The 59,564-nt window shown below is 36.7% G+C and overlaps 1 protein-coding gene across 1 annotated transcript; it reads right to left on the bottom strand.

The window, feature by feature from the left end:
• Positions 1-2,227: 2,227 nt before the first annotated feature.
• Positions 2,228-21,965, bottom strand: HNF4G (hepatocyte nuclear factor 4, gamma). The gene is made up of 10 exons (XM_009071285.1): positions 21,838-21,965; positions 18,792-18,960; positions 16,828-16,922; positions 13,158-13,264; positions 8,109-8,264; positions 5,951-6,038; positions 3,750-3,902; positions 3,332-3,568; positions 2,732-2,854; positions 2,228-2,346 (listed from the first exon to the last, which is right to left on the bottom strand). Exons 1-10 carry the CDS (start codon positions 21,953-21,955, stop codon positions 2,228-2,230), a joined length of 1,365 nt encoding a protein of 454 aa, XP_009069533.1. The 5' UTR covers positions 21,956-21,965.
• Positions 21,966-59,564: the final 37,599 nt, after the last annotated feature.

Below are 59,564 nucleotides of genomic sequence, written 5' to 3'. Positions count from 1 at the left end.
TCTTTCTATGACAAGTACACAAAAGTGTTCTCAATCAGTAAACTTTTGGACTGCTCAGTATCTCTCATGCATGCTTTACCTTTGTGTTTCACTGTAAAGCATCAGTGGCCAACTTGTAAAAATAGCACAGTCCAGATACCCCTAAAGTTAATGGCAGAACTTCAGTACCTTTTTCTGTCATAAAAACCCATACTAAAGGAACTTGTAAAAAGAGCAATGCATTGATAAAAAACAAACAGTAAACAGAAAAAGCAAAACAATCTAAAAAGCAAAAGGCAAACATTAAGACCTAATACATGCAGACTTTACAAAAGTAACTACTTTAAAATAACAAAGAAACACAGAGTCTACCTGGTGGTAGGTGGATTCTCATTAAAGCCTTTTGAATGTTCAGGCCAGCTCAGCATTTACTGTGCTGCATTTCCTGCCTACAAAAACGTATTTGAAGAATCACTGGAGATTGATTGAGCAACTTTTACAAGCCAGAGGTGTAACTACACCATCTTTAGATGCTGTGATTATTGCAAGTTCAGGTCTGGTTCAGGCTGATCTCACCTTGCAGAGTCTCTGACTCCACTATGTGTTCTCTTTGCAATACTTCAGCAAAATGCAGTATTTTATGATATCTTCTTTTTTTTGCCTGTTTCTCTCTTACATATTTTCTGGAAAGAAAGTCTACTTTAAAGTGCTAAAGAAAAATCACTGCTGTCTGGAATAAATAAAATGTGCAAAGTGGTGATTTTCTTATGACATCACTAATGTATGAACAACTTATCACTTTATGTATCATAACAGATTACTTTTACAAATTGTAACTGAGTATATATGCCCAAGTGAACATGTGTCACAAGGTCCCCTTTGTGAAAATCCATGGAGGGTCCAAATCCAGATGGGTTATTATAGACTCCAGACACAAAACTTAGTCAGTGTTGGATCCTTCCAGACTGGAAGAGGAGGAATAGGAAAAGGGGGTTCATCACAGCAAACCAATTCATCCCAAGCTTCAGAAAACTCTTAAACATTGAGAGGATGAATAGCTGGTGTGCTGGCTGTATTCTGGCTTGAAATATCATGGCTCAAACTAGGAACATCTGGAGCTGAACTCAGGCACATTAGCTACTTCAATTAGTAGCCATACCTCTCCACACACAGAGCTACTACATAACTACAACTCAGTAGATGAAGTTTCATGATTGCTGAAAGACCAGCCAGTTCAGCAAATAGACACAATGGCTACACTTAGACTAATAAATCAGAGTACAACAGTCTGTACTCCTGCCCTGAGGTCAAGTGGCATGGTCTGCTCATATTTTCACCTATACACTCTGTGCCCCTAAGGAGAGGGGGCCATAACCAAACTATCTGGTGAAAAGCGTCCCTGGACTGGCCTAATTCCCAAAGTGTGCCCAGAAATCTTTCGGGAGAGTACTACTAAGTCCGGACCAAAAAGCACACCAGTCCTTGTTCTAACTATTTATCAATATAAATACTTCAGCACTGTCCAACTGGCTGATTTAGATACTACTGTGTATTTTAAAAAGTCCTCAAACATATTCACCCTCTGATTCATACAAACAGCTAGGAAGGAAAGATTCAACTCTTTCATTGAAATTTTACTTGAAAAGAGATGGTCCTTTCAAACTGAGATTTTGTAAAATGAGTTGGGTATTTCTGTCCATTAAGTATGTTTTCCTTTATTTTTTTAAATGAATGTTCTTTTTTTGTAGCCTGCTGTTTTATTATTAGTGGAATCCGAGCTTCTGCATGATTACCCCACTTTTTCATGCCTACAATTCACAGCTAAACAAGCACTAACCAGTTCTGTCACAATGAAAAAATTATATACAGATCTAAAACAGTAATATTAAGACAACAACAGGAAATAAAAACATTAATCTGTGCAGTTATAAGATCTAAAAATAACATCAACCTCTATACATATTTGTCAGACTGCAGTGTCCACAGTTACAGTTGTACGTGGCAGTCAGAACAGCATTATTTTCCAAATCATGAGGTGTTTTAAGGAACACCCACAGTAGTGGCTGCTGAGGAAATAATTTCCTTTATCAACCTGAGATTTTAAATGTGCAAGTGTCCTACCAATTTATCTAGTGCATAAAAAAGAAAGGGAGATGGGGGTAAAAAGGGAAGAGGGAAAGGGGGGAAGGAAGAAAGAAAGGAAGGAAGGAAAGGGAGACAGATTAGTAAGGCAGAGACAGAAACATTATCACAATGGTTTTTGCTTCAAAATAGATTGTTGTGCAATGACTGAAGCCTGATTCGCAGACATTTTGTATTCTTGCCCAGAGCCTTGAGGAGGGGAAGGTAATGGAGTTTCTGGAGTTGCTGAAAAAGAACATAGAAAAAATCAAATATTTTTGTAGTCTGGACTACTCTGCATGTGCATACTACTGCACTGAAAGGGAGTTCCATTGCATTTGACATGCTAGGGAAATAGGATATGTTTAATTATCAGAATTTGTAGTTTATCAAAAATTGTGCATTTAAACCCAATGATATATCAGAATGGTGCTGATTTTTAAAATTACATTAAATTCAGGTCAAAATCTCTTACTTAACACCATTTATATACATAGATTTTTAATGCACAATTATGTTAATTTAATAATGATGATGAAATAACTCTATGAGCACCGATGGGCCACCATTCTAATTAATATTTTTAAATGAAACAGTGAAATGTTATGACAGAAAACTTGCAATTACTTACAAATCTGTTCTGTATGTACAGGAGCAGACATTGAACTTATGAGAATAGTTTGGCCAGTTAATGGATCTTGGGCTAAGTGAGGATGCATTGGATGATGCAGATGACTGGCATCATTAGAAGTACCTGCAAAACAACATGAGCATACATCAATCCAAATGAGCATGTTGCTGCCAGTGACTTATACTTCAGTAGTTACATTTCTGCGGAGCAAATATTTTGATTGGCAATTTGAATAATTGCCTCCGGGTATTCATTAAACAATTTAACCAGACTTCAACCATATTAAGCACTGTGTTTATTTTCACTGTTTTGACTGCAATAACAGTGGATTTCATGAAATATTTGTAAGGATTCTTTCATCTGCCGAGGGAAAACACAGCAGTGACTGAGAAGCACACATCACAATCTGTGGTTGTACGACTGAGTTAACAAGATGAGCAATCAGGACAAGAAGGCTTTAGCTAACGATTATACGACCCAAAGCTTAGCCAGCAAGTCAGAGTGGTTGCTTACATCACAAGATGTAAGTGGTTGCTTACACTTCAGCATGCTAAATTCAACCTAATACAGTATAGCAAATTTAACAAATTGTTAGCTTACCTCCCAGTAACATTTCCTGAAGCAAACTGTCAATTTTAACAATTCCAAATAGTTTAACCAATTGTATTTGCTCAATCATTTGCCAAGTGATGCTCTGGAGTGTAGGCAATAGAAGAAGAAGTTCTCCAAATCGTCCTCTGGAGTCGTACTGACGGTCATTAATATAATCCTCTAAACTGATTTGGACTTGGAACCTCATGTTCTTAATCTTCATTGGATTACTCAGGCCTTTTGCATCTTAAAAATGGCAAAAATTTAAAGTCAAGACAGATTATGATTTGGGAGAAACATCTTACTTTTTTTCGTTTTATTCTTTTCCATTCAGCTAGATAACATGAACAAATGCTACATTAACAAAAATTACTTTCAATACCATCACATGTAAAACAATTCTGAGAGATATTTCCGTAAAAAGTACCTGGATCAAAAAACACAATGGCTTTCAAGCAAGCATACTCATTGTCGTCTATTTGAATTTCCTGGAAGGGTCGAACTAATTCATCTAGAATTCGATTTGCTACTCGGCAGATCTCTACTTCAGTACTGTTGCGATGGATTATGTAATTGTTACCTTAGAGAGAAAGAACACCAACATGTGGACTGATATAAATATTTTGATGCAACATACTAGATGAAGCCCATTTTCAAATGCACATTTCTTTTTGCTTTATCAATAATTTTTTAAAGTAATAACTCCCCTTAGCATCATACAAAACTGTTCTTTGCAAACAGAATATATGCGCAAGTTATAGCTGTCAGCCAGTAAATAACCTGGTCACGTAAATATGCCAACATGTACACTTACTGATTAGTCCACAGGACTGAGGTCCATATTTGAATGCACAAGTACAAAGTAAGAAGACCTTTATCTTTACACAACAGATAAATAAAATGGTAAACTGATCTTAAAATTTCTTCTTCCCCCATTAAAATCATTTATCCCAAGCTGAATGATAAGGATTCGTCAATTGACAAGAGGAGACACTGGGAATGCTTTTTTTTTTCCTCATAGATGCTTCTATTACTCCTAATAAAATTTATAAGCATTGTAAAATTTCAGTAATTAATTATTTTTTTTAATTTTACATTTTCATTTTGGAGAAGTGTCCACCATGGCATCTTAACTAACTTTCTAGAGAACACTAGGAAAGTCACAGAGCTTTCAGAACCCACCAAGCAGCTTCAGAAAGAAAAATTGATTATTCTATCACAAGAGATCCATGCCAAAATGACTCATAAGCTTTACAGATACCTGACTCCAAGGATCAGAAATAAGCTCTGAAGCCTCAAATTGTTTCTTCTTTTGGTATATATGCTGATGCTCATGATACTGAATATCATTTTCTGCTTATTATTTTATCATTATTTTCCTTGCTACCAACTAATCCCAATAAAACTGTAGATTTTTTTTACAATTGCTGTTAATTTTGCCAGTAAAACTGTATCTAGAGAAAGAACTACATTAAGAAAGCCGTTTGTTTAGTTTTTATCTTGAAAGGATTGCTGGTGAGAGAAATATCTCCAGACCAAGCCCCTCTTGTCCTTTCAATGTTCTAATAGGTGTTAAAATAAGTTCAAGCTGATCTAGAGTTATCAAAAGGCAGGCCCAAAGAACAAGGAGAACAAATAGTAGAAAACATCCTTGTACCACACCACCAGTGAAGAGACTGGTTTGAATCCCTATTCCGTATAGTCTTGCCTCACATCAAAAAACCTGTCCAAGATGAGCTACACACTTCCTTACAAAACAGCCCAAGTGCTGCACACATTTAATACAACCCTTTTTGGCAGGGTGCACTTCAGAGTGGCAGAGCACTGTGTCAAACAATGCTAACACACAGGCACACATCTTTTAATTGTGTCTCTCTGTTGCATGAACTATGAGAAGACATGTTTCCACCATGCGACAACATCCCCTTCCGTAACAGCCATGTTCTCTTTATACAACCCAGCACAGGAACCACTTCAAGTGACCAAGAATATGCTTCTGCAGCATGACTCCTCACTGTGCCATGGATGCACCCATTTGCCACATGGCAGGGGACAGCAGGCAAGCTGTTTACATGATGGCCATGTGGCAACTGTAAAGGCAGTAATGAGAGGGCTCTTGGGAAAGCAAGCTGCTTTCCCAAGCCCAGGGGAACAGCTTATCCAGTTTCTAGCCAGTAGTGTCTTCTCTGACTGTGTCTGAAGGACTCTTGAGAAAGCTACAGGTAAATGATTTTCTTGAGAACTGAAATTAGTACATGTGCAACATGTTGGCTTCTTCTCTCTTAAGTAAATTGGGTTTTGTAAAGATTTTATTTTCTTGTTTTGTTCTGGGTTTTTTATGGGACAAAGGTGTAGAAATGATGCTAATTTAAGGAGACAATTGCCAGGAACTCCCTTAAGTTGTGGTTTCTGATATCCAATAAACCTTTAGCTGTATTAAATCACAGGAAACTGTCCACCTGCTTTTGCTAGAACAGGGCATGTGACATTATGTCATTAATAGCTATTTAGCATTCACAGAACGCATTGCTCTGATTGCACCAGAACAGTTGTCCCACTTAAGTGATTACACGGTTGCTAATGTACTATAACATCATCATTAATAAGTAAAACAAAACCAATATTTACCCAAAAGTAAAATGTCCTTATACACCATGGACCGTTTTGCCGCTCCAAGCAACAGGTGTTCCCCAGCATGTGCTCTTAGCAGGGCAACCTCATGATAAAAACAGCAGACTCATTAGATGATAATGCAGTAAGTTCCAATAAGAGCAAAAGAAAAGAGGATGCATATTACTGTGTTCAGCTATAAGTACGTTTAAGATCATAAGATGCTAATGTAAAATGTAAAGTGAATGTAGAAATCTTAACACTGTACTAACAGCACTCTACAACTGTCATCCTCTGCCACTTCCAGCGGCCCATCTAGAATTTAAATATTAGGCCCTGCAAAATACTTCTTAACAAATACATTACTTGCATTTATTTTCTAGTGTGTATTCTGACAAAGTTTTCTCTGGCATTTTAAGTTGACACTAAAGACTCCAGTGGGCTGGAATAAACTATTACAGTAAATTTGGCACTATTGGTGTTTCATTTTTCTCACCTTAAACCAAAAATTTATGTGGCACTTAAAAGAGCTTTTTCCTCAACAAAGCCAGATATGCTAAAATAGCCACTACTGTCAACAAAGAAGAATCCTGATTCATACTGCGAAAGCACTTAAAAATGTGTTTATTAGTTTACACTTTGTCACTTATTTACTTTCCTATGGTTTTAATGTCCGCTTGAAATTTCAGTGATGGTCTCTGTTTCCTCAGGGAACTCCTTTCTTGGTAAGCAATTTTAATCCAAGCCAATGCTTTATGAGTGATGTTAAGGTATACAGCACCTAGGTATAGTTATCTGTTAAGACTTTTCAGGTTCTCAGTAGAGTTAACTTAGCCACCTCTATGATTTGTAAATCAGCCTGGCTCCCAAATCAGGAATTGCTTGTTCAAAACCATATGGCTTATTTTATAACTAAATGCACAATGCCTCTTAGAAATTGGCTTTCACAAATTAAAACTGGCATTTATTTAATCTCTCAATATCTTTGTCCCTACTTTCCTAAGGTACATCAGGCTCCAGAGTATTTCCCAACATGTATCCTTCAAGCACTGCAGGGGTGTTTTCAGCCTATTTTTCTAAGCTGATTTTTAAAAAAAATACAGATAGGAACTTTTTAATGAGGTCTGATACCTTCCTTTTTCCTTCATGCCATTTTAACAATAAAAATTACTTTTTTTTGCTTGCTTTTGTTGCCCTTGTGAAACCAATGCATTTAAAATTCTCCTTCTTTCACAGAGTTTTAACTTATTCCAGTACATTTTGCTTATGCAGACTCTGTGGGTCTGCAAAGACATCGTTAAACTGCTATTTTTTGGGGGGTCTCCTGTGTCCTGAAACACATTCATAATCCTAAGGAAGAACATAGGAGGGAATGACTCAGTTCAAATCTCAAAACCAAGGATGATCTAATCCTTCTTGTAGGATTTTGTTAAAAACTGAGCGACTGAAAGAGGCAAAAAAATTCATACAATTCCAGTGCACAGAGTGATTTTCAAGATAAATTGGATTTTGGTGGACTGGAATTGAGAGATTCCAAGCCACAAATTTACCTCCCGCCTAGGCCACTGGTGAGAGAACTGCTCACTGCAACATGGAGACACTGGTTCTAGGCGTGCCAGCACAACTTACTGTGAAAGCCAGTGATATATTACCATATATTACAGACCTGATGATAGATCAGACCTCTGTCATAAAACTTATTATGAATTTTCAAGGTTTGATACTTTTTTCCCCATTCATTATATACAATAAAATCTTAGTCCATTAATATGAAAATTATTTGATATCGATTTGTACCAGTGTGTTTGATATTTGTTTGAGATTCCAATTATTTTTTTGCAAGTAGAGAAGACCTGCTTCAAATTAAATAACATGCTATCTTAAACCATATTATAATGAAAGGTGAGCATGAAGTAAATACTTTTCAAAGTCAGAAAAAAGGCTACAGAAAGCACAAAACACTTAAAGACACGTTGGTTTGCTGCTTCTTTTTGTTAATGTCTTTTTTTGTGGTGGTGCCACTTCAAAACTTAAGAAAAACACAAAAAAAGATGGTGGGTCTAGAACCCATTTTATTTGACCAGACAAAAAAGAATAAGTGTTTAATCATAACATTTAAATACCACAGGAATAACGGAACAATAATTAAAGTTCACTCTTTGGTTTCCTCTTATACCTGATCGTCCAGTGGTAATTCACAGAAGCCTGGAATATATTTAGCCCATTCCACCAGGACCAAAAGTTGTTGCTTCATAGATTCACAGACATCACTAACACCAGCAATTTTCTTAACACTTATATCAGTGCTAGCACCAGGACTGGAGACTGAGATCTGGCCAAAATGACAGAAAGAAATGAACAATGTTAAATTCCATATAATTCCTTTCTCACTAGTTAATAGCATATTTAAGAAAAAAATCACAACAGTAATCACGGATACTCTTGAGAAACTCCTTGATCATATGGACCATGACTCAGCATGTAAATTCTCATTAGTACCAGTATGCACTGTAGTATGCTAAAAATTACACTATTCATATTGTGATTCAGTATCTTATCATTCCCAAATACTATTTATAAATATACCAGAGCCCTTATCATTTGCAGAGGGGAGGTGGATTCGGTTTTTTCCTTTAAAATGGTTGACATTTGCTTCATTTCCAAAAAAAAAAGAGCTCATAGGGGCATGCAGTAACATTAAGGGCAAAGGAAGAGAGTGATAAAGGGGTAGCATGTTCCTCTAGTGAAAAGATAAGTATCATTAACTTTAGAAGGTAAAACAGGGGGGGTTTAGTGCCTGGAGGAGAATGGCTTGTAATGATGAAGCAGCCGTACAGGCCGAGGCTTGAGACGTTTCAGAGGAAATGTAAAGGATATGAGTGTGCATTAGACCACCTGCAGTGAACAGTGTTCTGTGAAATAGGAACAGAGCAATATCTTTCTGGGCCTGAAGCTGGGGCACTTTTACATAATCACTGAGCCAAATCCTGAAATTCTTAATGACTTTTCAAGCAAAGGAACAAAACCATGCTTGCTCTTAAGCCGGGCAAGAAAGACAACTTAAGATAAAGCCAAACCTGAGAAGCCAAGGTCAGTTTATAGCTGCTATCATACCATGGAAGAAGAAGAGAAAGGAAATGGAAAAGGAAACCAAGAAAAAAAATAAAAGAAAAAGAAAAAAGAAAAAGAAAAAGAAAAAGGAAAAGAAAAAGGAAAAAGAAAAAGAAAAAGAAAAAGAAAAAGAAAAAGAAAAAGAAAAAGAAAAAGAAAAAGAAAAAGAAAAAGAAAAAGAAAAAGAAAAAGAAAAAGAAAAAGAAAAAGAAAAAGAAAAAGAAAAAGAAAAAGAAAAAGAAAAAGAAAAAGAAAAAGAAAAAGAAAAAGAAAAAGAAAAAGAAAAAGAAAAAGAAAAAGAAAAAGAAAAAGAAAAAGAAAAAGAAAAAGAAAAAGAAAAAGAAAAAGAAAAAGAAAAAGAAAAAGAAAAAGAAAAAGAAAAAGAAAAAGAAAAAGAAAAAGAAAAAGAAAAAGAAAAAGAAAAAGAAAAAGAAAAAGAAAAAGAAAAAGAAAAAGAAAAAGAAAAAGAAAAAGAAAAAGAAAAAGAAAAAGAAAAAGAAAAAGAAAAAGAAAAAGAAAAAGAAAAAGAAAAAGAAAAAGAAAAAGAAAAAGAAAAAGATCCCACCACTACAAAACTAAAAATCCTACCACTGTACAAGGTAGAAAACTGACTTTCCCTTTATGTTTTATTACTGAAAGCAAACTCAGGAATTTAGGTAGTGTGATTCTCTTCTTCAGAAAAAAAAAATTGTTTGATCTTCTAATACCATGTCCCCACACATTTCAGGATGGTGGAAGATATTTAGGTTGACTCCTACCAGTTCCCCTTCAGTCATATATTCATGTTAAACCCCCCAGTGGGATCTGTGGTGAAATCCCATTATCCTTGGGTAGTCAAAAGGAGTTGCACTTCTGAACTAAAGTTCAGTGCTTCCTACATAATTCAGTAGCGTAAAACACTGAAAACAGCTTAGATATTAATGTCAGTTAACCAGTAGAACATTAGTTCTCAGGGAAATACAGCAGCTAGGCAGGTGAACAATTCCTCAGACACATAATTCAAAGGCTATCACATAGCAAAAAGGTTAGAGGTATTGTCTCTTTGCAGACAGAGAATTTGTGAAATCCACGCTATAATCATGAGTCCACTTCTGGCATCTGTTCTACAAAAACGAAGTTGAAAATACTGAATATCATCCAGGTGAGAGCTACCAGAGTGATTCAGTCTAGAAAGTCTTCAGTACAGAAAGAGTAAAGAAATTCAGCACATTTCATTTTTTTTTTCTACAAGAGTAAAAGGGGTCTTGATCATCATTCAAAAGTATGAAGAAGAGATTTCTGATTGTAGGTCACGCTCTGATCTACCTGAGAAAGATACCACCATGCACCAACTAGAAGATAACACAAGAAGGTAAAGGAGAGGTAGATTGTTTAACTGTTAGGCATACTGACCCATGAAATTAATACATTGTCCTTCCTTTAATATCTGCATTTTTATAAATTACATCTTACATTACAAAATATAGACTCTATGTTAAAATTACTGGTGAACTTCTGTTGGGGATTCATGGGATGACTTCCCTGGAGTGCATCTCTTGACAAGGATATGAAGCTATGAACTTTCCTATTTCTATTTCTCTGTTGCTTTAGCCTGCTTATTATTTGGGGTAGGTGATGGGTTTGGGGGTGATGGTGGGTGAGAAACTCAACATGAGTATGTGTTTGCAGCCCAGAAAGCCACCTGAATCCTGGGCTGCGTCAAAAGGAGTGCGGCCAGATGTTCAAGAAGGTGATTCTCCCCCTCTACTCTGCTCTCGTGAGACCCTACCTGGAGTACTGTGTACAGTTCTAGTGTCCCCAACATAAGAAGGACATGGAACTGTTGGAGCAAGTCCAGAGGAGGGCCAGTAAGTTGATAAGAGGACTGGAGCATCTCCCCTATGAAGACAGGCTGAGGAAGTTGGGACTGTTCAGCCTGGAGAAGAGAAGGTTGCATGAAGACCTCATAGCAACCTTCTAGTATCCCAAGGGGGCCTACAAGGAAGCCAGAGAGGGACAAGGGCTCGTGGGTATAAACTGAAAGAGGGGAAATTTAGATTAGATATTAGGAAGAAATTTTTTACTGTGACGCTGGTGAGACACTGGAATAGGTTGCCCAGGGAAGTTGTGGATGTCCCAGCCCTGGCAGTGTTCAAAGTCAGGCTGGATAAAGCCTTGAGAAACCTGGTCTAGTGAGAGATGTCCCTACCCATGGCAGGGAGTGTAGGACTAGATGATCTATAAGGTCCATTCCAACCCCTTAATATTCTATGATTCAATGATTTCTGGAGTGCACAGCAGGAGTCGTTGACTTCATAGAATCATAGACTAGCACAGGTTAGAAGGGACCTTGAATGACCATCTCAACCAACCTTTTATGCGAAAATAATCCTAGATGAGATTATCTAGCAATGTGTCCAATCACATCTTTAGTATCTCCAGTGATAAGGACTCCACCACACCCCTGGAAAGGTTGTTCCAGTAATTGCTTGTTCTTACTGTAAAAAAATTTTTCTTATATCAAGATGAAACCTCTCCCAGTGCAACTTGTACCTATTAATGACTTGGTGAACATGACAATAGAACACTATATCCCAACTGTCCTGAAAACCTTCAAGGACAAATGCCTTTACTCCAATGAGTATGAACCTTCCATATTTACATAATTCTGGAAGCTTCTCCTGGGTCTGCAGGAGAAACATTGTACTTGGACAACTTTCCCCTGTAAGGGATCTTCAGGAAAAGAATAATTAATTTTCCCTATTTAATATGAAAATTTCAAAAGGGATGAATGCCACCCTCCTCCTCATTTCACAGCTGAAGGACTTAGATAATGATTTGGGATACTACCATCTCCTCCAAGTCTCTCCTAAGGACTGAATTCATCTTACAGCCCCATGTGATTGCAGGAAAAACAAGGATTTTTAAGACTTTAATTTTCCATCATGTTAAAGTAATCTCTTGGACTTTGAGGCCAAGATTGTATTTTCATATATGCTTGACATAGTGGAAGCAATTCTGTCCTACTAAGACACACCAAATAGGAAGGAGAACAAATTTGTGTGAATACAGAAGTTGATGTTTTATGAGTGGAATCTACTGTTTGAAAAGAACTTTGTGGCAGGAACAGCTGAGGATGTGATTCTGTTTAAGACAATTCTTATTCCTGAATTGCATATACCAGTTGGAAATGATTAAGGGAGTAATATAAAAAAGCACAATAAGCAAGTTCAAAAAATTACTAAGGAGGTAAAAAATAGCCATATTTTTCATACTGTATAGGTATGAAAGGTAGGAAGGTCCATTATGTTCATCTAGTGTGCCCAGACACACAACATGTGCCAAAGACTATCACCCAGTAATTCCTGCATCAATTCTTTACAGACAGTTCCACCCTGAGAGAGATGCTGATAAAGGATGAGATTACAAAACATTTGGGGATGTATAAATCAGTCAGCATGAAATCATAAAGGTGGCAGTTAAATTCTAAGCAAGTTAGCAAGAGGTGCAAGAATGCAGAATCAATGACCATGATTTATCTGAGGTGCAGAAAAGGACTGGAGACTGTTCCATTCAGCAATTGATTGGATAGGGAAAAAAAAAGAAAAAGAGAAAATGAAGTTCAGATGAGACAAAGAAAATTTAAAAGCAAGATGTGAATAGACTCTACAGTTGGAACACTTCTGTTTGCCTTATTTATAATGTCTAAGGATATTAAAAATGGGATTTTCTAAAGAATGTAAGGAAATGAGTGTCCACACCCCTTTGAATGTAATGGCTTTGGACAATTTTTTCCCTAATGTTTCATGGGAAAGCCAGCCTCAAGGATAGATAGATGCCACCAGCTGCCTAAGACAGCAACTGATTTAAAAGCAGTAAGAACCATAAAGCTTTATTAAGAAAGGTGCCTAGGACATATTGTCCTGGACAAAGTAGAATTTTTTCTATTGACTTTGCTTCAAGAATGTATTCTATTACTGATTTTCTCATTGGGAAGAGGAAGATGGGTGCATTTTGAAAGTAGAAAAAAGTAATCTCAGTAGTTATATTTAATACAATAAGAAACATAAAACTATTTAAGTTTAGTAAAAGCGGTCTGAAAGCCACTAAATAATTTTGTGGTAGATCTCAGTACCTGACGGGAGAGTGTCTCAGCTTGTGACAATGTACTAATAGAGGGAATGTTGCAGCCATCAAAAGTGTTTCTTCTTGTACTTATCCTGTCCCGTTCATTTTGTACAGCTGGAAAACAATAATCATGTCATTTATTGACTTGTAAGCACTGACACACAGTATAATTTCAGAAGTTTACTACATTTGAGAAGATAAATGTAAGAACTGAAAGGTATGACATTCAAAGAACATGATCTGCTTTTAGCTCTGAGTAATGAGGAAGGATGACAAATACATGTTTATGGTCTTTATCTGTACACTGCTTGCCTGTAAAAACTATGTATAAGTAATTATAGATAGATACTGAATTATCAGCACTTTTCTCACTGGCTTTAATACGGTAAAACCTTTCTATTCCTTTGAACTTGAACACAAGCTTTTATTTTGTTATTTCAACCAATTTAATAAGTAAGGCTTTATGACATCAACAGAAATGGACATCTCCAGACTGCTGAACAGATCAAGAACAGCACCACCACTGAAAAAATATCTACTCCCGTTCTGCTGTGGGAAACCCTGAAACAGGAATGAATCATGAACTTAATTCACTAGTAAGGTAATTTTGAAACTTGAATCTCATGCTCCTCCTCAGTGACATTGCATTCCTAGCCAATTTATGGAACATTAACTAAATATATATATATATAATCATATATATGTGTATATGTGTATATATATATGTATATATGTAAAAGCACCAAAAAAATTTCAGGCCAGTAAGTTTTGTCTCGTGGGGTCCAAAACACAACATTTAAAAGGGCTTTGGATAAGGAATCCTTAATTAGTATATGCAAGGCTTATGAAGCAACAAGACTTACTTTCAAACTAGAGGAAGAAGAAAAATGAAACTATCAGTCAGGTATTTCTAAAACCTAGACCATGTCCAAGGTTAGGCCAAGGAGAAAAGAAAAGGCAAAAAAAAAAAATTGTGCTAATCAAAATCTTTTTATTGCACAAGGAATCTCATCATCTTTTAAGAGTAGCAGCTTTATTTCCAAAGATATGTTTGCTATTTTGTGGGAAACAATCTGCATTACAGAATTTAGGAGCAGTACAAGAGGCTTCAATAAAAAAAATAAAATATTCTATGCACTGAATAGTTTCAGGGTTTATCTGAACAATGCACATAGTTTATTCCAGAGGTGTACTAACGTTTTGCAAGGACACTCACTGATGGGCCTTTTATTAAGGTCATAGTAAGAAATGCTATGTGGTAATAAACACAAAGTGCTATATGTTTGTGTGACACATAGCACAGACAGGAAGCAAAGAACACAACCTTTTGTAAAAGAATGCCAAAACAAACATTCACTGCTTAAGTTCTACACAGATAATTAAAATAAGGTAAATAAGGTCAGCACTGATTAGTATTGCAAAAACAGTAAGGCATTCTGACAATCACTAGTGAATGTCAGTGGTGGAGCCCGTTGAGAAGTGTAGGTGGATGCTTCAATATTTTCATGCATATACATGTTTGGATTATTAGACTAGACTGTCTGCCTGACTAAAGCCTTTTTGTCAGTTCAGGCTAAAATTTCCCTAAACAGAGACTGTGTGAGGAAGGTGGAATATGTGCCCAAAGAGGGCTTGTATAGCTTTTACCCAATGAAGCCTTTCCTACCTTTGTCCTGAAACTATCAGAAGAAACTATCATATAGACTATGCTACACCTCTGCTATGAGACATGCTCTGACCATGTAGAGAGGTTGTAACAACATACAAACTGTGAAATTTACAGTTCAGTGTTTTAATTATTTTAGCACTGGGAAGCCTTGAATAAACAAGGCTTGGATGCAATGAAAAATTAAAGTTTTAGAGATAGTGGGACCAGAGTAGTGGGGCAGAGTGGTGTAAATTAGGTTAAAAGATTTGTGCTATGCATCAGGCTGCATTAGCATCTTGACGGAAATAAGCATTTCTCTGTTTTAGCTTGCCAGCATGTGAAAGATGCTGGAAAACTGGGCAGTGAACAGCGGACAACTATGGAGATGTAATGCACAAGATGCACAAGGTGAAGCAGAGGAAGGCATCTTTGCTTATGTGAAAAAGAGAGAACCAAGGTGGAGGTGGAAGTCTTGATTTCTGTGGTGTACAGAGAATGAAGCCAGATTCTTCTCAGATGCACAGTGAAAAGACAAGAGACAATGGACGCCACCCTAACTGCAGTAAGACATATTCCAGTTAGTTAGAAGGAAAAAACTCTTCCCAATGAGGGTGGTCAAGCACTGGAAGAACTTGCCAAGAGAGGTTGTAGAATCTCCCCAGTCATGGACTGCGCAAACCTGCCTGGACAGGGGCCCAAGCAACTTGACTGAACCTAAATATTAGCCTTGCTTTAAATGGGGCTCTGAACTAGATGAATTCCAGATGTTCTTTCTGAGATAAACTATTCTTGAATTCCAGGTTTTGAAAGTCTGTAAAAACCTGCTCTTTACAAAATTTTTAGGGCTGCTGTGGATACACAGATCTTCACTTTTCTTCACATCAGATTGATAATGTATATACAGTATGTTACTGATTTTAATGGTTCAAATTCCAAAAGGCTACAGTGTGTTAAAGGAGTTGAAAAATCTATTCCATACATACACTTGTAATGCTGTTTAGTATACCCCTATCCAGCTTCAAGAAGAAAAATCCATTTTATCTCATACCAAAACGTGACCACTAGCAAAGCAAAACTACAGTATAGATACTTAGGAGCATAAAGAGCTTCCTTTATCTTAGAAAAGCTATGTACAGACTAAAAGAACGATAGACTCGTTACAGTAGAGGAGAACTGAGCGCTCACATTTCAAACTGGCCTTCAGGCACATACAGCACACAAGATACGTAGAAAAGTTTGTGATGAACCACTTTTGAGTGCATATTTGAAACAGATCATGGTATTTTTTGCCTCTACATTGTAACTGTCAGTGCAGCAACAGCTCCAACAGAAAAACCCCTCTGATATTCCCACTGTCCTTCTTTCTCTATTGCTCTGCTCCTGTGGTCATCTGGTCCTTCCACTTTGTCAGGAGGATCACTGTGATACTCATGTTTCTCGTATCAGTCGGGGATGCATAAGTAACAATTTTCCCATATTAACTCCTAAGGAAAGTAGATTTATTTTTTTTAAATTATTGTGGACACTCCAGTAACAGCTACCACTATGATTCTCACCACTCAACTTCACAGTCCTTCCTCTAGCTTAAATGATTCATACATTTAATCTTAAGGGAAGAAGCAGTGAATCGGCACTGTCATTACTTAAGGCAGCAAAAAAAAAAAAAAAGATAGAGATTTTATGACTCAGATTTGTTAAAATTAAAATCTCACAGTTTGAACTTTTCCAGGATATGGCTCAATATGTAGAAATCAATTAATTTTGGTACCAGGATTTATGGATTAAACAATTGGAAATTTACTTTACATCCATGGACTTGCTAATGTTCAAAGTGATAGAACTGCTTACCCACCTGAAAATTAGAAGATGTATATTGCATCTCAATGTAAAAGCATTTCTCCATCATGAAGGCATTATAGCAGACATTCCATTGTTTTATTCTGCTGACGTTTTTTAGAATTTTTATTATATTTTAAAACTAATTCAGATTTTTTCTCTTTGTATATCAAATAATAAATTACTCAATTACCTTCTTTTTTCATTCCTGCCCGAAAACACTTTTTTAAACGACAATATCTGCATTGATTCCTTTTGTCTTTGTCAACAATACATTGTCGGTTGAATCTATCAGAGACAAGAAAAGGCAAACGTATAAAGCATTAACAAAGCAGCACTCTGACTATGAAGAAGAAAATCAACTAACCTGGTTTGTCAGAATAATGTCTAGGACCAGCCTTTCTTCTGCAGTTGTCTTGATTATTTTTCTTTATTAATCAGTTTTGAGATGTTTTCATACCTGCTTGGTTTCCAGGAATATATGTGTGTGTATAGATACATATTTGCATTGGAACAGGCAAGTGTGGAAAATTTTGGAGTTATGTGCAGCATTTACACCTGAACTGATCTGTGTGGTATGTCAGTAACTGACTGCATCAAATGGCAGTGGAATTAAAAAAAAGAAAAGCTACAAGAGAGAGATTTCCTTGTAAGAGTATTATGCAACCAAGGAAGCGTGTAGCAAATGATGTTTCCAGTAACAAGCCATTCTTATAAAAAGTTTTCTTCTCACCCTGTGCAGTGGCACAGGGCAAAAAGGAATGGAGGCTGCATTCAGTTCATCGTACATTGTCTCTGCTGCTGCTTCCTCCTCAAGGGGAGGACTCCTCACACTGTTTCTCCTCACTCCTCCTCCATGTTTCATGGAAAGAGTTCTCCATGAACTTCTCCAATGTGAGTCCTTCCCATGGGCTGCAGTTCTTCATGAACCCCTCCAGGGTAGGTCCTTTCCACAGAGTACAGTCGTTCAGGAAAAAGCTGCTCCAGCATGTGTCCCCCACGGGGTCACAAGTCCAGCCAGCAAACCTGCTCAAGCATGAGCTCTTCTCTCCATGGGGCTGCAGGTTCTGCCAGGAGCCTGTGAGGTCTTTCCACAGGGTCACAGCCTTCTTTTGGGAATTCACCTTCTCCAGTATGGGATCCTCCATGGGCTGCAGGTGGATATCTGCTCCCCTATGAATTGCAATGGGTTGCAGTGGGACAGCCTGCCTCACCATGGCCTTCACTACAGGCTGCAGGGGAATCTCTGCTCCGATACCTGAAGCACCTCCCCTACCCCTCCTTCTTCACTGACCTTGGTGTCAGCAGAGTTGTTCCTTTCACTCTTCTCCTTGGATGCAATTAGGTTCTGCACAATAATTATTTTTTCTTCTTAAATACATTATCCCAGAGGCACTACCACCATTCTTGATGGGCTCAGCTTTAGCTGTCTTGGAGCTGGCTGGCATTGGGTTCACTGGACACAGGGGAAGTCTCTGACAGCTTTTCACAGAATCCACTCTTGTAGCCCCCTCATTACCAAAACCTTGCCATGACAACCCAATACATCTCTTCAGTGATTTGTCTAGACCCACAGAACTTTCCATGTATTTTGTGCATGGCTTAAAACTGAAGGTTTATGGTCTTGTGCATGCACAGAGCAATTCATCAAACAAGACGCAGAGACCTGCAGTGTGATAATTTGGGCAGCATTTGGAAAGTAGCAGATTGCCATTCAGACTGACTGGCGGAAAATGGTCACTCAAAAGAGAAGTGTTTCACACAAAGTGGGAATATGTTCAGATGTGTTTGTATAGCCCTTAAAACAAGGCTCATAAATCTTAGACTTTCTATTCAGAAACTACCTTCATAAGAAAATAATTTTTAGAAAACAGTAGGAATTACAGTTTTCACATTGCAGTGAAAATATGAGCATTTTTCCATTTTTTTTTAAAGAAGATAACCTTTGTAATCATACTTAAAAGACTGAAGCAGCTTCTGAGTGCTGTAGTGATACCAACAATATCAACAGACATCTGGAATGCGTAGTATCAAGCAGCATTCCTTAAGAAAAAGTTGAAAATATCCTGACATGATTTTGAAAAGTCTGAAAACATCTGAATACAATTTTTGCTTAAATTCATTAATTTATCGCTTCCAGATGAACTTTTGAAATACCTGCATGAATAGACGTGGTTTTTTCTTATGCTGCGTCTAAAAAATCCCTTGCATCCATCACAGCTGGAAGCGCCATAATGTTTTCCGGTCGCTCGGTCTCCACATATTGCACAGAGACTACTGACCCCATTGTCAGCAGCATTCATGTTGACAGCTTCTCCTGAACTGTCTGAGAAGAGGCAAGAACAACATACGTAGTTACGTACAAGACTTCCAACAGTCACCTCATGAACAACTTGCATGTAAGTGGAGGCATTTTCTGGCCTTTTCTCGTTTAAATGCCATTTACAATTTATATAATATGACCTATGCGATTACATGAACATTTTCAAAGTGATGGAGATGTTAACAGAATTTATGAAGTTCACAACAAGTAATTGTACTTTAAACCTTTTACAACTGAAGGGTTAAAAATTAATGCAATTCCATGTAATTCTGCATGTATAATTATATATACATTCCCACTACATGAAGAGGAATTTACACACACAGCAGGGTTAACTGCTAAAGATCTCATATATGAGTTCTCATATGAGTTGGCAATAACTGGCACCACATACCAAGGCTCATGACATTGAAAAACAAAAAAACAAAAACAAAAAAAGAGATTTTCCACAATAATTAATTTACACCACACCCCAAAATGCTTGCTAAGAGGACTGTCTAAGTGTTATTTCCTTGAAGGTATTTTCAACATGAACATTGCTGCAGACTTTACTTGCACAGATATTAGCTATGTGATTAACAATTAGTCACTGACTATGGTAAACACTGCAAAAGAAATTCATCTGAAATCAAACCAGACATATCTATTCTTCTTTGAGTCACAATGTCTAACAGATATGTTCAAAGAAACAACTGCAAAATAGCTTTTTCTGTTTTGCTTCTGGTTTAAAAGAAAGGAAGGAAAACTACAATATGCCCTAAGCATTTGTGGCTGTTCTGTCTGGGAGAGGAAAGAATGCCAAATTAATTAGTTATTCAAACATGAATTTGAAAATCAAGTACACGAGTTCATGAACAGCAGATAGCTTGAACAGTAAGATACATACTATTAATCATACTGTATAGATAGAACTGAAATGTATAACACAAATGTTATGAAATTTTCATTATGTCCTGCAGAGCTTACAATTTAAACAGAGTTCTGAGAGAAGAAACAACCTTTTTGCTTTGTTTTACAGAGCTGCAATTAACAGGAATTATATTAAAAATTGGTTAAATAAAATGAAATCTTAAAAGTAAGAATTAAGTCTTGTAAACATTTTATTCTAAAATCAGGCTTGTCATGACTGGAAAATTATTTTTTAAAATGGGTTACAGAATTGCTTTAGTAACACATAAGGCCTTTCTTTTGGAGTTTTGCAATTTTGCCTCACACAGCAGAATAATTACAAATACAATATTTAAATGTAATGATGAAGTATTTCACAGCCATTTAAGTTGTGTGCATATATATAAGGTTATACTTATTTTCTTGGTATTATTCTGAAACAAAATGTATGAGAAATCGACCTGATGTTGAAAAATTCTTTGATTTAAACAGAACTGCACAATCTGTTTGAATGTGGCTGATTAAACTTCTCTGAATGTTCCTAATTAATTTGGATAGCAAGAAAAACCACATAAGAAGGTTCATAAGAGGAAGCTTTCAGTTCCAGACTAGCACTATAATGACAGGACAATGTTTTATAAGTTCTGTAAGAAAATTCTTCAGCTAAACTCAAACTCTAAACAGAAAAAGACTGCACCTAATAACTAATAATTGTCAAGCTAATCACTTACGGTGAATAATTTAACCAGCTCTATTGCCAACACATAATGCAACCAAGCACGACCTCACTAATCTGCTTTCCCACTTCATGTAACATTAACAGATTCAAAAGGGTGATATTCAGCAAAAAAACAGATGACCAATACCCGTGTTAGAGCAAAAAGCAGAGAAATCATCTAAAAGTTATATAATAATTGTTGATAGCTTCAAAATCACTTAGGGCATAAAAGTGTGGGGGTTTTTCCTAAATCAATATCCAAATCTACCTTTCTGTTTACCAACCTTGCTGTAATGCAACATCAGAAATTCAGGCAAAATTTCAAGCCCAACAATAAACATTTAAATAGGTTCTATAAGGCAGAAATATGTGGAAATGTATATGCTAAATACTTTTCCTACAAATACTAGATATTCATTCTGCCTTTTAAAAATAGGTAGAATCGATCTATGAATTACACTTTATGATACAATAAACCAACTTTTTTAGTATACTAGAAGACTTGGAAGGCCACTTTAGAGCTGTTTAACTTGCCTGATACTTTTCTTCACTTTAATAGACTGACATTTCCTTTCTTTTTGGTCAGTACTCAGTAACAGCAGAATTAAATTGTGTGCTTCCTATTTTAAGCATAAATTATTGATGCAACTTCTCAAAAATTGCAATTAAAAATTCTACCTAAAGTGTTACATTAGTCAAATATAAATAGTTTTTCTCAGCTAAACATTAGACTCTAGATAGCTAATGTGATTTTTTAAAATTTTTTTAGTCACTTTAGTTCATATATATACTTACCAAGAAAGGCTAGATTAACACTTGCATAAATAAAACATTAGTCCTACAATTAGAAAGTAAAAATAAAGAAACAGTAGCTAATTTTTTTCACAAGCCTCTAGATAATTTTGTCCTGTCCTTCTGAAAGTTATATACAAAATATACTTTCATGTCCAAACTGTCAATACTAGTTATTCATTTGTCTTACAGTAAATAAAACAACTGCTGAATACACCATTTTCCTCCTTTGATTAACTGACTGGTGACAGTACAGTTCAGCTACTTTATTACATATAACCTCTGTTTTATTTTTCTTAAAGAACTATAATGTTACTAAAAGAACTTACAGTTAGTGATGAAGTGTAAAAGAGGAGATTTGTAGTTTGAAAACAACCCCCAAATGCTCGATTAATAAAACATTTAGCTAACACCTTATAGCATTACTAAACTTCACTTTTTATGTTAACCGGCTTGATTTTGCCTTACAGGGCAGAACTCACCATTTCCATTATACAGAATCTGCATAGTTTCGAATTCCAGTGCTGTATATGTCGGATCTAAAACTTCACTGTAGTTTGCCATTTCCATGTCTAGTATTGGTTCCGAGAGCCTCATCATTGAATGTAAAACAAGTGAAAAAGCTGTTCAAATGTACAACCTTCCCATTCTGTTTCACAGTGATTGATAATCCAAAGTTAACTATAACTGTGTCACTTACGTGCAGCAATGGGAGGAGCTGGAAAACTGCTTCTGCATGCTATATTCTACCTGTTTGGTGGGTTTTTTTTCTTTTATGATACAGTGCAACCCTTCTGATAATCTTGGAATGCTTTATAAAATAACCTTATCAGGAGTCTCACTGATTCTAGTTCCTGCATGAACCCAAGGACATGCAGGAAACTTCCTATCTCTTATGCCCTGCCACACGTTCTGCTGTCAATGTGTGGTACCAATAGCTCTAAACAAACTACTCTGGTTGTTCTATGAAGAGACTGTAGGCTCATATGCCATTTTGCTCTCTCTCCAAAACACTAAGGAAATGCGATATGATTATGAACTATCTCAAAACTATACCTAAATCGTCCACCCTCGTATTTTAAAAGACAGCTGTAAAACCTCCCATTTTTACAGCTGCTAGCATTCTTCTGCAGCAGCAGTGAGCTAGCTGTGGGCACACTTAAGCAAGGCCTCAAGCCACACAAGCTCTGCAGCAAGGCCAGTTCATACATCCTCCATCACACACTGTGCTGGCTCTAGGCACTGGACCTTGCACACTCTCAGACAGTGGTTTCCTGCTCTAACCCTTCTTCATATAAGATGTGATGGCAGCATGATGTTTTCAAGTACCATTCAGATGCACAGGGAAAAAAAAGTATCATTCACCTTCTCTGAAAACAAGAATCTCTGGGTAGGTCCACAGCTCATCAGTTGGTAGACACGGCATGTACAAACCCAGTTAAAAACCCTCCTGTAAAGCTGCTTGAATTCATGCCAAATACATAGCTGAATAACAGAATTTCACTTGCTAATCAGGTGCTTTTAAATGTTGGATAGCAGAATTTCCAATGTTATTAATTCTCCATAAATTCTTTACAGAAAACTACCCTCTACACTGTTGAAATAGTCACATTAAAGATTACATCTATAGGAAAACTACTCAATTTATGTCAAATTAACAAGAGACAGTTACTGTATGTAAAGCATTGAAATGCTTATTTTGAATGGAAAAGAGCGCCTGCAGTTGCTATTCAGTAAAAGTAGCTGCAAAACGGCACCATAAAACAACTCCCTGATTAAAAAAAGAAGAAAAAAAGAAAAAAAGAAAGAAAGAAAAGGATAAAAGCAATTTATGACAGACAAGCTACCAACGAAGAAGGCAAATTTACAGGAAAAGACCTAGAAAAACCTTTCAAAATTTATCCTTCTAATTTCCATGTCCACAGGGTTACCTGAGAGGCATATATCATCCTGTCTTCTTGTGGACACACTGATGCAGTCTCAGGCCAGCTGTCCTCCTGACTCCAGCAGAGTCCAGTGACATAATTATGACAACAGGGTTCTTGTATAAATCACAGAGCTATCCCCAAACCAAAGCATATTTACATTTGTGTTAGCACTTGCACAGATTCTCTGCTTTTTTTTGGAGGGTCTCCACAGGCGCTGTCCTTTTCAACCTACTGCTTTTCCTCTCCCTTTAAACCATGCATCCATTATTACATTTGAATACATATCAAAAAAACCTCAAAAGATACTGCTTAAAAAGAGCAAACCTATAATGTTCTACCTTCATATGAATGGTACACTTATTAATAACCAATGTGACTACAAATACTTGTTTAGGAAATCACAGTAGTTTCATCATGAGATGGAATAATTTTATATTATCTGATGGTTCAGTTTGAAAAGTTTCTTCAGTGGCAGAATTTGCTACAACCATTTGTTGCATTTGTATGGAGTTTGCTACAAAACCAATTACTAGTTACATAACAAATGATTCATTGCATCAACATGCTACTTAAAATAATCTAAAAAGGTTTACATGTCAACTAGAATTATCTTTTGTTCCTTAGTGCACATTTTAATAAGATTTTCTATAAATAATCTCTGGCTTTTTAATACCACAATTGTAGGCTTACAAAGGTATCTAAGACTAGTTAAGTTTTATTTCAAAACTGCAGTTCTGTAAACATTCTGGCCTATAAGTAAATTTAAAATAAAGGAATGAATGTAGGATGGAAGATGTCACGTATGACATGATCAAATCCTACTATTCCCTCCGCCATTAGCAGAACTTCTTCAGTGCTGCCAAAACAGGTCCCTTAGTGACTACTAAAGAGAGGGAATGAATTGACCCTTCATACTTCTGTCATATAAAAACTCATTTCAATTGATTTTTTAACATGGAAAAAAATGCACACTATAGGAAAGATATTCTTTATGCTATTTTTTTTATGTTTTGCTAAGGAAACTTCTTACAGTCAAATCTTACACTCATAATAATCTGCTTTCTGGAGGACTTTTGGCATCATGAACTACAGCACAAACAATTAATTATATTAAATAACTGCTGTAAAATATTCATATGTTCTCTTTCAGCCTTAGGTGGGAGAGAATGCAGTCCTGGAATTACAGCAGTTGAAGAAAGAAGCTAATGTTGAACAGCTTTTGGTTCTGCATCAGTCCAAGCCTTATAATACTCACTAGTATTTAGATTCCCACAGAGCATATTTTTTCATATTGGACACCTGTGCTGTTTCTCAAATTCTGAATGACATTAGAGCTTGTAGTATGAGATGTTCTAAGTGAAGTCATCTGCTACAGACAGCCAAGCAGTATCAGCCATAGGGAACCAAAACTTTTAACACTGCATAATTAGTCAAACTGCAAAACACTCTGAGATAAGTGATAATGTATATTTGAGTAAGAAATGTTTTCTCATAATAGATTTTGCAGTAATTGTGAAGAAATATAAAGCTATACAATAATGGTTCTGGTCATGTGGTTTTCTTGGTTTTTTCTTTAAATCTGACGACCTCAGGATCACATACAGAAAGCATTCCTATCTTATCTTTAAGACTATTAACTCTGTTAATTGTTCAGCTCTCCAAATTAAATGTAATCATTCTTTCTGACTGTTGTATAAAATAGAGCACAAGCTAATAAAATCAAGGCTACTTCCATAAACGTCTTCCTGAAAATAAAAACAGATCTCAAACTACTATCACTACTGCTACGGTTTTAGTTTTTTTGTTTGCTGGGGAGGGGGGGGTTTATAAGTAGCAATACGTACTTTTATCATTCCAGTTTAGTAAGAAATGTAGGTGCCTAGAAGAAAGTCTTAATTTAAAGTTTTGGGTTTTTTTTCTTGTTTCCCATGTATTCTGAGTAAGTAACACACCTTCACAGTATTTCCTTTGCAAGTACAGCGAGTTGACAGGCATCCTATTTTTGTCAATAGCCTGGCATATTTATCCAGTGTGTTGATAAAACAAACATTCTGATCAATTCCACCTCTGGTCTGCAGGCACACGTGGGACAGGCTATGCATGGAGTCTGTACTAAACAACTCTAATGAAACCATACGGGCTGTGTCACAATGCCTCCTTACTACTAAATTCAGACAAAGACCTTCAAGTTAGAGAGTGTACTTGTCAAAAGCTTGCTACCCAGGAAGCAATGTGCAAATTTCTATACGCCAGCAGAGAATCCTCATCTTTACAAAGAGACACACCTATGTAATACAAGAGACTGAGCCTCCCTCACCTGTAACACACCCATAGTGTCAGGAAGAACACTGCCAGTCACCACCACATCAGCACTGCTGATACCCACCCCCAAGTATTTCATAAATAGTCACTGAGTAATGACTGGGAAACGTTTGTGCTTGTATTATAAAACATAAAATTATGATGTATTCATCACGGAAAGATTTGTAATGCTTTGTATTACTTTATCTGATAGACATTTCTGGGATTTATTTCATAAATAAAAATGTTAGAGTTGGATCCAATCTAAAAATCAGTGATAAAGAATAACTGTGTATTGCCAAGCTTCTTGGAAAAGAAATAGTCTTTTGTGCTTAAGACCTAAGTAACATGATGGCTATAGTCCCCTAGAACTCTAAATCATTACAGCAAGTATTTTAACATTGTCATGCCCCCCTTCTCCCCCCAAAAATAGTTCAGAGCCAAGCAAGGACAAAGTTGCCTTTGGGCTGGTTAATGTTGAAGGATTTTTCAGTACAATTTGTGAATCACGAGTGTAAATGCACGGGACAACAACTGCTTCCACTGAGGTGACCAAAGGCATTGCCTCATACTCACTTCTCAAAACCCAGCACCAACCATCAGCTTTATCGAGTAAATTTATAGCACTTATATGCTTCTGTGCCTTTTCATTTTGCACCTTCCTTTTGACTTTGTCCTAAAAAATATAGTGGTTAAATAAAACACTAGAAAAACAAAGCCAGTACCAGAACTTAATAACAGGTCTTCATAGCACACTTATGAGGCAAGGTGGTAAGATTAACAGCAACAAATCATGCCAGGTGAAACCTAAGTACAGATCTTTGTAGGAAATCTAGGCTAAGCCTGTTTTCATTACACACATTTCTAGACACTTAGACCACACTAGGCATTCTATAAAAAGGAGATTCTTGCACATATTGAATCTGCCTCTTTCTTCGTTTAAATTGGTGATTCATTATGTTGAGCTCCACTCTATCATACAGCAAAAATACATAACTTTCTTTAATAAGTTATGATTAGGGTTGTTTTTACTTTGTTTTTCATTTTGCTATAGCAGGGAACGGACAATTATGAGGTCTGAATTGTCTTTATGTTTTTGGTTTAGCAAATTGTCTTTCAGAACAACTGGCCACAACTTCAACAGCCATGACATGAATAAACACAGAAGACAAAGAACATGCCTGGCTTCTGACTTGTCAAACACTATGGAGCCAGGATTCAGCACATTTTTCAAGCTGGAAATAATCCCAAAATAGTTATGAAGATATCAATGAGTAGTCTACATCAGAGTTTCAAAGCTGAGTAAGAGATCTAATACTCCAAGTTCTATGAAGTCCAATCTACAGTTTTAATCTTGCATCCACCTGAATCTTTTCCTGTCTATACTTAGGGGAAATACCAAAGGAATATGGAAGCACTAAAGTATTTTGAGCCTGAAGAATTGTTGCTTCAGGATAATTCTGAAGATAATTTACACTCAATGAGGATATAGCCCACCTTCAGATTCTCCCTCCCTATTCTCAATATAATTCTCTCCAGCTTATTGTAAAAGGGTAAATGATTTATTTATTGACTTTATATACCATATTGTCATTGAGGGGATATGCTCCTAGGATAGCAACAGTAATATAATGGTGTCATATGCAAAGAGATGATCTTACATCCACTACTTAAGGTCAAGGTAAACAAAGCTATCTGGTTTATCTGATTTTATTTATCATTTACGCATACACACATACATCAGTGAGTGACCTGGGTAGCATCTCACAAAGCACAAGACACATTCCAGTTATCAAACCCTTAGTTGCGTTCTCTCTAACATTAAAGTGTTTTGAGGATGATTCTCATATTCTGTTCACTCACGATCTGCACAGACCAAAATATTTCCTCATATTGTAGATGTCCTGTGCTACTGTTTGTCAGTGGTTTAGTGAAACCCATGGTGTATCTGTGTATAGTTGTCCTGCATCTGCACTCTCCAGTCCTTGCTTACCTATGAGATTCAAGATTTTCACTTTTGTTATTATTTTACTTCATTACTCTCATGTTGCAGTGAATTTCTTCAGCTAAGGAGAGATGGATTACACCTATAGTAATTGTATATCAACCACTAATAACTTAACTTCCTTCTGAGATTTCTCAGTCTTCAGCTTAGTATAGGACAGCCTTTCACCGAGTAACACTGCTGAAGAGAGGAAATAGACAAGGAAAAGCTATCTCACTGCCACGAGGTCAAAAATGTTCCATTGCATATGGGCCACCACTAAATGTCAATGAGTAGCTGTACAACTGTGCTGATGGAAAGCAGTGTGTCTGGGTGACGGAAGACTCAAGGCCACAATGGTGCCTGTTGAAGAAGCACATTTCTAAGGGAAGATTTAGTGGGATGACTAATGGCGAAGTGGAAGCTTGATGACAGTCATTCAAAAAGGAGGCTTAGGGGTGACCTCACTGCTCTCTACAGCTTCCTGAGGATGGGAAGTGGAGAGGGAGGGATGTACTCATCTCTTCTCCCTGAGATCAAGTGATAGACTGCGTGGGAATGGTTCAAAGCTGTGTCAGGAGCGGTTTAGGCTGGACACTAGGAAGCATTTCTTTACCAAGAGGGTGGTCAAACACTGGAACAGGTTTCCTAGAGAGGTGGTCAGTGCCCCAAGCCTATCAATGTTCAAGAGGCATTTGGATAATGCCCATCAAGGCTTCAATTTGATCAGCCATGAACTGGTCAGGCAGATGGACTATACAGACATTGTAATTCCTTTTCAACCGAAATAGCCTAGTCTGTTCTTACCTGGTCTGGTATAGTGTATTATATTATCTTCTGCTCATTCAGAATACACTATGCCATGTACAAGGATTAGGAAGTAAAGACTGAGGATGTAGACTAACCATTTAGTAACCATTCCAGGAGGTTGTCCACAGTAGACTAAACATATGGAGATACCAAATGTTGTGCAGATTTAAAATCTTTTTATGTATACATATGTATGTGTATAAGTATGTACACACAGGAATTTATTGTTATTGTTTTTGTGACAGCTGGATCTCCCTCCTGAATTATTGAGTATACCTACAAAAATGAATTTGATAGGGGAAACTCTCCCTCCTACATACTGTAATCTAGTAATTCTTGACATTGTATTGTCCATGTGTAGATTCTCTCCATGAGCTAGTAGCAAACCTGTATTTTGCTAGTCCAGTCCATTCCTGTGCTTGCTTTATGTTCAGATTAACAGCAAATTTGCTAACCCTATCTGAGGTTTGAAGGCACTATTAGAAAATGGTGCATTTTTATGGGAAGGAAGGATAAAAATAGAATACTTTTGCCTTTAATATAGCAACAGATCAGGTTTACTGTTAGGTATGTGAATTACTATCAGGCAGACTTAACTATTTAATATTTCTATTTTAACTTAATATTCCTTAGTTCATTTTGGTTTTGAAAAAACAACAGTCATGAAGTGTTGCCAGTTTAGAGGGCTTAAAGAATTTTTGTAGGACAGAATTTTGTGTTGAGATTTGCTGAGTTAGAGTTAAATGCCCGGAGACACTTGTTAATTATTTGCTCAAATCAGGTAACTTATTATTTTCTGCTACACACAGGAAAATTAATCAGAGAGTAGTCCTGGAGAGCAGAATGAAATGAGAAGAAAAGAGGAAAGAGTTCAGGTGTAAGTTAAAACCAAACCATCACAATATTGATAAGCAAGACTAAGCACTCCTGTTCAGTCATCCCCGGGTGATTAGTAATTTCTTAATAAGCCTTCTTGGCAGGTTTTATGCAAACTCACTCATAAACAATGTTTTATATAGCCAGTTAGATAAATTTTACTTACAATTTATCCACAGTTATCTTAAGAAATACCATATCAAGAGATATTCTTTTTCACAGATAAACATCCTTGCCTTTGCCATACACAATAAAAGAGTTCAAAAAAAGGTTAACCAGTATCAAGGCAAGGTTTATTTGGGATTCTTTTTTTTTCAGCTTGCCTAGAATCTGTCTTTGCTGTGTGATCAGTTAATCACAATGAGTCCTCTAATTTCTATATTCTGTCCCCTGCGGAATGAGTTATGTATTCTACATAATGTTTCAAAACAAACTTAGTACACTTCTGCCCATGCTAGTGACTATATAACTCTTGGTCCTACATAAAAGGCTAATTAAATAACTGAATAGTCAGACAAGTGCCAATATTTTCAGTTACTTGGTCTAAAATTAAAATTTTTAACTAGAGTCTAAACTGACTCAGCACATTCCAGTAGAAAGAATGTTGTGTCAACACACTTGACTTAACTCTTTCAAGACACCAACATGGTTATGCTTAGCTTAACAACTTCTCTCTTTTTTATTGTTACAAAAATTAGTTAATGAGAAGTTCAGAGCATTTAAACTGAAAGCATGACAAAGGGGCAGAAAATTCAAAAGGAACAACACAAAAGCATAAAGGCATATGCTCTGCTTCAGACGTATTTTGGATCACCGCTTTAAATTATCAAAATAACTCAATCTTATGCATCAAGTAAGTATGAAGATTTTTAGAACAACTCATGGCCTAGGAAGGCATGCATGTAAAATACTTTGATTTTCATAAAATCATAGAATGGTTTGGGTTGGAAAGAACTTTAAAGATCACCTAGTTCCAACTCCTCTGCCACGGGCAGGGGCACCTTCCACTAGACCAGGTTGCTCAAAGTCCCATCCACCCTGGCCTGGAACACTTTCAGGGATGGGGCATCAACAGCTTCTCTGGGCAACCTGTTCCAGTGTCTCACCACCATCACAGTAAAGACTTTCTTCCTAATATCCAGTCTAAACCTACCCTCTTTTGGTTTAAAGCCATTCCTCCTTGTCCATGTCCTTATAAAAAATCCCTCTCCAGTCTTCTTGAAGGCCCCCTTTAAGTACTGGAAGGCTGCAATAAGGTCTCCCCAAAGCCTTTTCTTCTCAAAATTATTATACTACGTTTCTTAAAAGAACAAAGCCAATCTTGGTTTCAGCAGACATGAACTGGCAATGGTGTCTCCTTGAAAATAGAACCAACAGGGCTGTCCTAAGAATTGGGGAGGTTCTGGACAGTTGGTACCTTTATGGGCAGAGGTATTTACATTCTGACCTCAGTAAATTCATATCCCAGTAAGCACAAAGCACAATTCTCTGAAAAAGGAGCTAAAGTATACGCTATGCTGTACACATACAGGTCCACTCTTCAATTGGCCAGTGGTTATCTCTTTAATTTTAATACATGCTAGGTTTGTTTTCAGGTAGGAATAAAACATTAAATACTGTGACTTACAAGAAATATTGATATAACTGCTCCCAACATATTTTTAACAGTGATTTTAAAAAGCTCAAAATCCATAAAAGTCTCTTTTAAAAGCTGATGATAACTATTAGAAAAATAAGATGGGCTGCATCTACCTAGCGAAGCCAGAACACTGATTGAGCTGAGCAGGAAAAAATTCACTGGCATGGAAACTATGAGAAAAGTGGTCAAGCAGGGTTGTAATTTGTCTCTATCTTAAGAGCTGGTAACAGGAAACTCTCAGAAATGATCATAGGCGCAGTTACGAGCAACACCAAAATGCAAATCATCAGGATGCAATTTGAAAAGTTATGTGTAACTCCAATAATGTAGGTTACATGATCAAGTGTACCTTCAATATTACACATAACAGTCGTGTCTGGGTGCGTTTTCTGGATATCAACAATACTCATGTGGGCACACTCCTTGTTTTTAATGTATTCATGTAGGTAGGCTCCGTCATTTTATCTGAGAACTCTGCAGTCACTAACATTATTTCTCTATCTGTGAGAGAGGAACAAACTACATTCCCCTTTTAGTGAACAGAGAACTGAGGCAAAGGACAACTAAAGATAGTGTTTATGACACTTGAGTCCACGTGTCTACAATACAGTCACCTGCATGCAAACTAAATGGCCAATTCCCTTTGTATAAAATGATTGGAAACAGGCACATCTAAACAGATTCCTCAAACCTGTCTTTAACACTAGGTAGAACTGAATCACCTCTCCTAACACCCACTTCTTCCTTCTGATTGTCTAACCAAAGTGCTAAGACAAATGCAACAAACACCTAGATAGAGTCAGGTGAACCTACACAGATGACTTCCCAAAATCTGAGAAGAGAGCTGAAGTTGGAGACCTGGATCAAGACCAATCTCCTGCACTCTCCACTGGAGCACTTTCTCAAAACTGAAAATATATCATATAGCACAAGTGGTAAAGGTTGTAAATACTAGAAAAAATCATTTATCTCATTTTAAAACAAATCCAAATACTTTTAAACCCCTAGTTCAGTAATGAATGTTTGCATCAACTTAAAATACATTTCAGAGGGTCTGAGCTTCAAGAAGAGAGTCAGCCAGCTTAACAAGAATGGCCACATGCAATCATAAAATGATGAACACTGTACCAAGTGAGGATTAACACAATCAGACTCAGGTATCACTGCATTTGTTAAAAATGGAGATACAAATGTAATAGAAACCAAAAATAAGATAGATGAATAACATTTCTCATAGTAGAATGCAACAAAACAAATGTTACATTATTGTACCTAAATGTGGGACAGTTGTCTTGCATGGTCTATGGTCTTGCCTACAGCCCTGGTTTGTGAATGTGTACCCAAAATCCTTATGACCAGAGGACAGACCTCTATAATTTCCTTTAGAAGGTACACCAAGCATGCAGGCTGATTGCCTAGCTGATATCTCCTCTGGCCTGGGCAACCAGAAATACAAGGTACATAGAAGACACAGGTCACTTCCTCACCTTGCTGGGGCACTATTCAGGTGCATCTCCCAGGACCAGGACTGTGATGCACTTACCCTACAGTGTAGATGCAGCCACAGGAGCAGCTCTTCACTCAAAGTTAAGTTGCCTTGTCAAAACTATACTCTATCACAACTGCTCTGTTAAATTTATCTCAGAAGACACAAAAAAGTTGCTGCACTCCAAAGTTTTGGCATTTTTTCAAAACAATGCAATAAGGATATACATCATTTCATCTGATTATAGAGAGAAAGCAGCTGTGAACCGTGCTCTCTACTGATTAAATTCCCTGAATATACCTAAAATTAAACAATCTTCCAGATAACATTGCTTTAATTAGACACATGAGAAAGTATCTAAGGTGACAGTCCACTTTGAATAAGTGAGTTCTGTAAATATTAATTTCCAAGACTGAAGAGAATTTAAATTGCTAAAGTAGCAGAGTGCTGTACTATATTGTTTTGAAGAGAAAAAGGAAAAAAAAGAAATGTAAAAAGAGAAAGAAAAGGGGAAAAGAGAAATATAAATAAATAAATAAATAATACACAAGAGAGAGATACACATGTGAAATACACAAGAGAGAGACACAAGTGAACTAAAAGACGGGGCAACTGTGTAACACCCAATAATCAGTTTTATGAGTTCAAAAGGAGGAACTGTATGAAATACCACCATGGACATGAGGAATACTGACTACATTCTTAATACTTTTCTTCAAAGATCTCAGATCATCAAGTTCAACGCTCTTCTCAGTGCAAGTTAGACCAGGTTGCTAAGAGCTTTAACCAATCATATCTTGAAATGTTTTGAAGAATGGGGGCTACCTAACCTCTCTGGGCACTCTGTTCCTCCACTGTATCTGGTCTCTCCTAGTCCTCAAAGTGGGAATTCTTCTCCTTTCATCCAGTCTGAAATTTTCTCATTTCAACTTATGACCACAGTCTCCTGTCCTCCCTCCTGCTCCACAGTGAAAGACCATCTTTTCACAAACAGCCTTAAGATATCAGAGGCTGTTATGAGGGTTCCTACTCCAAAGCCATATGCAGACTGAAACAACTCTGGTCCATTAGCTTCTTCTCAATTGGGCAGGTCGTTCCAGCCCGTGACCATCGTGGTTGGCCCTCCACTGAACCTCCTCCAGCTGATCTATGCATTTCCCCAATGAAAGAAAGAGATGGGTGGACAGGGAGAGGACAAAACTGGACGCACCATTTTGGATACAATCTAACAAGTGCTGAGTGAAAGGAAAGAACCACTCCCTTAGTTCTACTAATACAGCCCAGGATGCTATTGGCCCTCTGCTCCTGGGACAGCTTTGTTCCATCCAGTCCTATAACTCTCTTCCCAGTACAGGATTGTTGTTCAGTTGTCCACCAGCGTCTCAATTCTCAATTTTTATTCCCTAAGAATCACAGGCTAAATTACAACAGTATTCCCTATTTTTTAGGTGCATATGCACATTAAATTACCATGATGGACTTGGTTTGAGATTGACGTAGCTGTCTCAAACAGTTTTAATTAAAACATTGCCATATATGCTAATTTAGCCAAAATAAGAAGTCAGCCATTTGCTTCTACCAGTACTTCTGGACACATTTCCTAGTGCCAGCACCTCCTGCTATTTGTCATTCATCTGACAGTGAATGGCATTTCTGCTTCCATCTGCACGAGGAGAGGAGTTAAAAGCAGCCATTACAGCTGGAATTAAGGAGCACTAATGGCTTGCCAGCCATGTTCAGGGCACAAGAATGTAGAGCTTAGCGAAGGGGACTAAAAGGAGTTGGTTTGCCCATCTCAGGGAAGTGAAAAGTGAGATGGAGTTTATTCTAAAAATAAATCGTGCACAGTAAACATCATAGGGGGAAAATTATTTGGACAATAAAACAATGCTGCTGTAAGAACAAAGGCATAAATAAGAGGCTGGCAAGTGAAAGACTGTAAATATGTCAGGATTACAGAACTGCAACAAACCTTCTCCATTTGGGTAGCCAGTGTGAGGAAACTAACTGGTTTTAAGACACGGAGAGAAATTTATGAATATTATATGAGTTGGTGACATCAGCCAAGGTGATGACTGAGATCTCTTCTAGTCCTATGTTGCTGAACATTTGCATCACGAACACTCTTTTTTAAAGTAGTCAGTGAACAATATCAAGTGTATTATTCTAATTACAAATTGAATAAATATAAATGACAGAAAGTTAACTTCAGTGTGATAAGCAATTAACAGAATTATGCTGTGATTGCAGCTGATACATAATTAACAACTGCTGCAAATGATGTTATCCATCTAATTTGCCCAGATTGGAGTAGCATTATTCTTAGGCATGTTTAGCAAGTTCTGCGGTAATGTGCACTTGAGTGAAGTGCTCTTTACTAACATGTTCAAATTCACAAAGCTGTGATTAGAATTGCAAATAAGATATACACCAGCATTATTTCCTCTGCCCATCATTTTCTCTTCTTTGGAACCATCCTTGACAGAAAATCAAATTGTAACAAGTCCAAAGGATGTTTGCACAAATTGAGCAAAAGTAGTGTTATATAATTAAACAGGAAGAATGCGTGAAAAGTCATTGTGATGAACCAAGTGGGACTGAATTCAAAACACATGAGTTGCTTCTGAGTAAGAAGGAACAAGAACCTTGGAGCTCACTGGGGGTCAGAGGAAAATGTTCAAGGTAGAGTTGACTTAAAAAAGTGGAAAGGCAAAAAATATTTTTTGAAGTGTTGCATATTTAAGGTCCAGAACTGTGAAAAGCTGATCATTCAAAGTCTAATAAAATCAGTAGAAAAAAATCATCACCTTTCAAGGACAAGGTCTTCAAGGTCAACACATGTTGGAGTTGCAAAGTCCTTAATCAGCTGATTAAAGCATACAAATTTTTAAAATAAGAAAGAAGCAACTAGTGATTCACAGGTCTTCTGTTCAACTTTTCCCAGAAGGATATTGGAAAATCTGAACTGGAGAAAGTAATAAGGTATGATGAAGGAACAATTGCTTAATAAGGAGCACACACAGTCTTGGGAAACAAAATAATGATATAATTTAACAAAACTTTATGGCATGTGCATAACTTCCACCAACCTATCACCAGTTTCTCTAACTTCACAGATATTTATATGGCTTTCAGAAGCACATGATCTTTACAACTACTGCATCACCAACCAACCATCAACTCCTGAATGAGTGAATGGCATGGTAAAATAGGACAGCCAATGATATAGTTTCTAGCAAGCAAGGAGGTAAATGAAGCATGCAGCAAACTTTACTTACATTTAAAAAAAAATGACAGAGAACAGAAGCTTCAGTTCTCCATATGATGAGGGAAGGCTGATTTCTTAGGCTGTGTTTCCATCCTCACCTCTGGGTAAGACCTGCAGCCAATAAGAGGAAAATAAATGCTAAGCTACCTGCAATGCAAACCAGCCATGCTCCTAAATAAAATTCTTATTTGGATTATAAAGACTGAGAATATAGCTTTCACTCAAAGTACAAAGGCATTTCTGAAGATTAAAGAAAATGCTTAAGTCATCAGACAATACTGATGCCAGATTTTCTTCCACTTTTTTTATTCCACTAGAATAAAAAAGCATAGAATTTATACAATGTCATGAAATACTATCTGGAAGGATTACATATAGCGAATAGGAAAGAAAATGGTTTTTAAGACTGCAGTTCTGTTGACATAGAAGTGTATGAATAAAAGATTCCCTGCTCTTTGGATGACTAATGTTTAGGTACTGGGCAAACAACATAGTAAAACAGGATTTGTAGCAGAAAAGCCTGAAAGAAAAACAAGTTTAATTTGACTATGTGGAGAGAGTTTCAAAAAGAATGAAGGCATGAATGAAACAAAGGGACATTTTGTAGTAACCTTGAGAACTACTTTACAACTCTTGCAGCCTTGCTGACTTTTCTCGGGTGAACTGCACTTCTAAATGCTAAGCTTTATTTGGGCAGTCACTATCTTTTTATTACTTTATGCATATTTATTTCAATGTTACCTATTAATTCCATAAATTCTTATATATGTGTAGTCTGTACATTTATGAGCAACTCTTAAATACAAACAAAATATAAACTGGTCACTCATAAAGTTCTGAAAGTCAATTTATTTTCTGCATCCCCAATGTAACTTCATGCTATTAAGATACAAATAAAAGTATGTCATTTTTAGGTTTTCATACACAAAAATATCCACCTGTTTCAGCTAAGACAACATTCTTTGCTTTACTTTTTACATTACTAGAAACCTTATGGGTCATACACTGCTCTTTTCCTTGGTGGAAATTGACAACACAGAAAATCACTTCTAAACACCTGGGATGAAACTAGCTCCCCTTATTTAGATACAACAGGACTTTAGTCAAGAACAGATTCTTACAGTCTAAATTGTAGGTCTGCTGAGGCACTACATTGTTTATTGATCTTGTAAACTGCAGTGCATGCAAAAGAGGAAGCAGTAAAATTATTAGCCCATCAGTACTTTCTGTCCTCAGAAGTGATACTGTTACACCAGTAAGTCAGATTGATTTTGGCCATATCAGAAATTAGAGTATTTTATTAAATAGTTAAACATATATAAAATTAATTCTTATTTGCGTATTTTCATGCATAGGGCCTGGATCAGTAATATACCATTTGGCTAATGGTGGAGGAAAAAAAGCACTATTTGAAATGACACAGCCTCTCCCACTGGGGCCACTACAAAGGCACATAGAAATCATCAGGTGCACTAAAGTGAGGATGAAGCCTAGAAATGGATCTTTCCTTTAAGTCCCTCTGTGCCTCTCTCGCTACCCTCATTTATCTATGCAAAGTAAATTAGTCTCTCCATCATCCATGATGAGAAGTTGGAATCTCTATGGGAAGCACACACTTTTCTGTATACCTCCTTTAGTTCTGCATTTTCAGAACTCCCTTACACACCTAATTCTATAGTCATTAGTACGGCAATAAAATGACATAAAACGAGCAAAGAGCAATAAAGCAATCATATCCCAGCATGTTTATTTAGTTGTGCGTCCTTAATGACAGAGACCTTCGCACCCACTGATAACTGGAGCTGCTACTAATTCTCCACTGCCTCAAATTCATGGTTAGCATTACTCTCAGACTCATACCAAAGTTTTAAAGCCTGTTTCACATAACCCATGCAGGAAAATAAAGAAACCCTCACAGAAAGAAAGACCTGTTTCACAGGGGGCAAAAAAAAAGAGCAGTCTTTGCAAATTCAGCCCAAATCCACTTGGATATGAGTTAGATGTAATGAAAAATTTGCATAGCTGCCCTGAAGTTGCTTTAAAAAGTGCTAATGTGTGCCTTAGCCTTTGAGTGTTCTGTCCAAAATAGCTGAAAATGTCAAACTGTGCTTGGCAACATTCTACAAATAGCATGTTCCACATAGAAAAGTTGGTCAAAAACTACTCTGAGGTAAAAATTCCCCTTTTCGTTTGAATTTTCAAGTGTCCAAACCATACACTATTGTGCAAAACATGGCTGGCTGAAATAAAAATACAATAAAAAAGAGCTCTGCATTGAATTATATCAGTGAGCTAGGATCCAAAGCAAAGCACTATGATAAAGCACACCATTTTGCTTAAAAGCAGGGGAAAACAAGACATGGACACATAGAGGGGGAAAAAAAAGGCAGCAAATAATGGGAGAAAACCAAACCAAAACAGTTCCCCTTTCAGGATGATTGAATCCTGTTTAATACATATTTTACTTTCTGCTACATAATTTTACACTCTTGACAAAGTGTCAGGCAATTGGAAGAGGGTTGGAAAAACATATGCAGCTTTTTGTCAACTTTATGCCTCCCTAAATTTAGAAGACATTTCTGAATAAAGAAACTAAAAATAAATCAGAAAAGAGTGTCAATAATGGGGTCTGAATTATCCAGCAATAAAAAAAAAAGAAAGCATTTTTAATATATTTAAATAGAACTTTCATAACATAAATAGTAGCAACAAGACTTGACTAGCAACAAAAAGAGTGATTTGTAGTTGACTTACAGAGATGACCTTTTAAAAAAAATTACACTGCCTATATGTACTGTGGCTTGTTTACTTACATGTTTAAACTATTTTAAGAACTCATAGTTAAAATGTGGCCAACATGTACTTTACCTAATCTTAATGGCAAAAGTTGGCACTGAGGTCTTGCATAAGCAAATATATTCATATTAATAGTTACGATTTCAGTTTCCAGAATTAAAATCAATACCAGTTTATCTGGATACTGTAAATTAACTAAATATATAGAAAAATAAATGCCAGATTTATATTAGAATTTTATTTTCAACATACATATATCGTCTGCTTTTGTGTATATAGAGAGGGAGAAAGAGAAGGTTATGCAGTTTGGCTTAAGAACAATTCTATGATAGAGTTCTGTTTAAATGCAATCCCATTATCTTTAATGAACTGTGCTGATAAGTTAAAAAGTTGAAAAATACACATTTATGTATTTATTTAATTATGCAGATTTAACTGGGAAATTTCTAAGAAGAAACTTTCAGAATTTTGTAAACATACACCATACGAATTCTTTAGTGATAACATCATCAGAGAGACAAGAATGATAACCACAAGGCTAAGTAAAAAATGTGGTTAATATACACAAAGATTCTGAAAAAGCATCTACAAAACCATGACAGTGAAAAATGATAAAAAAAAGGGAACAAGCTGGTTCTCAAAATGAAGATGTTAGCAGTCTGAATATGAAAAACTGTTAATTAAAGTTGTAGAAAAAGTCCTTTAAAACTTGAGCAAATTACAAATTTTTGTAACTATCTCTAACAATAGTTGGATGCAACACTGAACCCAGGTTCATATTTACTTCCATTTCTGCCAATTCTTTACCTCTTCTCTACTGAACAGCACTTTAGGTCCAGAGCTGCAGTACAGTGCCTTCCACCTGCCCATCCAGGCAATAAGATTAATCTTTTTTTCTCTTTGGGAACTTGTGACCAGTGAAGAGCAGAATGATCAACTAGCTTTTTTACAGCCTCTGAATGAGATTAATCATGTCTCACCTTACAAGTCACTCAAGTCCCTGAAATTTTTCATTCTGTTACCCTTTCATGTCAGTCCCCTTGTTCCTTACCCTTTTCAATCTTATTAAGCTTTTATTTTCCTGAGTTAATGAACACAGACTTTTACCTCTCACTCTGACAAGTTCATCGCTGAAATCATTGCTCATCAGAAGCATGTAAAAGCAAATGGTATTAATTCCACAAGAAGTGTTTGTAGGTCGGTGCTTTACCAAGCCACTTTTCTTCATTTTCCAACATATCTACATTAAGCTAAACAAATACAATCACGATATTTAACTGAATATAAGCATAATGTATACCATTCAGTAACCAAACCCAGACACAAAAAGTGCAAATTGTATCAAAGCAGCACTACATCTGAGACAATAGCAACATGCACTATCTCCCAATTAGTATTACGGGACAAAGGACACAATCCCTTTTAGTCTTTAAAAAATGTGTATCATTCAGGATATTTCTTTAAAACAGCCCTGTGAAGAAAGCTATCTACAACTTGTAGGAAAAAGTAGAATTCGAAAAGACAAATTTGAACACAGAAAAAAACATAAATCTAGAAATAGAAGCTCACATGAGTCTGAGGATGATCTTGCCGGATTGCAAATCTGATAAAAGACAATAAAATTCTAGTCAGCCCAGTAAAAGAATATTTTAAGTTGTCTTATGCCATAAAAGGGAAACTCTGCAATTCTTTATACCATGAAATTATTTATTAATATGTTTATATGTTTCCATTAATATTAGTGGAAACGGTCTGTTAATTACTGGAAGACAAACATTGAGCAAAGCAGTATCTAGTCTCCAGGAAATTAAATAAAATGAGATGAAACAAATAGAAATGAGAAGAAACAGGGAGATATACCAGTCTGTCAATGTTCCTTTCATAGAGGACATTCTGTCCTCACAGTTCTAAACACTGAAGGTGGGCAGCGAAGAGATCATAGGCCTTCTTACAACTCATTTTCTCCACAAAATATCAGTGGACAAACTGACATGAAGTATTAACAAAACAGAAACCAGCAGAAGATCAAGTATCCCCACAAAAAAGAGCTGCAGAGATTTTTCAGAAGTATTCAGTCATCTTAAGATGCAAATACGCACTGTTAGAGAGCCTATGGGTCTTGATAATGGCTGAACTCATATTGCTGGGAACCAGCACTGAAAAATATTCTCAATTGAAAGAGTAAAAGAGGGAAGGAAGGGCAGGATCCCTGCCATTCAGAAGAGGCTGAATAGGAGCAGGTGTCTTGTGCAGTGGCTTCTCCAAACCAAAGAGGATTTCCTCCTAAACACACACACACACACACACACACACGCATAGCAACAGTATTCACTGTACCACCATTCTCAAAAGGAAAGAGAACACCCACAACTATTTGTGATGGTTTTATTTTTTGCTGGCAGATATGATGATACTGCATAGGATAGGTAGACTGTATTTCACTAGACATCTACTTGCAACTTTTGAGGCATGAAAATCTGACCCTGGTCCTAAGTGTTCCCTAGAGTAGTATGATGATAAGAGTTTGTATTTGCTAGACAATTTGGTTTTTTTTGGTCTTGAACTCATCAGTTGAAAATTGACTTTAAACGATTAAGGGAATTATAAATACTAGCAGGCAACTCTTAGAGCTCAGTTACAAGTGAAAATGAAATTTCTTTAACAAAACAAAGTATTGGAAAGTAAAAACATCAACTGAATACCTTTTTTTTTGTAGTAGATATATCTTGAAAAAAAGAGCCCAAGTTTATTTTTCTGGTTCTTTTTTTCTCCGTGGATATGAATTTCATGGACACTGTATGCAGCTAACAAGCCTAAAATAAACACATTATAAATTTTAATTTAAATCTCTAAATTAATTGAGGTAACTAATTTTATATGTTAGCAACTATTAATTAAAACCATTTTTTCCCAAAACTGGTTTCTGTGTATCTAAACTGCAAGTGACTGTAACTATCAGCCATATTCTGATAGACAACACAGCCAGCAGCAATTGAGAAAACACATTATACATAGCACTTAGTTCGCCACGAAATTCTAGATGAGTTAATGATAGATAATGGCCTACAATTCATGTGTGACTTATTTTAGCAAATCTCACTGATACAGCAATTCAAGCACATTGCATCAAGGCTGCACTAAGTATAATCAAATGGGCTTGCAGAAAAATCAGCAGAAAATACAAAACACATAATATAAAAGGAAGTGACATGCTTAGAAGTCCCAAGAACTCATTGATGTTCCACTGTTATAACATATCTGTTTTATTAGGATCTCCAGTGCAGAGTTTGTGCAGAAAGGAACTAAAGTGTCAGCGCTTGTTAATAACCTGCTCCTTACCCAAAGCTATTGAAATAGCTACAAAAACTTGTCCAGTATCACTGTGATGGCTGCCATCTTAGCTAGTACTAAAACGAGGTTTAAAGGCTATCTTTGCAAGCTTTCTACCAACTTTTTAAGTGGGTTACTAAGTCCACATCCTATACCTAAGATGCGGATACACATTAGATGTACCCTGTGAGAGTGGGTCTGCAGTAACAACAAACTTTGCAACCCTAGGAATCAACTCCTTTCAATAAGCCCGGATGGATATACTGAACAACAGAAGTCCCAGGAATATCTGTTTATCTGCACGTCTATGTGTGACTTCGTTAGCAATTTCCTTTCATTACGAAAGCTAACCTTAAACCGAATCCTAGCCCTACCCTTTGTTTTCTATTAAACAATCATTAATCCAGGAAAAATCCTTCCCTCTTAACCCATGATAGCTTTGTTTCTTCAAATGCCTTTTTGAGGAAATTTGCCAAAGGTTTCTTGGAACATTAACTATACTGAGACAATGTCCAAAATCACAATCAGAAAGCACTGCAAAGATCCTGAGCCTGACATACCCCAGCTTTGCTACATACTGTATTGGGATGAAGCCTGGAAGGGCACTGGACCCCTTTCTTCCCTCTCATTTACCCTGCAGGAAAGCAGCTATGATATTTGCTTATCTCTGGAGACAAGACAATCAGAGACCAGGACACAGGGAGCATGCACCATCAGGACGTCCACTGAGGCACACCGTCAATAACATATCTTTATCCCTGTACCTAGTGATTCCTTGAAGAACTGCAAGCTAATGCTGTGTGCACTCTTACTGCAAAAATACTTTTTATTAGACACTTTTTTTCATCAAGGTCAGACTGTGCTTCTGCAGCTTTCATCTGCAGCCCTTTTTAGAAAATAAATATAAAATAATAAAAAAATTGCACAGTATTTACTATTTTCCATGGTCCTGTGATACAGGGATACAGGGTGAAACACGGACTAGTGAGATAGATTGGTAAATATGAATCGTAACAAGATACTTGAAATAATAATACCTTCAAATACCTTCCTACTTATGAACAGCATGAAAGTAATGCCGGCTTTACCAGTACTATGTGCAAGAACCTAATGAGGAAAACTTGAACAGCTGAGACAGAAAGCATTTAAATTAGAGCAAGAAGAATACTGATTCTCCATCTCCTGCCACCCTGCAGATGGCTGCCATGCCACTACAGGAAACCACCTCACTGCTGGTCACCCCAAATGCCCCCCAACCACCCTGGGCTTTCGATAGCAGCTTGCTCTCTGCAGCCACAGTCAAACAGACCAGTGATAATGGACTGATCTAAAACCCAAAAATCTGATCTGTGACCAAACAGCCATAGAAGTTCACAAATAATAGATGCTGGAGTACAGTCAGTATAAATGTAGCTGATCATTAAAAAATGCCAATGTTCATTTGATGTATGAAATTCATTTTTATATGGTGTATATTATTTAATTTTGGTGGTTTGGGAAATACCAAAAGAAAGTGAAGTAAAAATACACATGCAAAAGTTCAAACAGATAATAGAGAACTTGAAACACTTTTTCCTATTAAAAATATAGGCAAGAATTCAGGTGATACACAATCAGGAAGAAGAGACATCGGAATAAGATTTGTCTTAAGAGACCTGGCAAAACTAGACTATTTCCACAGTAAAATATTACTTGAAGCATAAACTTTACCACTATTTAGCTTTTTCAACTATCTTTATTCACCTAATAGCAATACAAATCTGTAACTGTGTAGATGCAGAGATCCTTTGTGTAGTCAAATTGCCTGAGTATATGGTTTTAATTAATAAAAAGTATATATATTATCTGAAGCTGAATTACTGGGTTTATGTGATATTACCTGTCCATTCTGTTCAACAAAAATCAATAGGAACAAGATAAATGTCTTAGCTTTTCCGCTAATATTTTAGTGGAAATCTAAAGATTGAGTTCTGTTTAGAATCAGTTTTTATAACTTCCATGGAGTTTGAAATGGTGTAGTTAATTCATACAAATAAAGATGGGCCCCCTACAGAAATGTCATCTTTGGTAACAATGGCCACTTCTCAATAGGAGTAATGTAGCTTAACTAGATCAAAAGACTAAAACAGTTCAATCTAACTCATTAGCAAGAGCTCCCCTATGAAAAGTGTGTATCAAAATCTAACACCAACACACCATTTCTTCCAGGACCAGACATTATTTTCACCAGAAGAAAAGGATCTGTAAGAATGTGTCTAACAGTGCCCTCTGGTGAGATCATGCCTGCGCAATATGCTTGCCTTGTAAGGATAAAGAGATTTTAATGACAGGTCTGATATGCAATTTGGACAATTTTGCAATCTGAATTATAGTATAACTTTTCAAAACCAGGAATGAAGATGTTAGGAGATTACAACCATGCTTCATGCTCATTTTTAGATGAAAAATGTTTATGCTCATTTTTTAAAACACAAACTTGCATGAAGCAAGACACAGTAGCCTTGACTAGGTGAAGATTTATGAGTGCTATAGACAGCATAGCTACTTTTATGGCTGAGAATGCCATAGATCCTAAGCAAACACTGATAAGTCCTCTGTTCTTCTGAGAAGTATCCACCCACCAAGTGTCCTGACATTGGAAAGCCCCACAGTCTTGATAAGAATAAAGGCCTGCTAACTGTAGAAAACAACTTAATTTCTTAAGTCAGTCAAATACATTCATCAAATATTTTGTGGGCAAGGGCTGCATCTTCCTCTATTATTGGACAACAAGCACCACATTTTCAACCTTACTGAAATGTGCAAATCCTACTGAAATATGGAATATATAATATTTATATATACTCCATAAAATACATGTCTATGTATGTATACACAATGGATACATATACATATAAAATTAAGTTAAAATACTGGAGATACTTGTCATTGGACCAAGCAGTAACATTCTATTTTCAAAAGGATAAATTGTCAAACACAACAGAAGGTACTTCATAAAAAATAGTTCATATGAATTTGTGGTGGTGGTCGATGTGTGAAGATACCATTCTGGTGTAGTTTATTACTCGCTATCTGCGATGACATCAAGTGTAGTTTTACCATGAATGTCATAATCCTTCACCAGTACCTCACACTGATCCCATCTGCTGTCTCTGAAAGTATCATGGCAGTTACTTCCAGCCTCCTCAGTACAACCTGAAATGCAGCAGTACTCTTCTAAGGGCAGGAAGATTTAGGGAAGGTACCAGAGCCGTTTGTAAATATGATGTTTGTACTGCGTAAGAATGAGAAAGTGAACTTAATGAAAATATTACCCTAGTCAACTTATCTATCTCTTATGACAATCATTCTTTGCAGTCATATCAAGTATGCTTCATTGCCCTCTTTCTCTAACAGTGGTGACTAATTAACTTCATAGTTTTTGAGGAAGAAACTTGACAGTCCCACTTGGTTGTTTAACAAATAACCAGCTGCCCCAGAGGATTCAAAGGAATCACTTCTAGCCAAGTTCCTTTGGACCAGGTATAAACATCAAACAAAAACCCACCTCAGCAGGTGGCAGCAAGAAATGGACGGGACAGGATTGGTAAAACGTCATCAGCAAAACCAAAAATCTGGTTTTGCATTATTTTTCAATGTTTGGTCTATTTATCATAAAGACATCAGACACTGAGGGTCTTGATTATACTGTATTGTTTGTGAAGTTTGCATTACCCTCGCCTTATACATTTACTTAACTCCTCCAAACATCCATCTATCAGCTTTCCCAAAACAGAGGCACTGGCACTCTCGAAGGTTTCAAAGCTAATTCATTTTATACATGAAAAAAAAGTGTGGAATGTCATAAAAAACAACAACAGCAATTAAAATACTTTCAAAAAGTTGAAAGTTCTTTCTTCTTTGCAAACTGTCACTGGCAAACAAGTGGATTGATTAAATTCTGTTTTTCAAAATCTAACATGGCTTTGCCAGAAAACTCTACCTGTGGAAAATGAGGCCAATTTGATTTATTTTGGCAAATAAAGAAGGGAAGTGGCTGTGAAAGTCAAGTCTGCAGTAGAAATATTAACTTTCCTGATAATACTTCAGCAAGCACTAAAGATCCTAGAGCAAAGGCTACCTTTTTATTATGGTAGCAAATGGCATTCAGCCTCGTGAGGCCAACAAGCATCACTGTAATATATGAAAAACATAGCAATGGTGCAGATCAGTTTGGTGTCTGCTCTGAACTTCAGATGTAGGGTAAGTTAGAATTCAGTAAATTAAATTACTGGCTTTTAAACCTTCCCATCATATACTTATCTATAGCTCCATAGATACTTCTAAATTAAGACAACTGACAGCATAAGACTATCCAGCAACAAAACACAAGAGTGAAACTATAGTGCAAAGTGTCACCATTTGCTTATGCGGGAGAAGTAAGAGCTTGGTCCAGTCACATTACGTTAAGCATTCCTCACTGGTGAAGTAACTGGTAGCTGAAATTTCTAGGATAAGAATGTGGCTATTTTATGCCAGACTGATAATTTTGGCAAAGTGAAAAAAAATTATCCAGGATAGTTGTAAGCAATACTGCATGGAATCTAGTGGAAGTAACACAGAAATTGAAAAGCAAACAAACAAATATGAAAAGCCACCTTTCTGCAGAAAACCTTAGCAAATTGGCAAAACCTGACAAATTTGTTACAGTCCTCACAAGTTCAAAGTCAATGAGATTTGACTGTAATGGACTTTTTTCAGATACTAAATGCAGGAATATAAAAAGGCTGGAAACACTGTCTGCTTGGGGGGTTAGCCGTGGCTTGTTCCACTCAATACAAAGCTCCACATTCCATAGGGTGCAGTGAACTCCCCTGAGTGACACCAGGGCTACTGCCAGCTGCTTTCTCCCTGAGCCTTTATAAAACAGTTAAAGGAAGCTTTACTGAAATTAACTCTTCATTAATCAAAGGCAAAATACTTCACTCTCTTCCAGCCACATGAGAGAGGAAAGGATAGTTGTTTGGAAATTGGTGAGCTCTAGCAAAACTCCTGGCTTTTTTAACTCAAACTACTACTTCTCTGTCAGTCCTGCGACATGACTGCATCAAGCTTACTTTATTCTTCTGTTCACAAAGGTGTATTTCACATGTGTAAGACCAGTCACAACTTGTCCTAGTGATTCTAAAGGAAGTAAAACAAATATACTATTACTCTACATTTTTTAAAAAAACAAAACCAACAAAACAAAACCAAAAACCAACTGGCAGAACACACAGATTTTCCTGTGTATTCTAGTATCTCAAGCTGCTCTGACAGCAATGTTGCACAGTAAATAAAGCAGAAAGAAATCCACTCTAATCAAATCTGTATATTAGTCCTTTAGCTGTGTTATACCGACAAAAGACGGACTCTGCTTTGGTTTCTTTGAGATCACACCATCACAGATATTTCAAAACAAAGTTAAAAGAAGAAGCAGGATGAATTTTTTTTTTTGTTTGTTTCTATCAAGTTTTTATAGCGTCTAGGTTTTCCATCTCCACTGCTCTTGTTCAGACTAAATCTAGTTCAGGAAAAAACCCCACCTCATTTCCCTGAGAACCTAGTTATTTTTATCTACCTCAACAACCAAGCTACTCTACCTTGTCATTTCAATTTTCACATATTTTTTCTTTGTGTATTCGTTCTATGATTCAGTGAAATCTCATCTCTTCAGCCCACTGCTATAAACTACTGTCCGGAACAAAGCTCTCTCTCAAATTCAATCTCAAACAAAATGAAAAAGAGAAAATCACAAATGAGAAAGTGGACCACAACCAATCCTATGGGTCCCATTCTCACAAGGTCTGCAAGTTATTTTGCTTCATCAAGTAAATCCGAACTACAGAAAGGTGCTATCACCTCTCTTGCTACCGAAAGAGAAAGTGTTAATAAAAACAAGACCTCCTTCCAGGCACACTGGAGTGTCAATGTTAATCACTGATTTGGCTGGAATACACTTCTTGATCTTAAAAGTGATTTCCAGATGAAATACAAACAGCTCAAATTTTATTGTTCAAATAAATGGGGACACAGACTGTCAAACACCTGGTGGAATTACTGTTGCTAAACTGTGATTACTGCAAATAGTAATTCTTTTCTGTAATAGTAACACCTAGAAATCCTTTGTGCTCATCTGAGTTTTCTCTCAGTCATTTAACAGCTTGAGTGACCAGGCAGGCAAGAAAAAATGTTACGTTTATGTCCTCTACACTTTAGAACAAAGCACTGCACTGCAGAGGATCTCACAGTTGAAAGAGCTCTTAGAGAGGAATAAATTTATTTTTGTTTCAAAATTTAGAACTTTTAGTGCATTTTCTTATACTGCCTGTTAAAAGCTTTGTAAATTCTGTCTCCAACTCTGCATGCATTTCTTTTCTTCTGTTCATATTACTTTAATAGCTTTGTATAGGACACCACCTGCTAAAGCTTCCCCAAGTAAGCTGTAATAGCCGTAACTCATAGGACTAGATTATGAAGATTTTTCCTGTAAAAGAATATGTGGAAAATACCAAAAGTAAAGCACTTATGTAGCAAATATTTATACATGCTGGAATTAAGCCATTGTATGTGAACCTGTGAGCTAAAAGGACTTAGGAATGAAACAATTAAGGTTCTCTACGGTGATTTTTAAATTGTTGCAACTCAACTAATTGAAGTTTGGTCAACAGAGAAATCAGCAACACAGTGTGTAGAACTGATGCGAATATTTCGACATGCCACATGATCCCAGTAACATACTAGTAATAGCATATTTACATTGAGGTTCCTAGAATCTCAGTGACTATTAAAATAGTTTCATTTTGTTGAAAAGTTGTACTTAGAATTCTTTATTAAGTTGCAAACTAGAAAAATTATTAATAAAGCTATTTGTCACTTCTTCAGCTTGAGCTTTTAAAAAGTTAGGCTGCAGTGAAAAATTGCTAGCATTTCTTCATGACTTTTCAGGGTAGTACCTCTTTCTTATCAGGTCAACTGTGATATGGTTCCGTAAGAGCGCATATGGTATAGAATGAGACAGTAATGAACTTGACAAGTTGCCATATATTACAAGTGAGCCTCTAAAGTGCATATGTATACTCACCTTGTAATATACACACATTTCTCTAATTCCTCAACTCTCACACTGTTGTTTTGTAACATAAATCTACTGCTACTACTTTATCTGGAAAATGGTCATTTTTCATGTCTCAGCATTTTGTTTTTGTCTCAGCAGAGAATCTTTCCTTTGTGGACTCCTGCAAGGCTCAGTTCTGAGCCCTCTGTCTGCTCCCTCCCAGGTCATCACCTTACTACTTCCTAAGCATTGAACCTGAGGTCATTAGTCATGTATAATCTTAACTACCACACCATCTTCAGTGATGCTTACTTTTATACACTTTAACATACCTCTAGACCTACTAACATACCTCCTTCTCCTTTGTCTCTGCTGTTCAAGTAATTTCTGTGCTTCCTCTTGGCTTAAAACACCAAAGTCTGAGATGTGCACAAACAAAGTGTCTCTTTCATTACTTACCCCTTCTCTCTGCTCTTTCTCAACTGTTTCCATACTCCATATTACAGAATCAATCTGTTTTTTCTCCTCCTGTATCTCATCTGCTTACAAACTGCTGATTCCTGAAACGTTCTCTGTATATAAAAATTTCCTTGGCACACTGCACCCAGAGTGTGCTCTTTTTCTCCAAAAACTTTGAGGACAACAGCTTACTCAGAATCCCAGAGCTAGAAATGAAAAGTTTTGCAGACCTTGTCCTTTTTCAAAGATATTCCCACCTAGAAGTTCAACTATGTTCAGTAGTTGCTATGACCAATGTCTGAAATGTGATCTTCCTGGCCATAGCAACTCCAGGTGCTGGAGGCCAGTCACTTCATTTCGTTCCTTCCAAATCTGAGGTGGGAGAGTAGAGTCTTTGGAAAAACACCCTACACACATCATCACCAAATTCCTCATCTTGACTTTCATCTGTTATCAACTTAGCTATATCTCTTTCTGCCCTAAAGCCAAGCTTTCCAGTCCTACAGATGTACAGACTGCAATCCGTTCTCTAACCCAAGAATGAGGCTCCTGCTCCTCACCCAAGTTACAATAATAAGAATAGAGTTCCTCAAATATTAACCCCCGCCCTCTCTAAACTATTTGCTTCTAAGAAATCTACAGTAATGCAAGAAGAACATGGTATGCCACAATTTTTCATGCTGTGACTCCCCACCAACAAGCTACATTTCACACCCTGTCAGTTGTTCTATCTTTAGCAAAACCTGGTGGGCTACTTGAAGGGCAAACAAAACAAAACAAAACAAAAACAAAGAAACAAAAAAAGCACAAACCACACGCACACAAAAAACCCAAACCAAACCAAAAAAAAAAAAGCTCCAAAACACTCAGTCATATATAATCACTCTTGTACAGAAAAAAAACCTTTGTACACTATTCTTATTAATACTAATGTCTGTAAATAACTTGTGCACATCTGCTAGGACAAGGCAATTCTGATGGAACTGCACAGCTATACTAAAAGTGGGAGAAAAGATATATAAAGGGAAAAGTCAAGCTTTAAGTACATAGAGATTAAAAAAATTAGAATTTTGCTCAAATACAAATTTACACAGTGGTTCTTCGTCTTTAGTGACACATAGAAAGTTTGAAATTAGCTCTTTTGGACATAGGTAGCAATACAGACAGAATTAGCATCAAGGCCCAATTAACAGGCATCAAGAAACATCAAGAAATTGCTCACAGAATTTAAAATGTTTGGGTTTCTTTCCTGTATTACAACCAATTCTGTTTCTTAATGTAGCAACTGACCCTTTTTTTTTAAATTTAAGTAACAGCCTACAGTAAGGTTCCTACATGTGGAACATCATTCCAAGGTGTTTCAAGTGAAGGTCCTAGAAATTTAAAGATATGTTGGCCAAGACACAGGTGACTCGATCATTTTTTCTAATTTTATTTTCATTTTAAATATTATTCTAAGGATCAACTGGGGGGGGACAAAAAACCAACAAAAGCAAAAAACCAACCAAACAAAAAAACCCAACCAAACAGAAACCCCTCCATAACCAACCCAAAACTGCTTTCTTCTCCCATAAAACCAGCCAACAAATGATTGAAATATTTATTGCTTTTGGCTTGATTTTGGTGGAGACAAATTTAAATAAGCAAAGAGTTTGTTTAATTCAAAATTCCTAAACATTGACTGCATGTTGGAAATAAATATAAATGCATATATAAAGTATATGTTTAATAAAGCAACTGTTAAATGCTTTATGTTTTTTTTCTTACAGCTATGTCTATCACAGCTGCATCTGCTTTGGTATTGCTGCACATTTTACCACTCGACAAAGCAGGCGTCACCATACTGAGAGCAAATGCAATTTTTTCCACACATTCATTACATATGACATTCAATATTCTTTTCTAACTCAAATAATGCTTATCTTTGTTTTTTTCTGTAGGCCATCATCAAGCCCAATCATATTTATTTCAATTGGTGTAATTCTCACAGGGTTGCAAGAGGGAATTTCAAAGATTCAGTATCATTAAAGGTTGCCAACTACACATAAAAGTTAGTGACTTGCACTGTATTCTGCTCAAGGAACTTCAAAAACACTGGAAGTTTTATATAGAAGTCAACAATATTCTTCTGTTTCATATGGTGTCTTTCAGGAACTTAATACCTTTTGCTTTAAATGTCGACTATGCTTATGTGTAGGGCCTGTCTTTAAAACAATTTCTGTATTTATTCGCCTTGACCATCCAGTTTCTAATGGGTGATTGCACAAAATCTTTAGGAATGCATTTAATCTGGTACATTTAGTTTCCATGAAAGCAATGTAGCAGATGAAAGAAAGAGGAAAGGTAGCAATAGCATAATACTACCTACGGCACACTGTGTATTATCATTAAGTGTCTGATGGAGCGCAGTTTGAGAACCACTGCTCTGTTCAACTATAAACACCGGTATTTATAGACTAGCAGATATATTTAGTGTCATAAACATCCCCTTCGGTTGGAAAAATTAAATTACATACACTGTTTAATATTAGGTGGCTGGTTTGTTTTCTTTTTCTTTTATTCTTTCTTAAATTACAAGGCTAATGAGGCATACAAAATGATTCTAAATGAATTTAAGAAAGGATGTAAGACTTGCTTTATGGGAAGGTTATTGATTTTCAACAGGAATCTAACTATGTCACATACTAATAAGAACATTACATATTTTGTATCAGTGCAAGTAGGCAAGCAAGTTGCAGACTTGTATGATTCACAGATAGAGAAAATACATATCCAAACACTGTTTCTAAAAATTTGAAGATACACTGTAAGTAGCTCCCAGCACTCCCAGCAAGAAGATATCCTTGTACACGGCCAAGCTCCTTTTAGAGTTCTGTTATAACTATACCATGTATAGGGACAGGGTCATCACAAAGAGCCAAGACTGGGTCTGACCAAAAATGATGTAGAAGCCTAAATTCAGTGCTATTAGGATTAGGATACAAAGAAAGAAGCAACGATGAAGATGTTTCTGTTCTTTGGCACACCAATTCCAAAATGTATATGGAAAGCATAACAGCTGAAATAAACGGATTCCTGCAAACAGAAGCCACTAGGAAGCCACAGATTTTTCTTCCTACCTCAAAACATGTATCTTGACTTATCAAGGATTACAGGACTTGCTGAATTCTTTACCTACTTAAGATCAACAGAATATCTTTGATTTTACAGGATCACAAGCTGCACTTGTGGTGGGCAGATGTATCCTTCGCAGAGAAGTGCACCACACAATCCATGTTCCAGATTTTTAAACCATTAATGGGCTGGATAGGGTTCCCCAAAGTTTCTGATAGTTTGAGGCAGAGCAGAGCCCTAAAACTGAAAAATATAAATTTATTACTTTGACCTCCCAAAATTACCAGAAAAGGCAGACAAATAAGTTGTTTTCATAGGAACTTCCTAGAGCATATTGTCATTCTGTGTTTGATAAGCAGTTAGGTTCTAAACAGCAGCTTCCCTAAAACTATTTAACAATGTTACTTTGTCCGGCTCATAAAATACTTCTGTACCAGCTGGTTTTTTTTCTTCATGACCTTCCCCATATGGCTGAAGTTTAACATGCACTTTGCTTGAACTGCTCACAAAGCTGATTTTCATTCTCTTACGGAAAGCAAGAGCAAGCTGCATAAGAAGACCAATGATAAAGGGTTAAAACGTTTTCTGCAATCTCACAGATATGTTCTACAGGCCATTCAAAGCTGTGCTCATTTTCTACATGCCAAGGTTTTTGCAATTCACACGTGTATCTTAATTTTAGAATAGTCCTTTACTCTCTCTGGTACCATGCAATCTTGGGAATGATCCCTGAGAATGTCTTTCATTTTCTACTCTCTTTCAGCTTCAAATTCATCTTGGGAAATAAATTACTTGACATACTGGATTAAAATAAGATAAAAACTCCACTATTAAGTTCTGTACTAACAAAACTCACGTTAAAATTTCTGTTAAAATTTGAATCCCTTTCCCAACCAGAGCCTGCAAACCACCTAACATTTCCCTGCCCTTGAAAAGTGAGCTTATTAACTGAAAGTTTCCCAGTTTTGTTCCATTATTAAAAAGATCTTTATAGACTTGATATTGGAAAGACTACATTAGTGGTGTTGCTTGTTCTTGTATTTACCTCTAATCAATGATATGTTAAACATGAGAAATCAATTGCCTTTCATCAATTTTTGAGCAGTCATATACCCCTACCATTATATATCTACCATTCAGCTTATTCTTTTTAGCAAAAAAAAAAAAAAAATGCAGCAGATTTTGTTGACTGACCATTCTTTTCAATGGAGACAGCAGAGGCAGGCACACACCCAGACCTCAGCCATGGAAGTTCAACATCCACTAGATCAATGTACCTGTCCCTGTATTTGGCCATTTAAGCAACAGTCTCAGCTGGGGACAAGCATACATATATTAATCCCAGCAACTTTGTTATGGGGACAGAGATCTTCAGGCCAGGTGGGAGCGTAAGTGGAGAAGCAAGGGGTGCTAATGCCTTACATTGCCTCGGTTGTTTCCACAGAGTCTGAAAATGGAAGTGAAATGCATCAGCCTGTGTCAGGGAACTTGCACTGTTTCTTCTCAGCTTTTACTTACCTGCAAGCAAGGGCACCTGAATGAAACCGAAAAAATCTGGCTGATGAGATGGACCTCACATTAATCCAAAAGCTCAAACCTGACTTGTGATCCCTGAAGTACAGAATGCACCTATATTTTTAAATATAATATGGAATGTAAATTTCTAGGCACTAAGGCTTTTGTTCATCGCATTTATGTTTTATCCTCAATATTAAATAACAGTAGTTAAAGAGATACAGACCTTGTAAAATACTTTTTATTCAAAATAGGTTCTTTACATCTTGACTCACTTTAAACTAAAAAAAGCTGTAACCAACAAACAAAGAAACAAAACCCACTCACAGTGTTAGCCTAATACACCTGCAATTAGCTCAATGCATTTTGCATTTTTACAGCTAAAACTTCTTCCCACTAATCCTGAGGCTACTTTTTGCTCTTTGAGAAACTTCCAGTAGAAAATTCTTTTTTTGTTATTTTTATTTTGTAGATACACTCTTGTCTTTGATATAATGATCTGGTTTTCCACACAAGCTTGAGTGTCAGCACCAAACTCTTAAAGGGACCAGCTTGGATCCCCGTAATTTATCTAGAAGTTATGTTGGGCCAAGTTCTGGCACTTCAAAACTGAATTAAAAAGCATTGTCTCTAAGTCTCCCTAAACCCCTCATTAAAATTGCACATTCAATATTAATATAAAGAGTCACTGAGGATCAGATAAAAAGACAAAAAAAAAACTAAGTTAAAAGTAGTAATATATGGTAACAATGCACAGAAACAGGAGGCTCGGAAGACATTATAGCCTCTTTAAAAACATAAATATTTTTGAAACGTTTTGGACTTGGAGATTTAAGTCAGGAATATCACTCTTCTCCCAAAAGGCAAGAAGTATATTAAATAAGGATAAAATATAAGTAATATGTAGCTCGTGTCTACCAACAAAATCAGAACTAGAAATAAAAGCTATGCATTGCTTTCTCCATTTGTAAGTAAAAAGTGCACTTCCATTTTTGTGAGGACAAAAGAAGAAATATGGGTCGAAGGGTAACTGCCCAGAAACCATATGAAACTCCCCATGCAGCCAACATATGCGACCTCTATCCCACCTGATAGGGTCACTACGTGGCTACCAAATGGTCCAGCAGAAAAGATTGTTTTAAACTTGTTTAGTTAAGATTAGGGAGTAATAAGCAGATGAAGTATTTAGCAATGTGGTGAACAAAATCTCGTCTATTTCCAAAATTATAATTTTACCCTTGAAAAGAGCCCTTTACAACAGCAGGTACAAGCTACCATCTGACTATATCTGCTAGGTGCCAAGAGAGGACAGGGAGGGTATATTAATGTGCAATCACAGTATGGTCACCATCTCACTTCTCTGAGTAGTGTCTAGATCGCTACTGAGGCAATTTTGTCAGTTAATGTAATGTCAGTCTGACATTTCCTTGAAAAAGGAATAAATATTATTATCCTGAAGGGCACAAGTAAAGACACTGTCTGCAAGACACTTTGGAGTGTGATTCTGAAACAGATGGTTGCAGTAAGAATCATCTTTCTTATCACAGTCATGAATTAAAAAAAAAAGAAGAAAGAAGCTGTAGCTGTGGAAGGCACAAAAAGTGCCCGAGATACGAGGCAACATGGTCACTGCATAAGAAATCTTCAAGCATCTGGACCAGCTCTGAGAGTATGAACTGGTACCACTCAGTGTTGATACATGACAGCAGTTAACAAAAAAATGCTACGCTGCACAAAGAAAAAGGGAAATTCAATCACCATAACTTTCTGCCAGTGAGGCCTATTTTGGTTCGCAAGTAGCTGGTTACTGATGGCCATTGCTACTGCCTCAGACAAGTACAACCCAGGCTTGTGTAGCCTAGCAACCTCATACAAAAATGATTCTCGAAAAGGGGATTCTCATTGCAGCATTGCCATAGATGCACCATCAATTGCAAGCTGAGTCGTATTTGTCATTTCATGAAGGCACTATACCCCTCTCCCACCTGAGCTGAATTCCTGTGTTTGGGAAGGTACTGTCAAAGACACACATCAAGAAAACCTTTCCCATCAGAGAGATAAATCTAAGTAAAAAAATCAGAAGTCTACGGGGAAACATTACGATGCTAGGAACTGACAGTGGAAACAGTGCTTTTTGCATAGGTCTATTGCAGTTGGATTTGCAGATAAACAGGAGGCAAGGAAAATTCACACAGCACCTTGTATACTGCTGACTGTAATGTATGTCCTTGTTGCCTGGATACCTCTAGTGAATTACTGAGCAAGGGTGCGAGTTTTTCTCTTGATCAGTATTAAATAAAAAAACCCCAACCTCCTGCTCTGTAAGAGGCAGAAGATGCACACAAGCTTCTCTCGCCTGTGCCAGCCGAGCGCCAGAAAGAGACAAATCGAACTCTGAGAATTTTAAATCTTGTGGGTTGCTGTGCCACGTTATGAACTAGATCTCATACAATTCATCACCCAAGTTGCAGAAAAATAGTTCAAGAACTCAAAATAATGAATTCTGTCATTTCCAATAGAAGTGTGAAGGGAGAATTATGAATGAACCTTTTAAAAACACGTATGTGGAGGGAGATTGCCCTTCTACAAAATGAAAGCAGCAGGCTTCTATTTAAATGGCCCAATCCTGAAAGCGAGACCTTTCATTTTCAATTAACTTAAATTGACAATTGAGAAAGGTTTGAAAATGTTGTTGGAGCCTTTCAGTTTGATAGATCTCAGGTCTGACATTACACACAGCATTCTGACCTGATTTTTCGGGTGTGCTGTTTTAAAACTGAGAATTTGAAATGAAAAATATTTGATCCAATCAAAGCTGTTGCAAGACATTCAAACATCTTAATCTGTTAGAAATGAATTTTCCATATTTTCTCATCATGATATGTATATAATTCATCATTCATTAAGATACATTAAAGCCTAAGAGCCATGCCTTCCCTCAACTTTACACTCTATTACGCTGCAGCGTAATTGTGAAATTAGATTTTATCACAGAACATATTACCATGTACAACAGGTAACTATTTACCACAGAAATAAAACCTTTCTTTATATTCTAAAGCAGCCTACATTACTAATCTGCATTACCAGAATAATGCAATTATCTAATATAGCATAGCGCATATCTACCTAACACAACACAGACAAATCAAACTAATTTTCAGGCTTAATATTCATTTTCAAACACAGAAACAGAAGACTTCTGAAGAGCTAAACAACTTCATTAAATAAAAAAAAAAAGAAAAATAAATCAGAGAATATTTCAAAGCTCACAAGCAAGAGACAGGTCTTTGAAACCAGTGAGAACTGAGGCAGAGAGATCCCCACATTTAAAGTTTGATTACCAATTAATAAATGGAGTACATTGCCCCTGTTACTTGACAGATGTAAAAGTACAATCTACTCAGCTCGAAACCCCCCTAAACCAATGATGCAGTCTTAAATCAGTCATGAATTATTATTGGTTTGTTATAACAGACTCAATTCCCAAATAAACCAAAAACAACTAAAAAGTTAATCTTTTTTCCATCACTTGAGTTATCACATTACTACTTTTTGAATTTTTTTCCAGGAAGTCTCTTTTAACTAATGACCTGCTAAGAAGAATTAATATTGTTTAAAGTAATGTTTTGTTTCTTCTAGCCAGTGGCAACTGATGTACATGATGCAGATGTGCAGATAACACTGATGACATGCTAGAACCCATTTTTCCACCACAGGCCAACTTCTTGTAGCATTGAGTACATATGCCCATGATATAAATTCTGCCGCAACATTTGATACAGGAGCCATGTCAAACACAGGGATTGAGTTCTGTTCTTGCACTACCACAGGTTTTTGGTAAAGTCAGTAGCATCAAACAGGGTATGATTCAGAGATTCAAACTTGGCCAAGCAATATTAGGTCATATCTTGAGGAAAGGGAGCAGCAAAGATGTGTTTATACTAGAACACATCCTGTAGGGAATTGGCCTGGAGACGATTTAATTATGTACACAAATTAGCAGTAAACATCACCTGGCCATCCAAGGAACTGGCCATTACAGCCTGGCCACAGGAAACCCATTTTCCTCATTGTACTTCATCTATTCCTCCATCACAGGAGGCAGGATAGAGGGCAATGGTAGCTCCGTGCCACCTGAAGCTTCTTCCAATACACTGCCTACAGATACTTATAATAGCCACCTAGTAGCAAACTAACAAATAGACAACTAGCTATTAGGAAACTAGCAAATAGCAAACTGGACCTCTGCATTGATCTAGTTTTAACACTACTGCTACTAAGTACAAAATTTTTGGAATAGGGGTATTCCTCTGGTTACATGAGATGTTGCAGAGAAGTTATGCTTTGTGTTACGGAAATACAAAGTTTGTATTCTGGGAAATGAGTCCAAGTGTACAAGCTGCTAAAATCAAAGCTAACACCATGAACAAAATAACAGCATCTTGATCCTGTCTTATATCTGATCTTTATTATTTTTTCTAATATATGTATGAAGCGAGACTTATGCAGTCTGGTGTCCTTCAGTAAGAGAGAGAGGGACAGAGCACAGAGTACTGGACAACGAAAATAGCACTTCTAAAATTCTTTTTTCTTCTCAAATGCTTCAGAGGCTGAAGGATAATGAGAAGTGTGAACTGAGCTACCACTAAACATTTTATCTTTTCCCCTAATCATATGACTTTAAAAAGGTAAGAGGAAAACTATGAAATTACCAAAATAGTGTTCATATTTGAAAACAACCTGCATGTATATAAATGTTTAATATGACTCCTATATAAGATGTAATAACTTAAGGAATATTGGAAATGACATAGCACTTCATAGTTTTCTTCAGCACACCTTGAGCTTTGAAAGCTTTGTAGCAGTCTTATTCACCAACTCAGTTTTAATGGACTCAGCACCAATTAACAAAGATGCTACTTTAGACTACTCCACTGTCTTTGTAATATGGATGAGAAATCAGTGAATCAAAGCATGTGCATCCCTGTACAAGAAAAGGCCTACACAAAGGAAGGTCCAATTTAACACAGTCATAGTTTACTACAGCATAGTATTTTCTGCTTCAAACATGAAAAGTTGCTTTAAAATATTTATATTATTGCAACCTACCCTACTTTCTAAAATGCTTTACTATACCTCCCATTTCAGTGTACAGGAATTGCTTTTGACTCACAGGTGCAACATCTGAAGGTTGACTTTTCTCAAAGTACCCTGTAAACAGTGCACCCTCAGCACTGTAAAAGTGGGATCCGCCTGCAAAACTCACCCTTGGATTGCTTTACCTGTTTCATGTTTGAATTTTTCTCTTTCAATTATTTTTTCCTCTAAGTATTTCAGGATTCTCTACCAAGGCATCCAGTAGGGGTCAAGTGGTACTGCTAGGTGCAGCCCTATAAAAACAAACCCATCTGCTACACAGGTGACCATGAGGGCGGGGGCAGAGAAATCAAAAAGGGAAACAAAACAAAACAAAACTTTAGAAAATGTTCCTAAACCCCATGCAGAGCCATGACTTCGGCTCCTGAGGAGTCACAAATGCCAGCACAGCGCCGGGCAGTGCCGAGGCCGGCGGCGGGGCAGGGGCAGCGCGGCTGGCGCTGGGCTGTGCCAGGCGACAGGGACAGG

This window comes from Acanthisitta chloris, unplaced genomic scaffold (assembly GCF_000695815.1).
Source record: "Acanthisitta chloris isolate BGI_N310 unplaced genomic scaffold, ASM69581v1 scaffold1123, whole genome shotgun sequence".
Taxonomy (NCBI): domain Eukaryota; kingdom Metazoa; phylum Chordata; class Aves; order Passeriformes; family Acanthisittidae; genus Acanthisitta; species Acanthisitta chloris.
The sequence above is the reverse complement of the archived record's forward strand: the minus strand, read 5'-3'. Positions and strand labels throughout refer to the sequence as shown.

Bases quoted from the DNA above. Each gene is read 5' to 3' on its own strand.
- HNF4G (XM_009071285.1), bottom strand. From the start codon at position 21,955: ATGATGAGGCTCTCGGAACCAATACTAGACATGGAAATGGCAAACTAC. The intron at 2,855-3,331 runs GTAAGCTAACAA...GTTGTTTTGCAG, and splicing joins TCAGGAAATGTTACTGGGAG to GTACTTCTAATGATGCCAGT. The intron at 2,347-2,731 runs GTAAGTAATTGC...GTTCTTTTTCAG, and splicing joins TGTACATACAGAACAGATTT to CAACTCCAGAAACTCCATTA.